This window comes from Curcuma longa, chromosome 8, assembly GCF_044706935.1.
Source record: "Curcuma longa cultivar G26 ecotype Majalengka, Jawa Barat chromosome 8, ITB_CL_G26_1.1, whole genome shotgun sequence".
NCBI classification, from domain to species: Eukaryota; Viridiplantae; Streptophyta; class Magnoliopsida; order Zingiberales; family Zingiberaceae; genus Curcuma; species Curcuma longa.
The window spans coordinates 9,801,761-9,868,990 of record NC_133868.1 but is presented as its reverse complement, the minus strand read 5'-3'; the positions used below and the strand labels follow the sequence as shown (position 1 = coordinate 9,868,990).

At 35.9% G+C, this 67,230-nt stretch overlaps 5 protein-coding genes, 1 long non-coding RNA gene and 1 pseudogene across 9 annotated transcripts; 2 read left to right on the top strand and 5 right to left on the bottom strand.

The window, feature by feature from the left end:
• Positions 1 to 7,662: 7,662 nt before the first annotated feature.
• Positions 7,663 to 11,617, bottom strand: LOC141833253 (proline-rich receptor-like protein kinase PERK9). Its single transcript, XM_074720651.1, has 8 exons — positions 10,337 to 11,617; positions 9,713 to 10,123; positions 9,533 to 9,622; positions 9,365 to 9,435; positions 9,186 to 9,268; positions 8,913 to 9,060; positions 8,063 to 8,224; positions 7,663 to 7,969 (listed from the first exon to the last, which is right to left on the bottom strand). The coding sequence occupies exons 1-8, from the start codon at positions 11,049 to 11,051 to the stop codon at positions 7,784 to 7,786; spliced, it is 1,866 nt and encodes a 621-aa protein (XP_074576752.1). The 5' UTR covers positions 11,052 to 11,617; the 3' UTR covers positions 7,663 to 7,783.
• A 2,252-nt stretch (positions 11,618 to 13,869) lies between these two features.
• On the top strand, positions 13,870 to 27,815 carry LOC141833493 (ubiquitin-like-specific protease 1D). 4 transcript variants are annotated; one of them, XM_074720957.1, is made up of 14 exons: positions 13,870 to 14,164; positions 15,024 to 15,075; positions 17,081 to 17,151; positions 17,223 to 17,473; positions 19,550 to 19,607; positions 20,215 to 20,288; positions 20,376 to 20,405; positions 20,494 to 20,589; positions 23,515 to 23,617; positions 24,484 to 24,575; positions 25,325 to 25,447; positions 26,434 to 26,548; positions 26,999 to 27,109; positions 27,188 to 27,815. In XM_074720957.1, the coding sequence occupies exons 1-14, from the start codon at positions 13,886 to 13,888 to the stop codon at positions 27,326 to 27,328; spliced, it is 1,596 nt and encodes a 531-aa protein (XP_074577058.1). In that variant the 5' UTR covers positions 13,870 to 13,885; the 3' UTR covers positions 27,329 to 27,815. The 4 variants fall into 4 exon arrangements, with proteins under 4 accessions (XP_074577058.1, XP_074577057.1, XP_074577056.1 ...); XM_074720956.1 differs by having other exon boundaries at positions 20,212 to 20,288; XM_074720955.1 differs by having other exon boundaries at positions 19,547 to 19,607.
• A 1,384-nt stretch (positions 27,816 to 29,199) lies between these two features.
• LOC141833999 (serine/threonine-protein kinase 54-like) lies at positions 29,200 to 32,708 on the bottom strand (annotated as a pseudogene).
• Positions 32,709 to 32,825: 117 nt separating this feature from the next.
• LOC141833186 (histidinol-phosphate aminotransferase, chloroplastic-like) lies at positions 32,826 to 39,530 on the top strand. The gene is made up of 9 exons (XM_074720573.1): positions 32,826 to 33,114; positions 33,559 to 33,642; positions 35,499 to 35,653; positions 35,744 to 35,841; positions 36,069 to 36,177; positions 36,714 to 36,871; positions 37,718 to 37,860; positions 37,952 to 38,092; positions 39,230 to 39,530. Exons 1-9 carry the CDS (start codon positions 32,896 to 32,898, stop codon positions 39,359 to 39,361), a joined length of 1,239 nt encoding a protein of 412 aa, XP_074576674.1. The 5' UTR covers positions 32,826 to 32,895; the 3' UTR covers positions 39,362 to 39,530.
• Positions 39,531 to 43,287: 3,757 nt separating this feature from the next.
• On the bottom strand, positions 43,288 to 44,824 carry LOC141833490 (phenylcoumaran benzylic ether reductase Pyrc5-like). Its single transcript, XM_074720949.1, has 5 exons — positions 44,575 to 44,824; positions 44,309 to 44,446; positions 43,995 to 44,232; positions 43,701 to 43,904; positions 43,288 to 43,611 (listed from the first exon to the last, which is right to left on the bottom strand). The coding sequence occupies exons 1-5, from the start codon at positions 44,761 to 44,763 to the stop codon at positions 43,445 to 43,447; spliced, it is 936 nt and encodes a 311-aa protein (XP_074577050.1). The 5' UTR covers positions 44,764 to 44,824; the 3' UTR covers positions 43,288 to 43,444.
• A 13,331-nt stretch (positions 44,825 to 58,155) lies between these two features.
• LOC141833187 (phenylcoumaran benzylic ether reductase Betv6-like) lies at positions 58,156 to 59,583 on the bottom strand. Its single transcript, XM_074720574.1, has 5 exons — positions 59,351 to 59,583; positions 59,085 to 59,222; positions 58,771 to 59,008; positions 58,477 to 58,680; positions 58,156 to 58,381 (listed from the first exon to the last, which is right to left on the bottom strand). Exons 1-5 carry the CDS (start codon positions 59,537 to 59,539, stop codon positions 58,215 to 58,217), a joined length of 936 nt encoding a protein of 311 aa, XP_074576675.1. The 5' UTR covers positions 59,540 to 59,583; the 3' UTR covers positions 58,156 to 58,214.
• A 2,201-nt stretch (positions 59,584 to 61,784) lies between these two features.
• On the bottom strand, positions 61,785 to 64,849 carry LOC141834104 (uncharacterized). The gene is made up of 4 exons (XR_012602252.1): positions 64,554 to 64,849; positions 64,392 to 64,456; positions 64,191 to 64,305; positions 61,785 to 62,188 (listed from the first exon to the last, which is right to left on the bottom strand). It is a non-coding gene; the product is annotated as an uncharacterized LOC141834104 (long non-coding RNA).
• Positions 64,850 to 67,230: the final 2,381 nt, after the last annotated feature.

Here is a 67,230-nt window from a genome sequence, read left to right as displayed (position 1 = left end):
TTCCAATAACAATTCTTTAATTTTCTTTCGATTAGAAGTGACCATCATCATCATTCATCAACTTGTTGGATATATTATATATATTTTCTCTATTAATTCTTCCCCTTCATGCATGCTCTCACCAAAACATCTCCATGGATGCACCAAACGAGCTTCCTTATGAGAGTTCCTCTTGCGCAAGGTCTAATTCCCTTGATCCCCTTGGCGATAGCCATGGCAGCAGCTCCTTCATCGAAATGGACCGTAATCGCATCTTAGAAATTTGTGAAAGTGCTCTTCGACTCAATCTTCCCTCGCAGCAATCTTTTGTTCCGGACCACAAAGATCATATTTTTCTTGATGGTTTCCTTCACCTTCCACCAAGAACCTTGCTTTCCCAGCACAAGAAGAAGCACCAACAAGATCGACCATCATCGATGAATTCAGTGACTAGTTCAGTCGATAAAAAACAGCAAGCAGATCGTTTATCGAAGTCATCGAGCGCGGGGCAATTTTATGGATGTATGAAGAAAGTTATTTGGAGATACTTGAGCCTTTTGATGAAGCTATGCAAGAAACTAAAAAGGATTCGATCGAGGAAGTCGACAAGGAGCTGCGAGAACTTGGGAGGAAGGATGAACAATAGCTCTTGCTCAGGCATGGAATTCTGTCGTAGCAATGCTGATATATTAATCCACGACGCCATTCTTCACTGCAAGAGGTCAAACGTAAGATTCTGAATGGCTGCTGTTTGAAACTCATGCATGTTCATGCATGGGAAGGGTGGCATGTTGCTTACCAAGCATTAATCTTTATTTTCTTTAATTAATCCAACAAAAATCAAATTCAATGCAAGTGTACCCCATGCTTTTTTCGTCGATCTCCATGTGCGATTAACGAAGTCAATCAGCAATTATTTTGTACCGCGCGTGACTGCTTGCACTCTGATGACGTTGTTTATCAGTATCCTGAAACACTAGATCTGCAATATGGCAGCAGAAATGGAGATCTCTCTCCAAACCTCAATGACTCCACATGGCTCTCTGGTTAGTTCTGGAATGACCGGGTGATGTGGCAAAGTTCTATTATTTCTAAGTGGCATTTATAGTCAAAGATTAAATTGATTTGTTAAGTCAAAAATAAAAAAAAAATAGAACTTATCTAAACATTTATATATATATATATACAAACTTCGATATATCTTGGCACTTTAGCATCTCACATCTTGATACTTTGGCACCTTGACACCTTGGCATCTTAGTACCTCAATATCTTGACACCTCATTATTTCTGCACCTTTTGATAGAATTCATGAATTAAAACATTAGAATTCATGGATTCTTACAAGTATATCAAAAGAAGAGTCTAATCTAATATATTTCTGAAAGAAGATATTACATCCCTTTATATAAGGTTAAACCTAATTCTATAATTCACATCAATCGATGTGGGACAAAATATAATGCATATGTTAACATCCCCTCTCAAACTCATGATGGTATAGTGAGAAACATTGAGAGTTTGTCAAGAAAAAAACGGTGACGCTTGACGGTGTGTGCCTTTGTGAAGAAATCTGCAAGCTGCATCGAGGATGAGACAAAAGGTAAGGATATGGTGCCTCGCTCGAAATGGTGCCGAGTAAGGTGGCAATCGATCTCAATATGCTTGGTACGTTCATGAAAGACTGTGTTGTGCGCAATCTGAATAGCACTCTTATTATCGCAGTACATCGGTGTCGGACCACTAAGGGGGACGCCCATATCAGTCAATAGCCAGCGTAACCATATAATCTCACTTGTAGCAGAAGCCATAGCGCGATACTCTGCCTCAGTTGAAGAGCGAGACACAACATCTTGTTTCTTACTTTTCCATGAAATAAGTGAATCACCTAAAAATACACAATAACCCGTAGTCGATTTTCGATCAGTTTGGTCAGTTGCCCAGTCGGCATCAGAAAAAGCGCGAAGCTCCAAAGATGAGGTCGATGGAAATAAAAGACTCTGATATAGCGTTCCCCGAAGATAACGAAGAATACGCATAACTGCAGCCCAATGAACAGATGTAGGTGAGCAAACAAACTGACTGACAATGTGAACGGCATATGCAATATCAGGCCGAGTAATAGTGAGGTACACCAGACTACCCACGATTGATCGATATAAAGTTGGATCAGCAAGAGGATCCCCATCAGTAGGATTATAACGAATGTTAACCTCAAGAGGAGAGTCAACAACACGAGTATCTGTGAGACGAGATCGCTCAAGAATATCTGAAGTGTACTTAGACTGAGATAGAAGATATCCCCTTTCAGAATAAGCTACCTCAATACCTAGAAAGTAACGTAGATTACCTAAATCTTTCATCTCAAAACGATGAGACAAAGTAGCTTTTAGATCTGAGATGCCGTCAGCATCATCTCCTGTAATAATCATATCATCAACATACAACAAGAGTATAATATGACCTGCAGGAGACGATTTAACAAATAATGCTGAATCATGAGAGCTAGAAGTAAAACCAAGCGAATATACTACAGAGGAGAACTTGTCGAACCAAGCTCTCGGGGCTTGTTTAAGACCATACAGAGCCTTCTTAAGCCTGCACACTTGCCCTGGCCGATGAGAAACACCAGGTGGAGGAACCATGTAGACTTCCTCCTGAAGATCTCCATTCAAAAAAGCATTTTTAACGTCCATTTGTGAAATACTCCAGCGACGAACAGAAGCTACTGCAATAAGAACCCGGACAGATGTCATTTTTGCAACAGGTGCGAAAGTCTCCTCATAATCCATACCATACTCCTGAGCATAACCTTTTGCAACCAAACGAGCTTTATATCGCTCAATAGAGCCATCAGACTTGGTTTTAATCTTGTATACCCATCGAGAACCAATAATTTTTTTACCAACCGGTGGAGAAACCAAATCCCAAGTACCAGTTCTGTCCAAAGCAGACAATTCCTCATTCATAGCCTCTTGCCAAAGAGGATCACGAGATGCCTCAGAGTAAGAGGTGGGCTCACGAAGAAATTTGTTGGAAACTAAAAACGAAGCGAAAGATGGTGCATAACAAGAGTAATCAAAATCAGGTACCTGAGTAGATCGACGAGTGCGTGTAGGATATCGAGGTAAGTTTGGATCCGTAATTATGGAAGGTTCTGAAGCAATCGTAGAAGGAGGATTGGTGTCAACATCATTTGTTCTACAAGTAGGATGAAGCGGAACATTCGGTATAGTTTCATGAGGGTTATCATTTTCAGATGGACCATCAGTAATAAAAGGATCAATCTGAATGAGATCAGATTTCGACATGTCATGGGAGGTAGGTGGGATAGTGAAGAAAGGAATATGTTCAATAAAGGAAACATTACGAGAAACATACAACTTTCCAGAAGCTGGATCATAACAACGATAACCTTTCTGCACAACCCCATATCCAAGAAAAACACAAATGGCCACACGAGATGATAACTTAGAACGTTCTGCATGTGGACGAAGAACAAAGCATGTAGAGCCAAAAACCCTTAAATGAGAATATAATGGAGTGTGACCAAATAATTTAGCATATGGAGAAATCCCAGAGTTATGAGCGGTAGGGATCCTATTAATAAGATACACTGATGTAAGGACAGCTTCTCCCCAAAATTCACTAGGAACACTAGCGGATAACAGCATAGACCGGGCGGTCTCAATAATATGCCTATGCTTTCTCTCGGCTACTCCATTCTGTTGTGGGGTATCAGTACAAGAGGACTGATGTATTGTACCATCAGTTTTGAAAATACCAGAAAGATCTCCACTAGTATACTCTCCCCCTAAATCAGCTCGAAAACACTTGATTGTGGCAGAGTGCTGAGTTTTTACATAGGCCCTAAACTCAGCATAAATATGACTAAGATCAGAACGACGTTTCATTAAATAAATCCAACAATAACGAGTATGATCATCAATGAAAGAGACGTAATATCGAGAACCTCCCTTAGTTTGGATAGGTGCCGGTCCCCACACATCAGAATGAATTAAATCAAAAGGTGCCGAAGAAGTGGAAGTGCTTAAAATAAAAGGCAAAGCAGAAAATTTTCCAAGTTTGCATCCACTACAATCAGAAATATCATCAGGTGGTAAATCACCAAGTACATCAGAAGTACACATAGAACGTAAACGAGAACCTGATAGATGACCAAGTCTAGAATGCCACAAATAAAATTTTGAAGAAGAAGGTGTCAAATGAAAAGAAGACAAATTGACAGGCATTGCTGCTACGTGAGTGGGAAGATGCAGTTCATCCAACACATAAGGACCTTTCCCTTTTCTATGCCCTGTCCCAATCACTCTCTTGGATTTTAGATCCTGCACATAACAAGAATTTGGAAGAAGACCAACAAAACACCCTGAGTCACATAATTGACCAACAGAAACAAGGTTCATATGTAATTTAGGGATAAAGTAAACATCAGGTAAAGATAAAGAGGGTGTTTGGATAGAGCCAGTTCCCTTCAATGACATTTGTGTACCATCCGCAGTCATAACAGAAATAGATGGAGGATCAGGAGACATATATGTAAAAGAAGAAGAATCATGAGACATGTGATTACCAGCTCCAGAATCTAAAATCCAGGGAGATGAAGGGATACCTGACCCAATAGACGGAGATGAGCTGGAAGGAGCAGAAAGAGCATAATTATGAGGGTCCTTTTGAAATTGCTGAAAGGCGAGGAACTTCTGAAATTGGTCGACAATAGAATTGGTACCAGTATTCACAGAAAACTCTGAAGCTGAAGCTGAGTGATTTGAGGAGGGCACAAAAGCTGCCGGAGTAGATGGATAAATATTTTGAGATGGACCCTCAAAATACATTTTTTGTTGCCCGCCTTGATATTGTTGTGGAGACTTCCGTCCGTGCCCTGGAAGCTTCCTAGTCGATTCTTTCCGAAGCTCAGGGCATTGATTCTTCCAGTGCCCTGGTTTCTTACAATAATTACAGTTTCCTGTGACAGATGTTTTATACTGGTGTGCAGGAGCTGCTATGATCGGTGCAGACGGAGAGGCTGCCAAAACCGAAGTAGACATATTATGCACCCCTTTTAGAGTCTTCAAACAAGTTTCTTCAGCCATGAGTTCATTTATTACATCTTCAACAGATGGTAGAGGTTTACGGTGCAAGAGACCTGAGCGACAATTTTCAAATTCTGGACGAAGACCCATAAGTAGTTGAACAAGGCGATCCTCATCTCTACATTTAATATAAGCATCACATGTTTGTAATTCAACAGATTCTGTCAATGCTAACCGATCCCAAAGAGTCGTCATTGCACAGAAAAAATCCTGAATACTCAAGTCATTTTGCACTAATGCACGGATTTCAGATTGTAATTGATACTTGACAGCAAAGTTATTTTGCACAAATAATTTTGACAAATAATCCCAAATTTCTTTTGCAGTTTTAAACTTTGCCAATTGAACACCAATTCTGTGTTCAACAGAGTTGTTGATCCAAGTGATAATCTTTGAATTATTTGTATCCCAAATACGAAACAATTCATCAAATTTTTCAACACCAACTACAGGGCATTTGATTTTTCCAGAAACATATTCCCAAACTCCTTTGCCCTTCAGAAAATTAGTCATCACATAATTCCAATACGAATAATTTTTTCCATCTAAACGGACACCAATAGATTGCAACGAATCGTCACCTCCAGTCATTGTAACAATTTTGAACAGAACAATCCAAAATAACAAGTAACAATCTCAAATCCCAACTAACAAACGATCAAGGCAATCAAAAGCAATATCCAATCTCAAACGAAATAAAATATTTAGGGCAGATCTAACCATTCAGATGCGGAAGCGGTGAAGATAAACCGAACCATAACCCTACGAGCAAATATTTAACAGGCTCTGATACCATGATAGAATTCATGAATTAAAACATTAGAATTCATGGATTCTTACAAGTATATCAAAAGAAGAGTCTAATCTAATATTTCCTGAAAGAAGATATTACATCCCTTTATATAAGGTTAAACCTAATTCTATAATTCACATCAATCGATGTGGGACAAAATATAATGCATATGTTAACATAAGATATTACCCCAACCTCGACGCCATCTCGACCTCAAATGTCATCTCAGTTTCAATGTCATCTCAGACTCAGACGTCATCTTAGTCTCCGACACTATCTCAGATGTCATCTCAATCTCGGTCCCAATTTCACACACCCTCAGACCCGTTCCATATCTAATTATGAGTTTCTATTCGTTGTAGGCCCATAAATAGGAATTGCCAATATTCCTAAGACATGCCACAATATAAGAATAAAAGAGCAGTTATGAGATTGTCAGATTTGGTTCCTTTAGATATTTTTTTTATACATAATGACAAAAAGAAATAAAAGCAATCAACGTCAGATCTAGTCTCCTCATCCACTCCATAATGATGTTATTCTAATCGGCGTGGAGATGCTATCCCGATGATTATATAAATATTAAAAAAGGTTTTTTCAGGGGCTCTCTTCTTCTTCTTTGTGAGCTCTTCTTTCTTCATTTTCCTTTTTAAAATTTTTTTTTCTATGAGATCCTAATTTGAGTATCGGAGTGACTTGTCGAAACTTCCTAATACCAGTCTAACCTATTGTTATGTTGAAGTGTATTTCAAGTTTACTTTTTCTTCTTCGGTGAGATTCTTTTTAAGGTCGTACATGTCAGATTATTTTGTTTGTTAATCGATGATTTAATCATCCGCGATGTTTGACTAAAATAATTGGATTTTGTTGCAATTTTTTAATTTCTTTTTCGACAAGATGATTTATTGTAGTTTCTTAATTTTTCTGCTTTTGACTTTCATTTAATGCTGCAAAAATTTGATTTGTCTGCAGGGATCTGGAGCATTGAAGTTGGCCAAAAAATCTGATATTAAATCCTGTATATAATAGAAAATTTTTACTAGTTTAGAATTGTCCTTGAAAACTGCTACGTGCTTAGAATATTATATCTTCGTTCTGACGTTCTAACTAAACTGGTGAGCAGTGATTAGTTCTCTTGCGTATTAAACAGCTAAATCTCTTTCAGGAATAATCTAAATAAAAATATAACGTATAATTACAAAATGAAGCCCAATATCCAATGAGAATCATGCAGGTCTCTTATAAGAATCATGCATGTCTTTTCTGTAAAAAAAAAAAATAATAGAATCAGCCATCCTAACGATTTCATATAATCAGCGATCTGTGAAAAAGCAAATCGCAAATCGAAAAATTATAATTCACCATGACGGACAAGCAGAGTCCATCCAAGCACTCTCAGAGCATTGCAGCAAAGGTAGCATCGAACCAGTTGTAGTTCTCCTCTTTAATTTGATGACTATTTCAGTGTGAAGTCGACCAGTACTTCAGTTTTGGTGTTGCAGAGCCGGAGAGAAAGGATCAGTGAACGCCTGAGAATTCTGCAAGATCTCGTGCCCAATGGAGCAAAGGTTGATTTGGTCACCATGCTCGAGAAAGCCATTAACTATGTGAAGTTTCTTCTGCTGCAAGTGAAGGTCGATCCACTGTTTCACATTTTTCTACCTTTAACTATACTGTCCATTCTCATATTTCCTCTATCAAATAAATATAGAAAACGAGATAACTCTTATTATTCACAAAAAAAGAGGAAAGCTAGTCATCTTTATTATTTTGGTAGGAAGCTGAAACAAAAAACTACCTCCTACATGCAAAAACAATAATCGACAGATTCAGCAAAAACAATAATATACACAAAAAATAGAACAGTGCAAATGCCACACGATCGAGCCATCTTTCTTTATACATCAGTTTGATGACTCCAATAGGAATGGCTGTAGTCAGAGCTAGAACCAGGGTTACCATATGCCAACTGCTGAAATATTCTGACGTCCGCTGAATTAGCTACATTGAAGGCTTCGCTTTCTCCTGGTGTTATTCCACAGGTAAGATCAATGTCTGCGAGACTGTCAAGAAACCGGCCCACCTGTACGACGAAATATTATTTCACAATAACAAGAAACTGCAGCTGCACCATTGGACTCACATATCAGTCACACAGTTGGTGTTTCAATGTTACCTTCCCCATTTGAGGCCTCATCGACGCTGAATGACGCGTACATGCAGCGGCTGCTTCGATCATACGGAACATTTCTCTTTTATCGAAGTTCTCCTGGAGTTTAGGGTCAGGTAATTCTCCAAGCTCGCCGGTTCTAAGTGCTCGGGAAAGCAATGGTCGTGCCTGAATTGAATCAGCAGTTAAGCCAGATAAATAGTACAACTACCAATTCAAGATGAGATTCACGATCCCTTACAAGCTTGTGTAATAAGCGCAATAAGTTAGAAGTTATGCTTAGCAACTGAATTCTCATTTAAGGGCAGTCACTTTTGAATTTCCTCATTTAGTTTCAATCAGTAAGATTCCGCCTGACAGATATCAGTCTCAGAAAATGAAATATATAATATTTCAATCATATACTGAGTACTAGTGTCTAGATTAAGCACAGTCAATGTAAGGATGTGTTGGCATCGAACGTGACCACTCTTTGCCAAATCAAATCTACATCAAAATTAGCAACCAGAGAAAATGCTTAACCTAAAGCTTAGAGACTTGAGTATGAAATGTTTGTGAACCAAATAATATTTCCAACTAGTAGTGAGGAGGCACTCAAACCAACAACAAACTGTTCCAATATGAACTGAAAAGGCAAGATTGTGGTGAAACATGGCACTCGTGCAGACTCAACATTGGCAAATATTTGTGCACAGTTAGCCCTATGGATGTTTTACATGATACATTGAATGTGCAAGAACTGTGGACTTGTATTTACTACTGTAGCCTGGGTCTTCATTTCAAGCTCCAGTGAGAGAACAATTTTAGCACAAAAGATTTATCATGATAAAAATGAAGCTTATAAATTTGAACTTACCCACTCAACGAGGCTCTCGTCACCCGATGGCCTTGCATTGTCAACTGGCTTTTGTCCAGTAATAAGTTCCAAAAGTACAACGCCAAAAGAGAAAACATCAGATTTTTCAGTCAATTTGCCACTGGACGCATACTCTGGTGCCAAGTACCTAAAAGTACAAGTAACATCAGTTTGTGTTTATATTTAGGATGGAAGAAGAGCCACATGATTCCAACTGATCCCCTAATCATTTTGATTAAATTCAATATTGCAACTATAACATGGTTCACCTACCCAAATGTCCCCATCACACGGGTAGTAACATGTGTACAAGCATCCAGTTCCAACACTAACCTTGCAAGCCCAAAATCAGAAACCTGCTTCATAATAAAGAATTAGCAAAGAAGCAAGAAGCAATACTAGTGAGAATGAACATCAATATTCTAAATAAAAATCATTATGATGAGGTTAACCTGAGCTTCAAAGTTATTGTCCAATAGAATGTTGGAAGACTTTATATCTCTGTGAATTATTTTCGGATTACCTGGTTACAATTCCAATGCAATATATAAAAAAACATACAACCAGATAACCAAATAACTATGTATATATATTGCTGATGCGTATCCTTATAATATTACAATCCTCATGCAGGTATGCAATGCCACGAGCTGCACCAGCAGCAACCTTCACCCTGGTTGCCCAATCCATTACAGGTCTTGCGTTCTTCCCTGAAAATGCAGATATAAATGGAAAGGATTCATCAGTTTTTAATAAAAAAAAAATGGTAGAGTACTTCAATAAATAAATAATAAGCATACCATGAAGATGAGATTCAAGTGTTCCATTGGGCACAAAATCATAAACAAGCAGCCTTTGATTGTATGATATGCAATACCCTACGAGAGAAACCAAATGGCGATGGTGCACACGGCTGATGATCTCCACTTCAGCTTTGAACTCACGGTCACCTTGCCCACTTTCAATTTTTAATCGCTTCACGGCCACTTCTCTTCCATCAGGTAAGCACCCTTTGTAAACAGAACCAAATCCACCCTCTCCCAATATATTTTGAGGTGAGAAACCATTGGTGATTCTATATAATTCTTCATATGAAAATGACAGTGTTGTACCACCCCTTGGTGTTTCAGATAATGAATTGGTTCTTGAAGTGGTTTCAGACTTCTGGTGTTGCACGAGAGGGGCTGTTGGGGACCTCGAAAGGGATGATTCTGATAGGCGAAATCAATATGTCATGGAAATGTTCAGAATGAAGTCACAAAACATTTTGTCATCTAGTTACTTATAAAGGCAATGTGTCATGAATCTGAAAATCTTTTTTCAGAAAACACTGCAAGCAATTATAGGAGTTTATAAATGAGTATTCATCTCACTCACAAGTCCCAAAAAAACCACCAGAAATTATAACTATGTTTATGCATCACCTGACATTGAAGATCTAAATGAAGAAGGCATGACAACCCTTGCATCGTGATCAGCAACAGCTTTTCTGCGCTTCCTGATAATGAAAACTGCAAGTCCCACCAAACTAAATGCAATAAGAACTGCTACAACTCCGATAGCTACAATAGGTCCAATGGTAGAGCTGCCACCAAATACAGAGCTTTTTCCACCTCCCTCTGGCGCATCTGAACTTGAATTGCTTGATCTGTTGGAACTCGATCTATCAGGATCAATTGCAGTGCCCGGAGTAACTAGGGGTGGAGGAGAAAGACCAGGTAGATTAGGAGTTGCAGAAGAATTATTAGGAGGAGAACTTGGCGGCGGAGCAAGGCCAGGTAGTACCGAAGGAGGGCTTGAGGATGCCGGTGTTGGTAGTGGTGACGGCGAACTCCTAGGTGGCTTTGAAGGCTGTGACGCTATAGGAGGTGAGGATGGAGAAGGTGGAAGGGCATTAGGAGTTGTCGGTGCTGAAGGTACGGAAGGAAGTGGAGGGACAGTGGAAGGTGGCGACCTGGAAGCGGCAGGTGGCGGAGAGCGAGATGGCACCGGCTGCGAGGGGACGGTACCTGAAGGAGGTGAAGGGGCGTCAGTTGGTGGAGGCGACGGCAGCGGCGGCGGGGAAGATGGTAGTCGAGGAGAAGGTGAGGGCGGAGACACCGTGGAAGTCGGAGGAGTTGCCGAAGAAGAAGAAGACATCTTTTGCTGCAATTTCTCACTTCCTTCTTTATCTTCTTGCAACTACGAGAACAAGCTCAAGATTTCCATTAACTATCAAATTAGACAACTCAACAACTCCCTCTTCTTTTTCCTACGCCGAAAGGAACTCGAAAGATTCATAGGATCACAAACAAATCAGCAATGTTGAATCGCAAGAAATCCTCCAATTCACCACGAAAACTGAAATTCCAACCCTTTCTAGGAAACTACCAAAACCCTAGATTTCCGCTTCCCAGCGGTTTACGATTCGCCAAGATTCAGACTTCGCGTTCAACGCGCCAAGGTCAAACTTTTGCCATAATTTCCTCAGGGGAGGCGTGCCGACTGGGGCGAGAACAGTCTTCCCCCCTCGATCAATTCAGAGTCCTCTCGCAAAATCTCAGCAATTTCACACCCAGCCCAAAAATTAGGCAGCTAAAAAGAACTCACATTCTTACAAGGTGCGACCTTTTCCGCAAGATTCCGCCGCAAATCGCAGGCCCAAAATCTGGAAACAACTGACATAAACCAGAAAAGAAGAAGAAAAAAAAGGAAGGAGATGAAAATTCGAGCATCAGTCAAGCTTTGGCAGGCGTCGCCGTAGATAAATGGCAAGATTCCAAAGAACAACCTTTGGATTTTACTTATCCACAGCAGCCACATATTTATCATGGGCAATAACTCGTTCCTATTTAAAGTAAACATCAAAGAACGAGCATTTGATCTTTTGCGTTTTTTAATTTTCAACAGCTTGCAGTTCATCTATTACTAAGTTTGTTCACAGTTGTTAGAAACTATTAAATAAATCTAAAATATAAATTATTTTAAAATTTTAATCAGGATTTATGCCTTTTATAATCGAAACAACAAAAATGAGAGTTTAAAATGACTTTAGAGACTTCAAGAAATATGATAAAGAATTGTAATAAAATTTGACTAATTTTTAAATTTATATTCATTTGGGTGCAGCTTTTATTTTATTTTTATTTAGATCAAATAGTCAAAATAAGAGTATAAAATGACTATAGAGAGTTCAATGAACACGGAAGATTTAATTTTGATGTAAACTTTTAGATGAACTTCAAAACTCAAAGAATTAAAATAAAATTGTAGAATAACTTTAAGCCCTCAAGGAATGTAACAAATAGCTTTTTACAATTTAAAGTATAGATTTATTTAATAGTTTTACTTAAGACTTCTATATTTTATACTAAACTTTGATAATTAAGACTATTTACAATCTCAAGGTGCTTTGCATCTTAAACTCTTTGTGTGCGAGAATTTGAGGAAAATATCAAATAATAGTATAGATTAACAATGTTAATGATTTTTTAGAATGGGCATTAATTATAATGACACGTGACAAGTGGGTTTGGGTAGACGAGTCGATTCTATTGAGCCAGTGGTTTCATGTTTAGATGAATGCCGAGTTTAAGTTGTTATTTTGAGTCAGGTGACTTAATGGCTCAACCAGGTTTAAGGGGCATGTAATATGAGGTTTAGATAAAACGGCCGTAGGGAATAAAAAAGAAACTTAGGTGTAACACTTAAAATTTTGGATAAAAAATAAAAGATGTGTCTTTTTCTTTTTTCTTTTAATCAAATTGAACATCCTATCACTGATTTTATTTTGAAAATACCTGTTGACTCAACATTATCGTAGCAGCTATTGGTACAATATATAAAAACTATTTAGTAACTATTACATTTAAAATTTAAAATTTACATAATGTAGAAACTATGAATAATTGTTATAATATGTAGAATATATCAAGTATCTATTACAACATATAGAAACTATCCAGTAACTATTACAACTCATTTAGGATGAGTTTATAATTTAAAATTTAGGATTTACCTTAAATCATAAATTCACTCTAATTATGTTGTAACAGCTACTTAGTAGTTTCTATACGTTGTATTATCTATTTAATAACCTCTACGCATTATAATAATTACTGAATAGCTTTTATACGTTGTAAATTTTAAATTCATTTTAAAAACGCTTACTATGTAACTTCTATACGTTATAATAACTATTTGATAACTTTTACGTATTGTAGCAGTTACTAGATAACTTCTCAACGATATAAATCATAAACTTTATAGCAGCTATTAGATAGTTTCTATGTGTTGTACCACTTCCGATAATTGTCACAACAATGTTGGGTCAAGAGGTATTTTGAGATAAAATCATTGATCAAAGGGTATCCATTTTATTTTAATTGAAAATAAAATATCCATTTGATGATTTTATAAATGATATTGGATACTCATTTGATTTTTGCCCTAACATTTTTATTAGGATTTAATCTTTTAATTTTGTTTCTCTTTGTTAATTGACAAAAATAATACACATGTAAAATATAGTATATTTTATTGATAATAAAAGATGTTAGGAAGAATTAACTTTCATCTCATCCTACCTACTTAATCTTACATTTGATATATTTTTGTCCTTGGGGCCATGGTGTCACGGTAGAACATTCAGATTGTCATCCAAATTGAATTTTCTTTTAAATGGGGATCACAATCAAAGGATGCTGGGCACTATCCTGGTGGCCGGTGGGAAACTGGGATTATCATTTTTTAAAATTTGATATATTTTGTTAAAAGAATTAAAATGAATTTTTTAATATTATCTCAATGCTAAAAATACTTATAAATGATTAATAAAGGAAAAACAAATATAATTATTACCAGTCCTTTTTATTTGTGTGAAGAAATATTGATCAGGTCATTTGTGAAAACTTCCTTCAATGCGTTTGAGGACTCAGGACATCTTCGAGGCCTCGCACTGAGACGTAGAACGGCAAGCCGCCACCAGGTCGGAGATGGCGAAGCAGCCGATAAAGATCGATTGGGAGGCGATTCCTGAGACGCGGGACGACGGCCCGTCTCTGGAGGTCGAAGTGGTCCCCGTGGCGCCGGTGGAAGGTTCGGATGTCGTGAGTTTCCCTGATCACGCGTTGGTGGAATCGATCCGGCGGATGAAGAAGCATCTTGCGTCGGAGGTCGGACAGCGGCTGAGTGACGGTGGCGCCAAGTTGAAGGCATGGCTGTGCCAGATGGAGGCGGAACGCGATCGAAGGAATCGTGTGCGTGACCTCAAGGTAGGATGACAACCACTCGATCGATGTTTGCGTAGACAGAGGGAGCAAATGATTTAGCAGGATTTTGTTGTGACTATTAATGAGAAGTGGGAGTAGGATAGAATGAGATCCTACCAATGCGAGGCGACAGTCGGAGTCCCTAAAAAGGGGGTTTGCCCTGGACGTAGTTCTAAAGAAGGAACTGTTAATCGCAAAACCTAAATGGAGATAGGGAGGTGATAAGAGGGTCAATAACGAGGAAATGGGAAGAGATAAATGGGAATATGTAGCAATAGCAGGAGGTAAGTTTGAATTTGCATTTGGAATCAAAATGATTAAAGTGAGAGAATATCACCATTATGGAACATGCTTTCTTTATTCTGGTGTTCAAACAACAAAAAGACACTGTAAATTGGTATGCATGGGATAAAATCATTCCTGATTTTTGATGAAAGATGTTAAACTGAGAAAGTGCATGAGTTTGGAACCATGTCAATTAATCTTCTTTTGTATATCGCTCTGAGTTTAATTATTGTACTAATTGCCACTATGGTAGTTGATGAAGTCAAGTTATTGTCAGTAAGTTGAATTTGCATTTGGAATCAAAATGATTAAAGTGAGAAAAATATCACCATTATGGAACATGCTTTCTTTATTCTGGTGTTCAAACAACAAAAAAGACATGTAAATTGGTATGCATGGGATAAAATCAATAAAGATTTTCGGCGAAAGATGTTAAACTGAGAAAGTGCATGAGTTTGAAACCATGTCAATTAATCTTCTTTTGTATATCGTTCTGAGTTTAATTATTGTACTAATTGCCACTATGGTAGTTGATGAAGTCAAGTTATTGTCAGCTTACTGGTTTGTTATGTTCCAGGATGCTGGAGGATGCAGTACAATCACTTGGTCAAAAAATATAGAATCTCCAGGTACAGTTCGTAATCTTCCTGCATACGCAGAAACAGTTGCCTTATGCAATACTTCCTTTGAATTATGCTGTCGTGTTTACTACATTAACTCCCATATTTTTTATGCCTGTCATGTTAGAAGTTTTCTGTACATGGGCTAACATTAAATAAATGATTTTGATTTGTATCTAAAACATGGGGCTAGATGAAGTTGAGCACACTCTCAACCCATATGGATTGATTAAGTTGGCTTAGATATCATGTCATATCAGTGTGTGGGATGACTCTTTGCATCGAAACTTAATAATTTATGGGGGTTATTTCATATAAAGAAGCTAAGTTCCCTCTTCCCTCTCATCTCATTGTGCTGGACCTAGATGCCATCTTGAGAGTAAGAAGAGGAAGATCAAGAGGGATGGGTTTTTCTATATTTTGGCATAGTAGGCCTCCTAGTGGGAGGCCCATATGGCAGGCTATTAGCTTAGTGATAGAGCGTCCATTTGATAATTACATCCTTGTGCCTGAGTTGTGAAGGCTCTCAACCACATGGATGGTTCAATGTGCTTATTAGCGCAAACCTCGATATGTGAATCGTCCAAGGCACATTAGCATGATGTATTCCTCCTGTTCAAATCAGAGTTTGAAACCAAATGGGATACGTTGTCTAAAGTTATGCACTCATAGTTAATTTCATGGCTAAGACACTTTTAGTATGTCCTAATCCTGGCTTAAAGGGAATCATGGTGATGCGCCTAGGTCCTTGCAATTGCCAAAATTATCATTGTTATGGTGATAATGATGTACTTGGATTCCTATATTTTGGTCTATAATTGTTAGCAATTATCTTTTTTATTGTTATTTTAATACAAATTTGCTAATGACCATTGTTAAAGTATCTTTATCATAATGATCATATTGATGTTTAATCTTGACCGTTAAGAATGAGAGATAAAAAATATGATACTATCCTAAAGATAATCTGACTTGACCAAACCCACTATTGATAATACCATGGAAGTTTAATCAACTGAATCTCTATTCTATGAATAGATTTCTTTGAGCATGTATTTAGAAAGACTTCCACTAACCTTAATGCTAAACCTTTTGTGCATAAGATAAAAGCTATTGTATATCTATTAAGTTTAAGGCTAACACCTAATAAACAGACTAACCAACAGAAAAATGTGATGTTTGAGCAGTCTGAGGGGTTTCATCAAGAAAATGGTCTAAACTCTACATCTGACCTAAATTCATTTTCCCATATTTGATGGTGTGTTCTGAGGATAACTCCTTTAAAAATGGAAAAGAGTTGGAAGTTTCTTTTATTTCCCAAATAAATTTTGTTCACACTTAGAATATTCAATCTAATTTTGGGATACCTAGATCCCATAGTCCTCAGAGGCTCAAGCTAATAAATATATTCATAATGATCATATCAATAAAATAGAAGTTCCTAAATAGTAACCTAAGGAATGACATAAAATGGAAGGGTTTAAGAACACATACTATCAATAGCAGATGGCCAATAAAATAGAAGGGTCCTAATTGTTAGTATATCTGTAGTAGTTAGGGAAGAGTTTAAGAAGACATACAAACCAAGGTCCGTAGCTAGATATAGGGGAACAGTAAAATTCTATTGTAGTTAAATTTGTGGCTCTTAATATTGATTTTCCTGCCAATTAAGTGCATATATGGAGCTACTTTTCCAAAGCAATATCAATAGCTTGCCTATTAAGAAATGAAAAATATATATTCCTTAATTTGATTGCCTGCTGTTCTTTAAGGTTTATAGTTTTGTAAAAAGAAAGAAGATGTAATTTTAGAATACCAAAGTAAAAGAAACTTGTTTCCAGAAAGGAAGGAAATAACCTAATTGTGTGAATCACTATTCCAGAACATCTTAAAGTCCAGCACTTCAATGTAAAAATATGTTTGATATTATCTAGAATTTGTTGAGAAATGAAAAATAATTGTTAATTGTTTTGCGTTTAAAAATTGCTAATCATTCTTTGCTTCTCTGGGACAGTTAAAGATCACAATGAAAATCCTATACAATCAAAGTTTGCCTTGAAGTTTCTAGAGAAGTTAGAAGGGAAGGTAAATGTCTGACCTTTTCAATACTATGATTTTGTAACATTGCTGGCATAGGCATTTCAATATTCTATCAGGCAGATGCTGCATTTGATGAGGAGTTGAAAGTTATCAATCAAGGCAAGGGCATTGGTTCTAGCAAGAATGCACTACAGAAGAATGGGAAAGGGCATCACTTTGTAATCACTTCACAGAAAACTAAACATTCTTCCAAACAAACACCTTTCAAACATGTTGGCAGATTTGTTAAGTTGAGCTCCTTGAGTGCTGACCATGAGGATCCGTGTTCTTCTAGTCATCTGAAAGAGAATTATTTCAATTACAAACGGTATCTTGCGGCTTTTTCTTCGAGTTTAAATTATTATTTTTTGTGAATTTTGTTATTTAAAATTTCTGTCCTGAAAATATATTCATCAAGTTTTTCCTTGTTAATGCCGATCCCAACAGTTAATACCTTCATAAAATCTATCTTTAGACTCCCTTGTCATAATTATTAGTTTCTATTTTTCTGTATCTTTATTGATCGTCATTGAGATGAGTTGTTGGTTGTCCTTTAGGCATAGAAATATAAAGTCAATAGTGAGCATGTAATAAAAATATTTTTAATTAATATACACATATTTTTAAAAAAATTACCAAAACCGTAACGACATGACAATATTGAAACTATATCGTTCTAGTTAGAGATTGAAACTCCAAGCAGACTTGAAATTTTAAACCTTGAGACAAGAATATGACACACAATTAGACTGTTTCTTACTTTTTTTCTCACATTTGAATTATGCTTTTTGAACTAATGATAGGTACATCCACATTTCACTGTGTGATAGAGTGGTTGTGCTATTGCTATCTTTAATGTACTTGATGCATAAAGAGAAACCATTTGACTTATCTCTTTGAAGCAAACATAACATACATCCTCAAGTACAAAGAAAAGTAGGTTTGTGGCTAATCTCTTTGAAGCAAACATATTAGACATTCCCTTGGCTATGGTTTTAAAAATTCTTGTCTCAACTTTGAGCCGCATAAGCGACCACATAGGCAGATTTTGAAGGGGTGCCCATAGCAACCACATATTCTCAACCAAATTGACTTAACTTCCTCAGCTGCTTTATTTGGTAGTTTGCGATTTGTAAGTGTTAACTTAATCATTTGTTTTGCAAGAAATATTTATCGATTGCATATGCCTCGGCATACCACATATCACTCGAAACACTGGACTTGACTTGTTATGTTTTTAATTGTTTATAATGAATTTTTGTCAAGTAATAATGGAAATATACAATAATACTTATTTAATTTTTAGTATATAAGATATCATTTAGTTTTTATGACAAATGCATTTATGTTTTAATTATGAATATATATTAGTTTTTTCCCCAATAAATTTAATAAATTCAGATTCTTTCAAGGTACTTAGCTAAAAAAATTTAAATCATCAAATAAATATCATAATTTAATAATCTTAAATTAATTGAATCATTCAACAACCCCTTTGTATTGGTTTAAATACGAGACAAGTTTTTTGTGAATCAATTTGGGTGGAAATGCCAAAACATAATTTTTTTTATTGAAAACATAAAAGTATGGTAATGTATTGATGCATAAACACTATACATCTAAATAGAAAGCATGTGTATTTGTTGATCCATTTTAGGAGATGTGTGTCACAAATATAGAGAATATATTATATTAATTAGAGTAAATTAAATAAGATTTAATGAAATTGTAAATTGAAATGATTCACATATGGAAATTTATTTATAAATTTTTTATGTTCTTGTATTAAAATTGTATAGCATAATAGGTTTGTTAAAAATAAGAAAAATAAAATGGAATGGGTATGGATCGGCTCACATGTTGGGCCATATTTGATCATCCTTTGCTATATATTTAAACAACTAACCATCATCATGAAGCTGTGATTATCCCAACTATTTGGGGTCATCTATTATTTTTGACAAATATATTCTAAAAATTATCTCAAATTTGTTTTCTTATGGATTGAACCAGAAATAGCAATCCTGATGCATCACCCTCATGGTTTCTGGCATGTTAGGCTCCATGCTTACACATAGGTGGTAGCTTCAGTTATTCTTCATTATCTAAGAACTGCCTTAGGGTTCTTTAGTGAATCTATAAATTGATCAGTCTACTAGCATCTAATAAGTTGCTTTCCAATCTAATCAAGTCTGTTACAATTACTTTGATATGCTGGTATCTTCTGTTCTATGCTTGTTTCATATTGTGTAAAAAGCTTGAATGATGAAAGGTGACTTCAGGCTTGATGTGGCATAAAGTTTACTAAATGACATGCTTAATCATTTATTTCATAAATCATTGACTAGTGAATCTTCATAACTGTTTTTTTAATATTTTAATTTTGTGTAATTCATTCTAGAAGGAGGATGAGTGCTCCAAGCATTAAGGGTAGGAATTCAGTGGCAATGAGATTACAAAAGGTTGGTATGCTTGTTTATATGTATCCTATTCTTTATGCAAATCATAGTATCTTCAAGTTCAAGCTTTGCTTACCTTCTTGACGAAAGCTTCACATTCCTGGTTTATGTGAAGGTTGTTCTTGCTGTGAGTTTGACAAATCTACAACCACAGAATAAAAGAGACCAACTTGGAATCCCATCCCCCCCTCCCCCCCCCCCCCCCCCTCCCCCCCAAAAAAAAAAAAAAACTGACTAGTTCAGGTTAAGTTGTTGAGTGAAAAAACTTTATATCAGACAAAATAAGAAGAGGGCTAGATTGCTAGAGCAAAAAGGAGAATTGTTGCAGCTGTTGGAAGAGAAATGTGGGATTAATTACCTAAAACCAATGCTTAACTGATAGTTAGATACAAATAAGACAAGTCTATAGCCTAAAGATAGTATTATACATGACAAATGTTGATTGGCTTAAGTTCATAGCCTTTTCTATGTGACTTATTTGTTGTTACAAGATATACTACACTGGGACTAAAGAAATGTGCATTGGAGGTTCTCTCTTAATTTTTTCAGTTATTGAAATTTCAAATATAATTATATACCTTAAGTTCTTCATTTCTCATAATGGAAGCAGGTTAGCGAAGTTGTTCTATTGGATGAAGAAGAAACTCATCCTGTACAGCCAGCAGAAGATAACTCTGATAATTGGTGATACAATTCAACTGCTTTCCTCTGTATTGGTTAGCTGCTACTTTGCCAAACTGCCTTGCTAATGAGCATTTTCATTTTTTCTAGGAGGGCGGTGAGTGTTTATTACCCTTCAAGGTCAGTCTTCTCAATTAGTTGTACAGACAAACTACGTGCCTTAATATCTTCTCCAGTGCCTCACAACTAAAGTGTCTACTTGAAACAGGGATGATCCTGAATCGGTAGAGCTTTCTTACACAGATATAGCGTGTCTAGAGCCTAAATCATACTTGACATCTTCCATAATGAATTTTTACATTCGGTAAGTACTATTAGATTTACAGAAATTTTTCTTATAAAATCAACTTATATAAGGATTTTCTGTATGCCTGAGTTTTGTTTAAGCTATCTAACATTTGGTATCTCTAGGGTGTATTTGGTAAGATGAATACAATGGAAACAGTTAATTCCTTATATGATTCCATCTTAACTTTTAGATTGATAATTCAAGATGGAATTGTCTATTTCAAAGAATGAAGAATGACCATTTTTGTTATATTATTTAAAATGTTCTTTTAAATTAAGAACCAATCTATAAAACTGGCTAATTTGATGATTTTTTTTTTTGTAAAATACCCATTTTTCCCTCACCTGTAAGACCATGGAAAGCCTTATTTGCCTAATCCCTTTCTCTTTGTTTCATCTCTCCCTGATTATCATTTCTGTGATCGTTACCACTGTTACAGACTTTGTCTCTTTCCTTCTATATCTGCACTCACGTTGCTTTCCTTCTCCTTCGTTTGAATGTGCATTATTTTCCTCCTTGTCATCGCCTCTATAAATTACTCACTCTACCTCAATCCGGTAGAATCTAACTTCCGATGCTTCTCTACTTAACCAATAAGCGATAACATCATTGTCAAATGATGTATGACTGAATGGGATCATTCCCACACTGCCTTCTGTTGTAGACCTAGCAACAACGTCAAAGGTTGCTGCATGTGACAGTCTTCATTGTCTTGTGAGTGTGCGACACACGAGATCACAAGACACTATTTCTGTCTCCCTCATGCCCCCCTCTCACTGTGTGGTTATTGTAAACAAGTGTTGTCGAAAATTGTTTAACATCAGTTGGTTGCTGTTTTGCTGAAGCCTACTAAGAGAGGTAGTCATGTATAGTAAATCTCACTACAATGGGAAACTCAGCAGGTTCTGGCAAAACAACCTGATCAACTGATTTTGGATAATTTTCGACACCACTTGGTTACAACAACCACGCCGATAAGGGGTTCGTGAGGGAGAGAGAAAAAATTGTCTTGTCATTACGCATGTTGCACGCTTGACACTATCACATGCAACAACCTTTGGCATTATTGCTATTTTTAGGACAACAAATAGAGAGAAGGAGGTGTGGTAGTGGTCCTATTTGGCAATAGATCATTTAACGATGATATTGACAGTTGAGTAAGAAGACACATTAGACTCTTCGCAAGACGAAGAGGACTCACACGGCTCACTGGAAAGAATTCCATTCTGGCAGTTGAACAGGAGAAAAATACATTTTACAATAAATTCATTTTGATCCGCATCTTCTCTTTATATAACATGAAACAATAAGTAGGCGTCGGATAGTCGATCGGATAGTCGTAAATTGCTAAGCAATTTAACTTCTCTGTGTAACAATTTATACTCCTTCCATTCACAACTCAGTTGCAAAAGAAAGAGAGCGAGGCTTTTGCTTTGAACAGATTCAATGGGCAAAGGCAATGCAAAGGCAACGGGAACAGAATTTCTCCCCAAGCATTGAAAGTTAGGTCCTATAGGATTGAGGTAGAGTAAGTAGTCTACAAAGACAATGACAAGGAGGAAAACAATGTGAACGAAGGAGAAGGAATGTGACGTGAGTGCGAATAGAGGAGGAAAACAATGGTACTGGGTTGCAACAAAGCTGTGATTAGGGGTACGTGAGGCAAGGCTTGGCTGCGACAATGCTTTAAATGCAAGGTGGGTAGTGTCAACAACTTTGCCCAAAAGCCTAGGGGCTGCAGTTGTCCATGCAAGATAGGGCTGATCATCAATGTTGAGTGCGCACAACATTGGGTGGTGGCATTTGGGTTTGCACACATGTGAAACAATGACTCTAGAGCATGTGATGTCAGGTACAATGCTAGAATGCAAGTACCAACAGTGTTCATTCTTATGAGAGGGGGTGGAAGAGGTCAGCGACAGTGTTAGCTTTTGCCCTTGGTCTCAAGTAGTGGTAGAGCAAGAGATAGATCGTGAAAGATTGAGCAATAGAGAGAGATTTGCTGGCAACTATGGCTTGGTTCAGGTCGGTGATGTGCGCTCATGGTGACATCAACAGTGATAACTTGGGTTGGAATTGTAAACATGTACGCATAGTGAAGGAGCGACCGGGTGGCAGCGACACACAAAGAGGAAGAGAGAAGGTTCAATATAAGAGGGAAAAAACATGTGGAGAGAGAGGGAGTAGGTATAGATAATCTTAATTTCCGAAAACTTCACTAACCCAACCAAACATAGCTGAACTAGGCAGTCTCAAATATAAACTTGGTTCATCTTAAAATTGGCCAAAAGGAGTCCCTGGTTTGAGCCAACATGACTTTAATAACCAAGTTTAGTCGATAGACTCCACCTAAACCTAAATCAACTTCCACCTGAGCCTAAACCAACTTCAATTTGACCTGTAAAACTCAAAATAGTGGTTCAGTTCAACTTAATTCGTAATATGAAAATTTTCAAAAATAACTTAAAATGCAAAAATCTGAATACCATAAAATATGGGATCTAAAATGTAATGTTTGTCAACCTCTCTCCATTCTCTTTAAAAGCCTTAAACCACAAAGATGTCAAACTGATTGTGCTGCAAATGAAAGACAGTATTACCTTAACTTTGTTTGTTGTCAACTTTGTTTACTTTGCTTTGTAGCTCAATGATATGACCTATTCATTTTTCTCAAATATCGGCCTGAATAAATAATTTAGAATTCTGACTGTACATATAATTTCGAAGGGGTTAGTATTTGAAACTTTTAATGTGAGATTAGGTTCAAATTCATAGTCATATTTCTTCAAACTTAATATCAGGCAAGAAATACATGAAAGTCTGGTTTGCTCTGCATATCTTCCATCATTTTAGTGGGAAAATGACTGCTAAATTTTTGATACATACCTATGTGTGATTCACCTTCATATTTGTATATATGACTAGTTCTTTGTGCTTCAGGTATCTGCAGATGTCCCTATCCTTGGTTGATAGACCAAAAGGATACTATCATTTTTTCAATACATACTTTTACAAGAAACTCGAGGAAGCTATTGCGCCCAAGGTGGCATTTCTTTAACATGTCATGGTTATTGATTTATATTCTTTGGTTAATATTGCTAACATTTAATACAGATAGAAGTATTCCTTTTCAGTGTACATTTTTAAGTAAAAATCCTTTGATTTGGAAGTTACTTTTAAGCAGGATGAATGTCTTTTTAATCACATTGCAATGCCAGTCAGTAGGCTAATTTTTATGTTTGAAAAATGACAATGAGTGATTTTACCTATCTTGAATACTTGTATGTCATATATTGCTAAAATGTTCAGACTATATTTCTTGACATTTCTCTCTTTACCTCAGCCATCTACTTTGGCTGCTGTTTTAATGCTTACCAGTGGGTGTGGCTGGAAGTTGTGGGTTTGTTGGCCTTTTTTACACATTATTTATTCTTCTCTAATATTTATGCTGTTTTTTTTTCTTTTGATTTTCTTGTCGAATGATGAGTATTCAAATCTGTACTTGTGTGTCTGTATTGGAAATGTAAAACTATCCGTTCTGCATTATGTTTAGCTTCATTGGTTGGTATAGATCGCTGGGCTGCATATTTTCATTATATTTGTGCTGCACCTTATTGACACAGTTGCACGCCACCAAAACCAGAGACTGCTTTTATTGTGATATATTTCTGGTATTTAAGCCTATCCTTTAATGAGATTTCTGGTATTCTATTTTCTTCTCTTTCCACCCATGCAAACACAACATTGTTGCTCAGGAATGACTAGATGCATAGCATTGTCTGCATATTAGATAAATTTGAAACCAATACGTTTTTCACCTGTTTTACTCTACATATGATGGATTGATCTTATATACCCATTTCTCATTCACTTTTGTCAAAAAGATAACTAGAATACTTTACTTGGTAGGCTAGCAAGGAAAGCTTTGAGAAACTGAGGAGATGGTGGAAAGGTGTTAACATATTTCAAAAGTCTTACATCTTCATTCCTGTTCACCGAGAGTGAGTACTTCTGCACTTTTGCTACCAATAATGTGAATGGATCTAGTTGTCTTTTTTCTTTCATGTGTTTCAATATTTTCCCATTCTGACAATGATTAAATGAGATTGATGATCTTAGTTAAAGCCTTAAAGATATTAAGTATTAACATGAATTTGAAATGTTTTCCATATCGTTCTCTGCATGTAGTTGAGAGACTACAAAACTCTTTTTTGCTAGTCTCTGATGCATCTGCTTATCCAGATTCACCATATGACTGAATCATTTTATGGGAATCTCTTCCAAGTTTCTTTGAAATAAAATGGTGAAGAATGTGCTATGTAAATGTTATCTAGTTTTTTGATTGTAGCTTTAGCCTCCCAAGAATTTTTGTTGAATGGCATTCCACATTATTTTACTGATATTCTGCTTCTTTAGGTTAATTGAAGTGTACAAAGTTATTTGAGGGAACGATAAATCTGATATCTGCTTTCTGTGGTTAGTATGTTGGAGAGAGCAGTGATTCTTATATACCTTGAAAACAAGACGTGTCATGCTAGTTTTACCTATTTGCTCAAAAGTCTCTCAATAGCTTTTAGTAGAATTGGATTTTTTGACTCTTGGTTGCAGTTGCACAGATAGCTACTTTATGGCCTAGAAATAGTCTCTTTGATTGGTCAATGTCTTTTTGTAGTGATATAATAATTCCTGCAAGTTCATGGAATGTGCCAAGTATTTTAAACAAATGATAATCCTTTTTTCCTGTAATCAGTATGCACTGGAGCTTGGTGATTATCTGTATACCTGCAAAAGAAGATGAATCAGGTCCACTTGTCCTTCATTTGGATTCACTGGGAATTCACAATAGCCATACAATATTTGAAGTCATCCACCTGTGAGTTGCAGTCAAATCGTTTGTCTACAACTAATGTACTCCATATGTTTATTTGTCTTGTTATATCCTCATAACCTTTGAGGCAACGATTTAAATTTTGTGCCGTGTTCATTGGCATGGGCGGAATTTACCATTCTGTCCACCGATCAACATTGGTACCTTATCGACACCACGTGCACTGCTAGGGTACCACGAGGCTGTGAAGGGTGCCGCGAGGTGGTAGTAGCAACTGCGATCTTTTATTTTTAATTTTAGAAGTTGAAATTTTTATTTTTAAACAGGTTTTTTTCCCTATTAATTTTTCCCTTCTTAATTTTTTTTTCAAAGGGAAATAAAATATGCAAATACACCAAGGTAGGAATGAAAATTTAGCCCATGAAGCACAAGTTGTGTGCATCATCCTTTCAAAGGTCAATAAATCATTTTCTATATTCAAGTTGGCATTCATATGATGGTTCAACTTAGTTTTTAATGGAAGATAATTCCTTAATGATCCTATATTCAAGCTGGTTGCAACAACCAGTCTATGCAACCTTACCAATAGATCTTGACTTTTTCCTCCAATCAATTTCAAGCAAGGGTTATTGAAATTATTTGTGCATAATTTAAATGCCAACATTTATGAACGTTGATGTGGCACACTAAAAAATTAACCTGTCAACTTGCAAGCACTCATATTATGTTGTTGCAAATGTTATCATATCAACTAGTCCTATTTCATTATTATTATTATTGGTTGTACCGAAACTATATGGACTATATGGAAGAATTTCAGAATGATATTATGCTAAGTCTCCTGTTTGAAAATAGAGATGCATCAGAAAATTAGTTTACATCTGTTGTTCATCTGCACGTTTGACTGCATCTTTGATTGTTATACTTTTCCTAAAGTAACTAACGTACATAAAAGAAAAGATGAATTTTCCCTGATATACAAATAGTACTTATATATCCACAACAAATCTAATATTCAGATTTTGCTGCAGATATTTGAAAGAGGAATGGAGTCACATGATCCAAAACTCTCCTCCCCAAGACCTTCCTTTTTCAGATAAGATATGGAAAAACTTTTCACGTAGAGTTGACAGCAAAATGATCACGGTAATCCTTGGCCTAGAAGAGCTGAAACATTTTATCCCTTTAGTTTACAGTAAAGAATCTTTTAGAAACTTTGCTGTATTTCTCCATGATTGATTAAGTTTTTCCTTGTAGTTCATCGAGTGCCATACACTTATGGGAATATGTATCTGGTGTTTCTTGCAGCCATGTGATATTGAAAATAACCTCTTTAGTCTTTAGTCCCATTGTTACATATGTATACGATTCAACATTGTACTAGTAACACATATGCCTTATTCACAACACCCTCCCTCATGCTGGATGACATGAATCATTTTCTGTAATTTTGTGACAAATAGATATTACCTGTTGTCCTCTCATATAGTGTGAGTAGGTCAGACCAACTGTTCACTCAAATTGAGTTATGCAGAAATAATATTATGATCGCACCAATTCTCATGGGTAAACATTTTATCTGTTCCCTGGTACCAGGTTCCCCAGCAGAAGAATGAATATGACTGTGGCCTTTTTGTGCTCTACTTCATCGAGAAGTTTATTGAAGATGCACCTGAAAGATTTAGAAGGAAATATCTCCACTCTATGGTACACGACACATCTCCAAGCGTGTGTGTTGTAGCTGCTGCTATATTACTGCTCTAACTCTTTTATCCTGTCAAACAGTTTGGTAGCAAGTGGTTCAAACCTGAGGAAGCTTCTGGATTGAGGAATCGGATTCGAGGTCTGGTCCTCGAAGTATTTGAGAATGATAAAGCAAAATCAGCATATTCCTGTGAGCCACCTGAAGACGATTGTTTGCAATGATTTGATCCCTTCAATGAACTTGGATTAGTTAGTCATCCTGAGAAATTCGACTGTGAACAGCATCATAGAGGCTGTGGATAGTCATTGGCTAAAGCCGGCAAACTACCAACCAGAAGTACTAGGGACGTTGGTACACCTACCAAAAGTTGGCTCAGCAAAGTGTGAAGTTAAACAAAATAGTGAATCTGACCTTGGATGAAAACTGAGTTGAAAATTGGCCTTTTTAAGAGAACATCATTGGACGAGCTCTCGCATTTGTGGAACGAGGCTCTTTATCATGCAGAGATGCATATTCTACTGTCAATTTTGCACTGTTTTGTTTGCTTCACTGTATGCTTTGTAGATCGTGAACAGAGAATTGTGTGTATGTATATATTCGCCTAGGCCATGAAGGCAGCATCTCTTCTGAGTAATTCCTTAAAGAGATTTTAGTAGCCGCAATGTTGAGCGGAATGCCAAGCTGTATTGCAAGTGTTTCCCAAGCTCTTCTAACATTGCATTAAGACCTGTTTTTCTACATCAAATAAGCTACAAACTGTTGTTCTGATAAAAGAAAAGATGACATTAAATGACTCATAATGACGGACATTTTTCAATATACCATCGTTTTATTTAAAAACAATAACATAAATCCACATTTTCAATAATATAATTTAGCATAAACTAATGACATTTATGAAAGATTCGTAGCTTTAGAAGGATATACGTTCGATACTAAAATTTGTAACGGCATTTTATTGAACTGCACCAGGAAATTTCAGTATCTAATTTTTATAATTCAAAAAACACATATCATATTTCTATTATGCTCTCCTTTTCATATTCAAAATTTTCTCAATCAGTTCAAAATATTCTCAATTTATATTGTCTAATTCAGATATGTGAGGATATAAATACATTAATAATTTACGCTAATGAATTTAGATTCAAGGGCATGAAAGCATTAAGCAGGTTTGTAAGGATATATTGATTTTGATTTGAAATAATTCAAAATTATTTAAATTTATTAATCAATTTCAGACAAAATTGATTGATGAACTTACACCATTCAAAAATTCAAAAGTTGATATTTTTTAAATTAAAAGAGTCCTAAAAACTTATTAATAGTGTTAATTAGTAAATATCAATGTCCTAAGCTTTATAATGAACTTGTCAAGCCTTTGCAAATTTAAAAATTTATTACTCTCGATTTATGCTTTTAGATCTGGGATAGCATACAGATACATTAAAGAAATTTTTAAAAATATATTAATTTTGATTTTAAATAATTTAAAATTCTTTAAATCCATTCATCAATTTCGTCTTATCAAAAATTGACTAATGTATCCATACTCTTGGATTTAAATTTGACAGTGTAAATTAAAAATGAATAGAGCAAAATTTTAAACATGGAAATAAGGGAGAGATATAACAAGAATACGATACAAGTTGGATACGTAAAATTAATAATACTAAAAATGCCAAATTCATAATGATAAATATATCGTTTCATTAAATTAAAAAAAGAAAACTTTGTTCATAGAAGATGAAAACATAACAGACCATTTATGCATGTAATTACATTCACAGTTCCAGAGAAAGGAATACACATGGAGATGAATGTTTTTATATCGTGATTTAAATAGAGATAAACATAGAACAAACTCTAGACGCATTGCCATAAATAGTTCAGCTCTGCATCATACATATCGATCGTCTGCTCATTTATCTAAAACTCATTTGCCCTTAGAGCAATCCTCCTCTAATGTTAGCTTGAGATGATGGAACTTGCCCCCACGGGCGGGGTCAGCTGGTCAGGACATGGATGCTTGCAGCATGAGGTGAACGGTTCGAGGGCTCATGGTTGCATTTGCGATAATATCAATCTGTGCCATGTTTCCAAATCCCTCGGCCACCATGCCCTGGTCAGTCCCGCATTCACCGTGATTTACCTCTCCACAGATGGTCGAGGGGCCGATCGTGTGGGGCCGCTAGGTTGGCGGATTCCAACCTTTTTGCAGCTTGAGATGATGGAACTTGTCAAGGGCCTCAGTGCCTACGGAAGCACCCTTGTTGCTGATCATGAGGGATCATATCTCCACCCTTCGATGTATCGATCACTTCCAACATCTTCACCACTTCATTCATCTCGGGTTGTTTGTCAGAGTTCGCATCCCAGCACATTTTCATCACACTAGCTAGAGACAACAGCGTGGAATGTCTGGCCTCAAGTTCGGTATTTGAAGGAAGTCACAAATTGATAGTCACGGTTCTATCGGCATTTTAGCTCTTGGACATGATGTAGCTACTGAAGTAATCTCAGAGAAGCTGAGGTCAGGATATGGCATATTGCAACAGAATTTCTCCCACAAGCAATACCAAAGCTATAAACATCACATTTTCTATTGCACGGGTTGCCATTGAGTACCTGCAGGTTTGTTAGTATCATTGTCAGGCCAATTTTACAGTCAAACAAGAAAGTGAAAAAGATAACAAATGCGTAGGTATTCAGAAAATATATGAGATAATAGATAGGAGTTCATGATGATAGGATTAGGATCTCTCATGGTGTACACATTGATCTAGTGACCTAGTGCCAATGACTTGATGAACCAATGTCTTGAGTCGGTGTGAGTCTACTTGGGCGCAAATGCAACCCAATATACACAATTAAACAATTAGATGTGAACTAGGCTTAGAGTGGACTGGATGAACTCACTTCAATTCATGGTTGTCAAGATCGATTGATATTGATATGGATAACCCAAGTTAGATATGTATAAGCAAAAGACCATGTGTTCTTCTCAAGAAATCAATTATCTCACAAAAACTTTTGTATGTGTAAAAAAAAAACCCAAAACTTGAAGGGATTACCTAGAAATGAATTAAACCTCCTAGATAGATTGAAGCAATTGAAAATTCACCAAATTGAGAGTGAAAATAGATGATATTGACTGAAGTTTGGTCAAATTTGGTTGATTAGAAAACTCAAAAATTAGCAAACGTCTTGCCAATTCCATTTTAAATCTTAACAAACATACATGAGAGGACAAGAGAATCTTCTTCACTCTCTTGAATCTCAAATTTCTTATCCTCACCACTCACGAAAATTTCCACAAGATAGATGGTTCAACTTTGTCAACATTTATTATAATATATATTGATTCTATCCAGTATCATATACATTTTTGTTATTGAATAATAATCAATATTAATAGAGATGATTCATTATTTATCAATAATCTAGTACATATATATTAGTGATCTACAATTACCTAATGGGTTTAAAATATATTTTTTTAATGATAGCAATAATATGATATTATTACCTTGATAATGAAGAAAATGTATCATTACTAATACTATGATAATATATTATGTACTATTAATCCTTATTTATTTATAATACATGTAGTTAATTGTATGGTATTTGATGAAATAGAAGGTGCATCATTATCATAATTGGCCACATTTTGTTATCTAATCCATGAAACTATTTATTTTTTATTTTAACAAATTTGCCTTCACCAATCCACTAATCCAATAAGACCAATACTAATATGAATTTTAACAATACTTGAAATTCAAGAGAATTCAAGTACTCTCTCCTCTCCCTTTAGTGAGAGCTTTCTTTCTCCTTACAAAGGGAATTTATGCACTCAAATAGGCAAATTCTGACGATCATGTTTCTGAGTCGAGTGGACTGTGAGCTCTTCTTTAGCAACACAAGTCATAGAAGATCTAGCAACCTTGTCCTTTGTTGAAATGAATTAAGGTTTAGGGTCATTTTCAAAATGTCCCCAATATTTAATAAAGTTTTTAAACTTCTCTCCAAATTTTCATTGATGTTAAAAACATCTCACACAACATTTCCATTTTACTATCAAAATGTCCCCTCTCCACTAATAGATGAATGATTTAGTAGGTAATTTAAAAAAGGTAAAACAAATATTTTTAGTCTTGTAGCAGGGGCATATTGACAGAAAAATGAAAATGTTATGAGTGTTTTGATATTAATATGACTACTAATCCTTGGAGATATTTTCATAATTTCTCTAAACTTTAAGAAAAGCAAAAAGCGACTATCTGCTTCCGGATTGTCAATTGCTACAAGTTGACAAGCCATTGTCCTAATCCATCAATGACCAAATTTATAACATATTTAACACATCTTTAAAACAAGAGAAATATTAGTTATACGAACAGAGAATATAAGTGACCTAGAGAAATTATACGAAATGTACCTTAGTAGCATTTGGATGATCAAATTTATGCCAAACAGATACTTCCTGAGAGAAAGCTTCATGAAGTGCAGCAATTTCAGTTTCTGTTCTGTTTCCTTCTTCCCCCCCAATCAAGCAACTTCACTGGAAATAGAAAATGAATGATTAACCATGACTACATACAGATCTGTGCATTGCACGCCGAGTGCGTACATTTTATTTAAGGGAACACAGGAGCAAGACGAAAAACATACAGTCAAATAAATCACAGCAAGGGCAACCGGGATGGTATTTTGCTACTTGAATCACAACAATGAACAAGCGTCAGTATAAGCTCATGTTGAAATGTGAGCCAAGACAGGTGCAACTATGAGAAGATTCATGGCTTATCGATGTAATGCTTAAGTAGGTAGGTAACACTAAAATTCCAGATAGAAAAGCATTAAAAAAACACTAAAATAATATTTGAAAACCAACAAAAACTATGACTTCTTAGTCTCCCAATTTTAACTTACTTCCACTGATCCTCCTTCACAAGATCAACACCACCTTATTTTTTTTAGCTTGATTCACATGAAAGTACACTTACCAACATGTGAACTCACAGGCAAGATTCTTAGATGCATCAATGAACAAGAATCGTTTGTACATGGAACCAACTGAATCACCAACCCAAAATCTAATGGTATCACTGACATGAACGCAATCGAACCAATAAAGAATTTTCAACAATAAACAAGCAAACATTGTTCAAATTGATGAATGTGTTTCCACTCACTACTATCCGCCGCGAAAAGGAACACAAAAACACACAAGCAGTTTACTAGAGATGATAGATGATTCAGATTGAACACTAGTCCAAATGGTTCTCCAACTATTGGATAAAAAAAAATTGAAGAAAAATCACAGAAACAATATCTCAAACAGTTGTTCTGCCATCGTGAATGACAAAACCCCCAAAGGTTGAACTTTTACAGCAAAACAAGACTAACCATGAACTATAATCTTGTAGAATTTTCGGTTTAGGCCTCACCGGCGACGTCCTGGCCGTCGTAGACCCCGCGATGCACGGTGCCGAAGGTGCCCCTGGCGATGGCTCCTTTGATCACCAGCTTGGAGGTGTCGATCTCCCATTCCTCTTGCCTCCTCTCCCTCCGCTCCTCCTCCTCTTTCTCCATCGTCCTTGCCCGGTTGAGGTTTTTATGGAGCTCAAAATAGTTATTGTCTTTATAATTTAAGTAAAATATTTGTTTGTGTATTATTTTCTTCTTGTTATGTTAAGTGGTTTAGTGACGAGTCCACAGACAAGCGCCGTCACGTCCCAGGGCCGCTCTCGACGGTTAGGGTTTGCTGCGTCGGAGCTGGATGGGCGCGCTTCGTTGCTCGACAGCTTTCTCCTCCTTCTCAGTCGCCGATGTAAGACGCGAATCCAGGCGTTCCAAGACAGTGAGCGGGCGTTTTATGGCTTCCTCTTTGCCGGTGGAGCAAGTCAATCCATCCCCGAGCCAGTCGTCCACCGGCGATTCCTTCATTCGGATTCACCTCAGGAAGCTCTCGCCTTATCAGCCGATCTTGCCTTTTGAGGTGAGAGAATATGGAGACAGAATAGTTATAACCCTTTCGGTTTCTTGCTGAGTTGCAAAGTTCTGGCCTTGATTGTGATCGTCAAACGGATGGTTTATTTCCAATTTCCCAAATGGGAAGTGTGCTTGGGATTTGTGAAACGAGGAAGTATTAATTGAGCATCTCCATTGCACTGATCATGTCCTGTACAAGTCGCGTGTAATCATATTTCAGGATGAAAGTGATGAAGGGGACAATGCCAGGCTATTTAACTCTGGATCAACACTATTGTTAGTAGATGGTAGGTGTCTTACATGCTTAGCCAGGTTCTTTGCTGGTAAAGTGCATCTACCAACTTATGTGTTTTGGGGATGATATGCATAACTACTGGAGTGATGATAAATAATCAACTCTGTTGTCATTATTGTTGACATTGTATGAGGCTGATGTTCTTTCAATTTGCAGGTATTATCTACACGCTTGGGGAGAAAGCCAGAGGACATAGTCAAGCTGGATGCTAATGAAAATCCATACGGTCCACCTCCAGAGGTAAGTTTTTTTTCACCTTAATTAGATTGGAATGCCTAGAATCAAATAAAAGAACCTTCTTTCATTTTTTCTTGTACTTGTTAATTGTTCTGGAAACAACAAGTTGTGCTAAATTTTAGGTGCCATACACATGGTTCCTTTTCAAGTAAATGCACAGCACCACTTGGTGCATTTCTAGGTCTTTGTTTAGATGAAATCTGTTTGTTAGGTATTGTATTATTTGACAAGTTTAGGAGCATACTTTCACATATATATTAAGTTTTACTAAATTTTGAATACAATTAAATTCTATAAATATGATAAAATCATGCAAGTAATTAATTGAAACTTCAGTTTCTCAGTTTTTCTCAATTTAAGAATATAAAAACTGAACCAAACTGAAATTCCGTATGTAAATTCTTACAACAAAATAAAATGCTTTGTAAAAAGGCCTAATCAAAATTTCAATTTGGTTCAGTTCTGTATTTTTTTTTTATTCATAATTTTTTTAGTTTGAACCTAATAATAAACGTAGGTCTTGATTATAGAGTCATAAGAAGATGCAACTGATCAACTAGCTTTTGTATCCTATTTACGTTGAAAGTAATAATTGCAATGCTGTATAAATTACAAAATAAACCACTGAACCATATAACGAATACCTAATTATGGATCTTGATTATAAAGGCATAAAAAGATCTAAGCGATCAGCTAGCTTCTATAACCTATTTATATGAAAGTAATAATTGTAATGCTGTGTAAATTATAAATTAAGGCACATATGACACAAGGTTTAAAATTTCGAACCGTGCCGAAGTTTTGGTATATGACTAAAACAATACAGTTTTAGTACCGTATCGTGTTGTGCTGATACAGTTTTGATACTTTTTAAAATATAAAATATATTAATTAAAAATATTTTTATTAATATTTAGTTATTATAGATGCTTATTATTAAGTTAGAGATGTTGAATGTTAGTTTAAGTTTTGATATTATCTCATGAAATATTTGATTCTTATTTAGTAAAAGTTGATTTAGATTAACTAAAGTTCATTAAGAAGGTTTAAGTTATATTTGATTTAGATGTATATTGATCAGTTTAAAATTAAATCCAGTTTATATGTAAAATAATTTAGTTTATTAGTAGTAATATATTTTTTAAAGTTAGAAATTATAAAAATATTTATTTATTTATTATCTAAGAAGGGAAAAAGATAACCATCTTTAGAGAAGTATTTTTTTCTCTTTGTTTATTTTGATGTAGAAAAAAATGAATGAAAAAGGAAAAGAATTAATAAGGAAGAAAAAAAATTAATAAGAAAATTTTAATAGGAAAAAAGAAATAGCTATTTAAAAAATATAAAATTCAAACTCTCAAATTAAAATTAAAATATAAAAATAAATACATAAATAAATAACATTAAAAAAAATCGTGGCTACGTTGCGATCCCGCGACGGCCTCTGCGGGGGTCGCTGCAACATCTGTGATCTCGCGAAGCCACCATGGGGGTTGCAGCACCATCCGCGACCTCGCGAGTGAACAATATCACAAAAGAAATATGCATTACATGTCACCATAGTCTGTCATCCACTACACTTATATCAATTGTTTAAAAAACATGTTAACTGAAAACTATATGCTCATATCAATTATTTGAATGACAGGAAGACTGAATGCAAGCTTATCTTGCCATATCATCCGTTACAGGCATATCATATATAATGCTAAATACAATTGTTATAGATAACTCACATATCCATTCTGTTTGTAAAATATAAGCATTCCAGAAAACTATGAAATTAAACATTTATTATGTATCACCTTAGTATATTGTTCCTTTACCCAACCAGCTTCTTCCTTTCTGATAATTAATAGGTCTTTGAGGCTTTGGGAACACTAAAATTTCCTTATGTTTACCCTGACCCGGAGAGCCGTCGTTTGCGTGCTGCTCTAGCTGAAGATTCAGGCCTTGAATCCGATTATATACTGGCTGGGTGTGGTGCAGATGAGTTGATTGACTTGATAATGAGGTTTTAAATGCGCTTCAGTTTTCTAGTTTAACTGAGCTATGGGCTTGGATTAAAAGATGTTCAGTAAATTGTACTACTGACTTTGTGCAGATGTGTACTCGATCCTGGTGATAAGATTGTGGATTGTCCTCCAACGTTCACAATGTATGAGTTTGATGCAGCAGTTAACGGAGCAATGGTTATCAAGGGTACTTTAATTATTTAATTTATTCAATGAACTCCGTTAACTTATTTATGCAACTTCACTTTTGAGAGGCATGCTCATTAGTTTTATTAGGATTCTCTATTCTTTTCTTAGTCTGGTATATGATATCTTACACCCAAATATATTTTTTCATCAATCAAGTTAACATTTTTTCCTGCTTGTCACAACATTATTTTGCCTATTTACCTACTCATTCCTTATTTCATGCAGTTCCAAGGAGGACAGATTTTTCTTTGGATATCCCCCAAATTGTTGAAGTTGTAGAAAAGGAAAGGCCAAAATGCATTTTCCTCACATCTCCAAACAACCCAGATGGAAGGTAAATGAAAGGGTGAATGTGACTATTAAATTAAAGGGGTGTGTATGTACATACCATGAATTGTTGAAATTGTAGAAAAGGAAAAGCCAAAATATATTTTCCCGATATCTCCAAACAACCTGGACGGAAGGTGGTGGTGATCAATGATCATCAGTGATGGTGGTCTATGACATTCATCGGAGAAAGGATATAATAGCTTTATTTTTCACTTCCCTCCCTCTCAATGTCTAATCTGCCTCATTTTGGATGGATCAATTTTGTTGGAAAGGGGAGGCCAAGAGCTCTTTCTTAAGAAGTTCTCTCTCTCACTCTCTCTGCGTTCATGTATTCAAGTAAACAAAATTTTTCTTCCCCTTCTCCCTCTTCTTTCATTTTGGGTCCCTTCCCTAACCCCCACGAGTTAACACCACATAAGTAAAATTTTCTAAAGGCCTTATAATTGGAACAGTTTCTTTGTGCAAGTGCGCTTTAATTTTTTTTAGAAATTGTTTCTAATATTTGTTTTTTTTATCGCAATGCTGCTTGTTCATGTCCAGCATTATCAGTGATGAAGAGCTCCTCCAGATTCTTAACTTGCCAATCTTGGTTGTGTTGGATGAAGCATACATTGAATTCTCTGGACTTCAATCAAAGATGAAGTGGGTAAAGAAGCATGAGAACTTGATTGTCCTCCGAACATTTAGCAAAAGAGCAGGTAGGCTATTTTTTTTCTGCTTGTCATGGTCATCTCTGAATGAGAAATTAATTCTAAAAGGCCTATGCTAGTAATTAATTCTCCTTCATTAGATGCACATGAAGACCAGTTTGATGCACTTGAAAAGTTTGTTGACGTAGGCTGCATGCCAGGATGATTAAGAAATAAAGCAAAGAAGCTTTGCTTCAATTTTGAAGGGAAACACATAAAATTTTATGTTTTTTTAAAGTGAGTTAAGTTCGATAAATGGCGCATTGCATGGTGCAAGGTTATATAAAATAACACTTCATAAGATTTTAATAGAAGGTAATGCATAAAGCAACACATTTTCTTATGGTAATGCAGTAAACTGTCTTATATCACTTCATGGCTGCAAAAGATTCAAGGAACCACAGATTTTACAGGTGGTGGTGTGTTTTTATCTGTTAAAATCTAGATTAAATGAGTAATAGTGTAGTTGCTTTTTTTTTTTTTTTTGCCTTTGTCTGCTGGTTCATTTCTTATTCTAGGTTTCAAAATGTTTGTCCTCATCCTAGTTTTCCATATACTTTCTTGTGTTGTGCATAATGTACATAGTTCATTGTTGTAAGACAAATAAAATACATAACATTGAAAATATTTGTGTATCTTCATGTTTCAGTGGATGTTAGTGTTGTGTGAGTATTTTTTATAATTATTTGTGCATTAGTTGGTTCTATTCTCTTGTTAACTTATTGTTGCAATAAAAAGCACTGAAAAGTTTCAGGTTCTTTTGCTTATGAAGGTTTTTCACTTGCAGATGTTCTCTCCGCCTTTTCTATCTTTCCAATAATGTGATTTTTTACTTTCTGGTTGTTGCAAAAACAGGTTTAGCTGGGCTCCGTGTTGGCTATGGAGCCTTTCCTATTAGCATCATCCAATACTTATGGCGTGCAAAGCAACCATATAATGTATCTGTTGCAGCAGAAATTTCTGCATGTGCAGCTTTGCAAAATCCTGAATATCTGGAGGTCATCCCCATCTCCTTTTTTGTGTTTTTGTTATTGGTCCTCTTGATCTGTTATAATTAATGAGTACTTAATGTTTCCTTTCTTTGTTCAGAATGTTAAGAATTCTCTAGTGCAAGAACGGGAAAGGTTGTTTAGTCTCCTAAAAGAAGTGCCTTACCTGAATCCATATCCAAGTTATTCCAATTTCATTCTTTGCAAGGTCACATCTGGAAAGGATCCTAAGAAACTTAAGGTAATTGATTTTGCAAATATTACAAATACAATTGTGTTACAAATCCAGACGAGATAGTAATTTTTATGCATGTTTTATATGGTACTGGCTTCTTCATTCTCCTTGTTTACTTTGGTATTTAAGACAAAGGAAAAAAGTCAAATTTCCAATTGGCTATTCATATAAACTCATTTGGCAATAAATCAAATTGGAGTCATATTGACAATTAGCTAGACAAGATAGCAAGAAACATTGTTCTAATTTTGTTGCATTATCTCAAATTGTTGAGTAATGTGGCAACAACAGAATTTCCATGTCACACTGCAAATTTCATCCAATCTGAATCCGTAGAATCTGCTGCATTGACATTGCAAGGGCATTCTGTACATTCAACACTAATGAAGTATTCCAATCAATGTCTAGTCCTAGGCTCCTAGTTAACTCATGAAATACAAATCAATGCAGTTTCAGATTCTCAACTCGATTCATCACTGGCCAGTGTTAACCAATCAATGGACTTAGTATCGCTAAAATCTGTCGCATTCAGCTCGTAAAGTTCCTTTTAGAATTGCAGTAATATTTCAGCCGATACATCAGATCAGAGTTTAAATATCAGATGCATGTTAGTTTCAGGAAATCCTAATCATATTCCTTTCAGTAAAGTTTACCACTGATCAGTTGTTACCATTCATAAACTAACAGTCCCTGGAAATATATAGAATCTAGGCCCTCTTGAATTTCATTTAATGCATAATATTCTGTTTATTGTAGCAATCAGCTGCAGTAATTCATTAAATACAGTTTGTTCAATTTTTGCAAGATTATACTGCTACAAAACGTTACTGAGCTAGCCCTTGAGATCATTTCATATATGTGCTCTCATATATTCTTCTGATATGCAATTTATGTGTCTGCATGAATGTAGCAGCTAGGGCTTCCATATACGTATACTTGTCATAATTAGTTTCATGTATACTTGTCAGATATAGTCAGATGCGTACAGCAATGTAGGTAATAAAATTAATGTCTCTGTAATAATGTGAATTGTATGTTCGTCTTCATAAGACTCAAGAAACTGTCTAGAATGTGTTGAAGATTTCTTGTATTTGTTAGTTTGGAACTCGAGGTACCAATAACTTAATTTGTTAACTCATGCAGGAAGACCTAGCAAAAATGGGTGTGATGATCCGGCACTACGACAAAAAAGAGCTAAAAGGATATGTTCGAATTTCGGTTGGGAAGCCAGAGCATACAGATGTTCTCATGAAATGTCTTAATCTTCTAAAGTGATCTTCCTCTTCCAAAGGTTTCTTCATTGTTCCAATTGAATATTTCAAGATTACAACGCCATAAGGTTAACTTAATTTGTCATTTTAGGTGTAGACATCCTGCAAATTATGCATTTTGAACTTGGAGTTGATTGACATTTTCATTCACTATTATAAGTCTCGCTACATTATCACATATAGATACACTGAAGAATGCTAAAATCTTTGCTTTTCATTATTGTTGACAAAATTTCAAAGGGAGCTTTTTGTTATTATTTATATTTTTAATTATTCAAAAGTTATTTTGTACTCAAAACTAAGTAGGGAGTAATAATATTGCAGTTGGAGCGATAATTCTATTTTCTAAATAAGAAAATCAATTTAATATGTTTTTTAAATAATAATAATTATTATAAGAGATGATCCCAATAAGTTTAAGTAATTTAAGAAATTTGAAAGAGAAAATGTAGAATACCACAGAAGATGATGGACTTCTTCAAATCCTCGTAAACTATCAGATCAATGAAGCTTATCCTTTCCTAAACTATCACATAGAGAATACAAATATCATTAATGAAATTAATGGCGTTAATAATTAAAAAATATATAATTTTATTGAATGAGAATCGTCACTTTTGGAACCGACTTAAAGTGTATCTATCGAGTTGAAGGTTGTTTTTTTCCTAGGGCATAGTTGAGTTCATCACGATGAAACAGACTTACAGAAGAGAATAAGAATTTGAATTTTTACGAAGTCAAGCAATATTCCTTACCAATTTGAATGTTATCTAATTCACAATTTGGATTTGTTTGATTGTTTACTATTTTTAAAGTTTTAAATTTATTTAGTTAATTAGTAAACTTAATATAACAAAGTTATTTGTTCTTTTGAAAGATTCTGATAAACATAATTTATAAATTTTATTTGAAAATATTGTTAATGAATGTTCATGGAAAATTCACAATCTTTATTAAATATATTTTAAATTTATTCATTTAATTTAATAATTTTTTTATTTAATTGACGTGGTACAATGGTAAAACACTTAAAAGAAAAACAAAAAGATAAGGTTTATATTTCAAATATGATGAATATCTTATTTCTCAGTTTTTGAACTCAACTTCTTTTCTTGGTGCAAGCAATTTGATGAAGCAGTTAACATCCCTTTAAAAATCATGGTAACTTATTCTTATTTTATCTCTTTTTATATTGTGTTGTAATATTGATATAGAAGACTTCTCCGTCTTCGGATTTAGTTCGAGAAGAAGAAAATCAATAAAGGTGTTAAAACGCTAGGTTAGTCTTAGACTTAGTCACTTCAAGAGAGGCGGTGAACCAAGTAAAATTATCTGTGTTAGTATTGTGTGTGTGCTGTGTTTGTTTCGCTTCAAAATTTCCATTGCACATTCTCAACGACGAAATAATTAAAATTATTCATCCCCTCTTCTAACTTGTAAGGTCCTAAGTGTTCTTTTGGAAAAAAAAAAAATCAAAGAGATGTCGCTTCAAAATCAAGAGATAAAATGAGTAGGCGAGAAGACAAAAATGATAGAGAACTCAGATTTTAAATTATAATACACAAAAAAATAAAATAAGAAATAGAGTAAGTATTATTATAAATAATTTATTAAAGGATAAAGTTGTAGAAGTAGTTTTAGAAAGGGGAATAGAATTATAATTCTTAAGATAGTAGTGGAGAAAGAAATTATGAATGTAATTAACATATATGCACTTCAAGTAGGATTAAATGAAGATATTAAATCAAGATTTTGAAAAGATCTAGATAAAATATTATAAAATATTTTGTCAAATGAAATGACTATAATAGAAGGTGATCTAAATGGACATATCTGAGTGAAAAACAAGTAATATGAGCTAGAATTATGAGTTTGGATTAAAAAATAAAGAAGAAAAAACTATTTTATATTTTATAATAGCATATCATCTTATACTAGATAATATATTTTTTAAAAAAATATTTCATCATGTTCAAAAATAAAAATAATAAATTATAAATTGATTTTATAGTTAGAGAGAGAAATAAACTTTATTATAGTTAGGGAGAGGGATAACTATTTTGGTGCATAACTGTTTATATATATATATATAGTTTTATTATACTGTGTCGGGTTCCTACGCGCGCGTGTGCGATAGCGGGATCATTGTCCATCACGCGATCGCGAGCCCATCGGACCGTCCAAAATTGGGAATGTACAGTAAACACGCCTCCCGACCCCGTCGCTTCCAGCCTCCCACGGCGCGTCGTCCGACCACCGCCGATCGCCGGCTCGGGTCCGATCGACGGCCCACTCACCGGCGCACCATCCGGCACAGGATTCTGGCCGGATAGTGGTCGGAATCCGGTGCCGGATGGTGCGCCGGCAAGTGGGCCGTCGATTGGGCCCGGGTCAGCGGTCTCCGGTGGTCGAACGACGTGGCGACGGCGATGGCAGTGGCTGGGGGTCGAGGGTGTCGTGCATGGGTCGCGGATGGGAGTGTCGCGCGGGATAGCATTTCTTTTTATATATTATATATATATATATATATATATATATATATATATATATATATGATTTTGATATTCTGTGTGACTCCGTCGTACGCAACTCGCGATCCATTGTTCATCACCCGATCACGAGTCAGATTTGATCTGATCATCCAAATGTGGGAATGCACAGTGTTTCGCCCCACCCCCACTTCCGGCCACCCTCACCTCGCCGTCCAGCCACCGTCGACCGCCAGACAGGGCTCTATCGACGCGCCACTCATCGGCACGTCGGCCGGTGTCGGATTCCAGCAAGAATCCAGCGCAATTTGGCCGAAACGCGACCGACAGTGGCACGCGCCGTTTTCGACCAAATCACGATCGGATTCCAGCTAAATCGCGATCAGATTCCGGCCAAATTGCAGTCGGAGACTGGCTGGGGAAGGACCGTCGTCGTCCGATCTGGCGGCCGGCGGTGATCGGACAGCACGGCAAGGATGGCTGAAAGCGACGGGGGTCGACTGTGTCGTGCATGGGATCGCGCATAATATCAGTTCTGTGTATATATATATAATCTTTCTTTGTTACTTGTTGCAACAAAAATATAAATAAACGAACAAAAGTGACACCAATATAATTGATTCAGCTTCTAGTAACATACGGTGGAATTTCTGTGCTCAACTTAATAATAAAATGTGATATTGATGATTGATCATGACATATCAAAAGAATTGTAGCAGAAGACAACTTCTTCCACCTTTTATTATAATAATAATAATAATAATATTGACGTGTCTAATTGCTATAATTATTAAATTGCAGAGAGTTTAACATTTAAATTTTTTTAAAAAGCTAAATATTATTAAATTCAATAAAGATATATATAGTTTGAACCGATCAACTGAAAATTTGACCGAGAACTTAAGAAAATATATGGTAGGTGAAGAAAGTAGAGAGAGTCTCTACCAAGTATATTATTCTATTTATTATATAATATAAAATTATTAAAATCTTCTGGATGGTTGTTCTTCGTCAGGGTGCAAGAAATAAATCCTAATAAAATGTGCCATGTTCGATCTGACTCGTAGTTAAACAGGTCTATTGAGTCTGTATCATACTTGACTCAGAATAAGTAAAGTGACACAAGATTCTTGATGTCCAAAAATCAAAGAACTACCCTTTTAAAAAAATAATTATAAGGGTATTTTATTATATTTTTTGTATTGAAAATATCTTTGTTTTAGCAATTATATATAGTCACTGCACTATAGCTACTTATAACATATTAAAATATATATTTTCTAATTTAACTCGATCATCATCCTCCTCCTGAAGGATTTCAAAATTTGATAAAAGATAGTCAATCTTTTGACTCTAAATAGATATGCAGTGCAGCCATTTGATAGAAGTATGAAAAAACAAGAGTACTACGATAGGGGATTTCTGTCAATGACAAGGCCAACAACAAAACCGATGGTACGGTAGCAATGGAGCTCTAACGAGCAGTTACAAGGACAAAGAGAGACTACACTACCATGGACTTCACGCAGATAACAAACATGAACATACGATTTATTTGCAACCATAAGTACTGAAAAGCGACAATCTTCTACTTGCTCTTACAGAAAACGATTCAGGTATTCATCCACAGAAGTATATTTGACATCGGGGTACAGTTCCGAGGCCTCCACGCCGAATGATGGTTCGATCTCGAAGTTGGTGTGATCGCCCTTGACGAAGACCGAGTGATTAATTGCATAAATCACGTTCAATGGAACAGGAGATTCTGAAAGAGAAAAGGGTTAACAACGATCGAACGATCAATTAAATCATAAGGCAAAAAGAAGAGTTTTTTTTTTGTTTGTCAAGTAGAACCTTGGATCTTCTTCAGAACTTCTTCTTCAGAAACATAGACCCGCTCGAAGGTCTTGCCAACTTTCTTTTCCCAAAGAGAAACGAGCTCGTTGTGCGATAGGATGTTGCCTGGTGGTCTCAGATACAGAACCTTGTTCGATGTTCTGGGATCGTCCACTGCTTTCACAGTGTATGTTCCGATGTCATCTTCATCGACAAACACAGCTGTTGAATTGGGGAAAAAACGAGATAGAAAATCACAATTAAATACTGAAATAATAATGATTTTACATTTACATTAGATTGATGAGTTACCTTTGACGTCCCCATCGCCCAAAATGACGACTTTGTCGGTAGGAAGACCGGTAACTCCAGTCTGGCCAAGCGTTGGGAGGAAGTACCCGGCGAAGAAATTGCTGGACACGTAAGTGTAAGGGATCCCTGAAGCCTCTACGGCCCTGCGGATCTGTACCTTGATATCGAACATTGACTTGGCCGGCTCTACGGCGTTCGTTCGATCGACGTCGTTGCCGAATTCGGAAGGTAAAAACCTCTGCAAATTCAACAATTGGTTTCGAGTGCATAAGTTGGGTGGCTAGATTGCAATTTGTGGGAGGAAGATCACAGACCTTGATGTCGGCGCCGGAATCTTTGATGGCGTCGATGATCTTCGTTTGATCCTTGAACTGCAAAAAGCCGACGGTGGAGATAACGACGTCGACTTGCTTAATGGCGCTCACCAGGCTCCCGTGGTCGTACAGATCCCCCTGTTTTAATTTGACAAAAAGGAAGGATTCGATGGAGAAAATTGAATGTTAGGGCAAACAAATTGAAGTTTTCTGAAACTAAAATTGTGTAAAATTGCAGATAAATAAGCAAGCAATGAATACTGTACGTGGAGGAGCGTGACGCCGGCGGCCTGGAAGTCTTGGAGGAGCTTGGCCTTGGCAGGGGGCTGGTCGGCGCCAGCGGTGGCACGTACGAGGGCGAAGGTGGGGTGGCCTTGGCGGGCGCTGGCGAGAACGATGTGCTTGCCGATGTATCCGGTGGCGCCGATCACTAGAATCTTGCTCTTCGACGCCATCCCTCCTTCGATCGATCTCTTCTTCCTCCTCGTCCGCTAGAGCTTTCTCCTTGTGGAAGAGTAGGTGACTCTAAGAAGTGTGTGGAATGGCTTGATTTATAGTATGCAGTGGCTACGATGTTCACCAACCGCATCCGAAACACTATGCGGACGCTGGCAGTGACTCCCACCCTACGGAACAGAAATGAATTATTGAGAAATGTTAATTTAAACCCTCAGAGTCTAATTATTTTAAAAAATATTCTTATAATTTTGTAATTGGTTTATTGCATATTTTCATGAGTCTCGTAGATTCATCTCCTCTCGAGATGGGAAATTAACAAAAATTATCAGGTGAAATGATAATAATGAATTATAAGTGGGTAATTGTGAAAATATGTAAATTTTTATTAAACGGAAATTTATCTTAATAATTATTGTATGGGGCTGGTGATGTAGCTGGACGAAATCGTGGCAGGTGACTGAACGTGTCCGCATGCGGTAGCGAGTTAACTATCGGTGGGCAAAGCGTACAAATATGTTTGTTGACAAATTGGTGCATTTTAGAATGAACTTTTCCAATTTTGAAAAATGATGCATTTTTTTTTCCAAAATTTCAAAGGGAGCTTTGTGGTATTAATTCTATTTTCTAAATAAGAAAATCAATTTAATATGTTTTTTATATAATAATAATTATTATAAAAGATGATCCCAATAAATCTAAGTGATCGAAGAAATTCGAAAAAAAAAATATAGAACACCAAAGAAGATGATGGACTTCTTCAAATAAACTCATAAACTCATGTCATGGTCTATCATGTGCCGATCTCATCCTACTGATAAACTCGATTGTAAGAATATAGCCATGAAGGTTTAAACTTTATGTCGTTTGATTGATAAGTTAATCAAGTTAAATCAAATCAAACCGCTCAACTTAAAATGAATCAAATTATTAAAATAGTTATTCAAATTTAATTTATTTTTTTAATAATTAATTTGAGCTTATTCAAGCAACCATAATTAGTTAGTTTAGATGTTATCTAATTCAAAATTTAAATTTATTTGATTGTTTAAAATTTTTAAAATTTTAAATTTAGTTAGTTAGTTAGTAAACTTAATATAACAAAATTATTTATTCCTTTTGAAAGGTTCTTTGATAAATATAATTTATAAATTTTATTTGAAAATATTATTAATGAATATTATTTATAAAAAATTTTATAATCTTTGTTAAATATATTTTAAATTTATTCATTTAATTTAATAATTTTTTAATTATTATTTATTTAATTGATCTTACGTATATTAAATAAATATATCCTACGAGTGAGTGATACAATAGTAAAACACTCAAAAGAGAAATAACAAGATAAGGTTCATATTTCAAATGTGATGAATATTTTATTTCTAAGTTTTTGAACTCAACCTCTTTTTTGGTGCAAGCATTTGAAGAAGAAGCCAACATCCCTATAAAAATCATGGTAATTTCTTCTATTTTATCTCTTTTTATATTGTGTTGTAATATTACTATAGAAGGTTTCTTCGTCTTCGAATTTAGCTCGAGAAGAAGAAAATCAATAGAGGTAATAGAACTCTAAATTACTCTTGGACGTAGTCTCTTCAAAGGAGATGGTAAATCAAGTAAAATGATCATTTGTGTTAGCGTTGTGTGTATGATATGTTGATTTCGCTTCAAAATTTCTATTGTGCATATAGAATTATAACTCTCAAGATAGTAGTAGAAAAAAATATGAATGTAATTAGCATATATGCACTTTATTACAAAATATTTAAGATTTTAGAACTATCAAATAAAATGATTTTAATAGGAGATGATATAAATGAACATGTCAGAGTGAAAAATAAGAAATATGAGAGAGTGCATGAGGATTATGAATTTGGAACAAGAAATGAAGAAGGAAAAATTATATTGAATTTTGTGATAATATATGACCTTATACTAGATAATACGTTTTTTAAGAAAAAAAAATTGGTCACATTCAAAAGTGAGAATAATAAATCGTAAATTGACTTTCTTATAGTTAGGAAAAGAAATAAAAGAATTTATAAAGACTGTAAGGTCATTCTTGAAGAATACTTAACTATCCAACATAGGTTAGTAATGTTGGATATATGCTTCGAGCATAGTATCAATAGAAAGAAAATATACATGACTCTTAGAATTAAATTGTGAAAGTTAAAGGATGAGAAACCAAATATGTTTTAAAAAAAGGTAGAAGTAAATGTATTAGTTAAATATAAGGTGATTCTAATATAACATGGGATAAGATGATATCAAAGTTAAAAATAGTAATCAAGAGTATATTCGATAAGTCAAAAGGACAACGTACACCACTAAATAAGAAATCTTAGTGGTGAAATGAGAAAATACAAGAGAAAGTGAAGGAAAAATAAGTAGCCTATAAGGAATTATATATTTGTAAGAACGAGAAAAACTTAAAATATATATAATAGTTAAAAAAGAGAATAAAAAAGCAGTGAATGAAGTTACGAATGAAACTTTTAAAAGGTTAATCAAAAGATAGATATAAAAGAAAGGAAAAAGAGAAATTTATAAATTAACTAAAGTGAGAGAGAAAAAAATGAACTTATCCAAATTAGATGTATTAAAAATAAATATATGCATTAGAGTAAGTATATAATGGAGAAATAAAAGAGCATGGAAGAGGTATTTTTATTAACTTTTTAATGAAGATTTTGGTAACCAACTTAACTTATGTAATTTAAGTAGGTTAAATGAGTATAAAAATTTAAATTTTAATCATAGAATTTAAACTTTAGAAATAGAATATGTTAATACCCCAGTGGAATTTTAATGTGTGGTCAAATAAGTCTGAAATTAGGTCCTGGTTGTATTTGACATGTATGTCTAAGTGTGCATAGACTTAGGAGATTACACTTAATATCCAGATAGTGAACCTTGGTAGAAGACGCAAGCAAGTAAGAAGAATGGCACAGGAAAGGAGTCGATAGACTTGGTGCATCCAAGGTATGAGAAACTGCGGAAGAGTACTCCGGCGGAGTAAAAAGGACGCACAGGAGTGAGCCGAAAGGGCTTGGTGCATCTGAGAGACGACAAGCTGGAAAGAAGATTGTGCAAGGCGACCAAGGCAGAATGAATAACATAGGAGGAAAATGGTCAACACAAAGTTGACCATTCCACGCGCCCGGATCTAGTCTAGGAGCCCCGGAGTATAGGCGCCCAGAGCCTTTCCAGGCGCCTCGAAGTCTAGGTGCCCGGATCCATTCCGGGCACCCAGATACCCATTCCAAGTTAGCGCAAGTCATTATCGAGACGGATGAGGATAGAGTCCACGTCAGCTGAATCCAAACGCCAGGATCAATTTTAGGCGCTCGGATCGCGAGGAGTCATCCAGACCCATTGGTGGACCGTTGCGAGAGTGGATTGGGTTCAACGAATCTAGGCGTCCGAAATTGCTACGTCAACACAATGATCAGATTGAAGAAAAAGCTATAAATAAATTGAAGCTCAAAGAATAATATTCACACTTGATTTTAATTGTTTCGTTTATTCTGTTTTAATTATTTTGCTCTTAACCGTTGTACGAGGTTTCTCCACCTCGAGATTTTTTTCGATGAGGAGATTTTGACGAGTACTTTCATAGTCTTGGACTAATAATCCAAGAGTTATAATCAAGTAAATCTCTTACCTCATGTATTATTTCATGTTAGATTTATATTTTAATTAGTGTGTCATTGCTAAAAACATTAGTAAGAGAAAGAGGTCACTTTTATTGCAAGTCACCATTAACCCCTCCCTCTAGCAATCCATGAATATCCTCAGTTGCACCAACAATTAGTATCAGAACTGGACTGCTCAGAAGGATTAACCGTCAATGAAGCAACTAGATTGGGAGGAATGGTCGTACGATGGCGAATTCACCATCTGGAAGAGAAAAATGGAGATATTTTTCAAAATAAATTTTGAAATAATGCTGTATATTAAAAATGATTTCGAAGTGCCCAGGAACAAGGATGGAGAAGCACTCGATGAACTACAATAGACCAAAAAGTAACAAGACAAATTCACAGCCAATTGTAAGGCAGAATTCCATCTCTTTAATGTGTTACTTATACAGGAACTCAATTGGATAGACCACTACAACTTGACAAAAGACCTCTAGGAAAAGTTCCTAGAACTTCACAAGGGGACCTCAGAAATAAAGTTATCTAGAAGGGACTTGCTGAGGAATCAACTAACTTATCTCCAATTAGAAAAGGAAGAAAAGGTGACACAACTACATGCGAAGCTTAAAGAAATAATCACAAGTCTCAACAACCTCAAATAGATAGTTACAAATCGAGATACTCTTACATCTCGGTAAGTACACTATAAGAATTATTTTCGACCTTAGAATTACATTAATAAATCTCGATGTGCAGGATTTAAAGACACAAAACTACCCAACAATAACATCGCTCTGCAAGTTAAGAAGGGTGACTTGAATTTGGATATATCCTTGGAGATGGATGAAAAAGCATATCTAGTAAAATGAATTTTTTTTTAAACTAATAACTTTGATAAGAAACATACCTCAAGACTACTAAGAAGAGAGGAGAAAAGAAAACTAAGATGCTTCAACTATGATGAAGAAGGTCACATCAAGGACAACTATCCTAAACTCAAGTAGAAGCCCAAAAAAAAAAAAAGAAAGAAAAGTCAAAGACCAAACATAAGAATCTGAGAGCAACTTAGGATGATTCTTTAGAAGACATGGAGTTAGAGCAAAATGTTGGGCTTGCGCGGATAACAACGCGCAAGAAAAAGAATCAGAAGTAGGATTCAACGATGAAAGCAATAATACTGGGGAGCCTCAACCAACAAATCCAAAGCAATAAGTGAGGTACATAACCTACCCTCTGATTAATTATATGATGCAATTAAAATACTTTCTAGATCATTATGTAAAATTAGAAATAAATGTATAAAATTAAAACAAGTTAAAAAAGAATTAAAAAATTGAATTGAAAATTCATGTTCTAAAAATGAACTAAAAAAAGTAAAAGATGAAAAATGCAAAATTAAGGGAACAAATAAAATTCAAAAATTAGAATAAGAAAAACTTTTCATTGGTTCACATAATCTGAATATCATATTAAAAAACTAAGGAATAAAATTTCGACAAGGATTAGGATATAGATGACTACAATATAATTATCAAAATTTCAATGACCAAATTAGAAAAATATCAAAATGGTTTATTTTAAAAAATATTTGATAAATTCAGTAGGTATAAATTTATTTTGAGTTTCAAAATTAATTTTGATTACTTATATTTTTTTAATAGTCAATCAAGAAATTATTTTTCTTATTTTATTTTATGATTGATGCAAAAATAATTTTCTTTGAATATTCTGTATGAAATTTTTTATTAAAATTATTTTTCTATGAAAATAGGATATGAATTCTATCAACATATAAAATTTCAAAATTTTTGAATGATTTAATATTTTTTAAAACTTATCAAACAAAAATCATATTTTTAAAAAATTTAAAAATTAATTAAAATATATTTTTGGTGAAAATTAATTTTCCATGATTAAAAAAATTCAATCTATATCTGATTAAAATTTTAGAAATTGTTATGGTCCAAAATTTTTAGTATCATTTTTTTAACCCCAATATTTTTAATGTTGTCAAAAGATGGAGTAATAGAAGAAATTAGGCATAAAGGTAGGGGAGTAATAATACTATTATTATATTATGCTTGCTCACTCATGTTTTTTATTATGTTTATTATTTACCCTAATTTTCAACTTAGTTTGATCAATATCAAAAAGAGGAAGATTGTTAGTACCCTAGTGAAGTTTTGATGTGTAATCAAATAAGTTTGAAATTAGGTCCTGATTGTATTTGACATGTGTGTCTAAGTGTACAGAGACTTAAGAGATCACACGTAATATCTAGATGGTGAACCTTGACAGAAGACGTAAGCGAGCTGCAAAAGGATACTCTGGCGGAGCGAGAAGGATGCACGGGAGTGAGTCGGAATGGTTTGGTGCATCCGAGGGAAGAGAAGTTGGAAGGGAAACTGCACAATGCGACTAAGATAAAATGGAGAATAGATGAAAAAAATCATCAACACAAAGTTGACCATTCTAGGGCCCCGGATCCAATCCGGGCACCTCGAAGTCCAAACGCCTAGAGCCTTTTCGGGCTCCTTGAAATCCCGACACTCAGATCCATTTCGAACGCTCGGATACCCATTCCAAGTCAGCGTAAGTCGTTGCCGAGACGGATGAGGATGAAGTCCACGTCAACAGAATCTAGGAGCACAGAGCGCGAGGAGTCACCAGTGTTAGGATGTATACTGAAAAGACTTGCTCTTTTGTATATAAACATTTATGAAATAAAGTATCATGTTTTGGTCAAATGATTGCAATAGTAAATTTTGCATTAAAGTCCTCTTAATTTACATTGTAGATAACTTGGTGTCTGTGAGACACAGAAGACCATGATTATCAGTCCCTTGTGAATTATAAACTAAGGCTCACAACCAAGATGACTTTGGACAAACCATCGGGAACGATTGTAGTGTAATTCGGTGACTGTCTGTCTTGACTGTAGAATTATACTAGTGCACTTTGTGTGTATTGAGTAGGATCATTGAGGTTGTTCGATTTATACTGACTCGCAAATTGAACAAGACCTCTGTTATTATAATTATGCACTCTTAATCCCGATGTAATAAATGGGCACCTATACTTAGTAATTATTACTTTGATTTATCAAAGGGTGAGATCTTTCTGTCAAATCAAATATTCTCGGTAAGTTGGGTGATGTTACTATCTATACGGTGTACCATTAATTATAGAAGGAATCCGTGTCCCATTAGGGCTGATGATGTCCCCTTGGAGAGCTCATAAGGATTGTCAAGTCAAATCTTGCAAGTGGACTTAGTCCGGCTGACAATAAGGATGAGTGGTACTATTCAAGGTCTTAGATGTCGATTATTGAGTTGTCAGTGAACTCATATAATTGACGGACATATGATATCTTAAACACGGGGAGCAATGCATAAAATAATAAGAAGGAACCCATAACGTAATTTGGGGATTGGATTGGTTAGTGCAACAATGATCCTCTAGTGGAATGGATCGTTGTTGATGGATGTAGGTGTGTATTCGGGGTTGAATACGGGATCCGAAACCCATCAGAAGGCCAGATCCAATACCTCCTCGAGGTCTCCACTGTAGCCTAAAGACATCTTCAAAAGGATGCAATCAAACGGATAAGATTAGTTCTCAGCCGTCGGATGAGATTTAATCTCAACCGTTGGATGAGATTAGTTCTCAACCGTAGGATGAGTTAATGGATGAGATCAGCTTGTATCCGTGGGATTAGATTGTAAGATACCGAAAAATTTTAAAATGGATACGAAAAGATTCGTCTCGCGAAGACGAACCAAACGAAACTTGTTTGGACCAAATCGGAGATCGTTTGACCCCTGAACCAAGCGAACCAAAGTCAAGTTGGTTGCTACAGTACCGGTTCAGGTCAGATTGAGTTCGGGTTTGGGTTCAGCTGATTTGGGCTGGCACGACCAGATCAGTTGGATTAAAGGGGTTAATGGATATTGGATCCTATCTAAACCCGACCCGTTAAGAGAAGGCTTATAAGGGAAGTTACAGTGCCTCCTCCTCGCGATTTCCGCCTTCGTCTCCCGATCCCGTGCCTCCACCGCTGTTCTTCGTCGCCGACGCCGAGCGAGAGCGCCGTCCGGAGCCGGGGTCGAGGTTGGGAAGGAGCCGACGACCGGAGTTGGTATTGTTGAGGCGGGATTTCGCCGGAGAGAGAGCTGGTTCGGGCGGTGCTTGCGGCGACAGATCTCGGAGGGGAAACCGAAATCGGTAAGAATCGAAGCTTGATCTTCCGATTTGGGTTTGGTGTTATCTTAGATTTAGGGTTTTCGGATTCGCAGACCTTAAATCTTGCTCAGTTTGTTTCCACCGCGGCCGCCGAGTTTTCTGTCGATTTCGAGTCGACGCCGCCTCCTTTCAATATCGCCGGCTGTGGATACCCCTTTTGTTAATCCTGTTCGGTTGTAGCCGACGCCGCCGAAGGTCTCCTTTCCAGATCGTTAAGACGCCGAAGTCGATCGACGTTCCGGATACTCTTCGGTGTTTTTCCCCGTCGGAGCAGCAAGGTGGGCTGTAGTGAGGGATGTTTGATTGATTGTCTGCTAAATGGTGGTAAATCAGTAAGGTAAGATTCGGTTAAGATTTAATCGGATTTCAGGTTTGATTTTAGCTCAAGGTTTGAATACTTGTTTCGGTTGGATTGCAGGGAGGCTGTTTGGGGAGTTATTTGGTTGAGAAACAATGTGGATTATACACTGGTTTGAGCTGTGATTCTAGGGCAAAGGGATTGATCAATCGGAGGTAAGTTTGTTTGCAGGATTATTACTTAGTTTTGTATGGATTAATTAGTGATGAGTTTGGTTGGTAATTGTGTTGGCAAAAAGTGAACTGAAGGTGAACAGATTTTATTGGTATGAGTTAGTAGGATTTCTGGATTTAGATGTGTAAAGAATTGGATCCGTATGAGATTTATTCCGTTGGATCTGAGTCAGTTTAATCAAGGATTTAATCTGAGATTTAGTCTGGTTGATTGACTAGTATGATTTGGCTGATTAAATGTAAATGTCCTTTGATACAGGACATTGATTAGTTGATTTGATCGGTTGTGGAGATTATTTGGTTCTTTGCGATTACACGCATCTTATCTTGGCAGGCGGGTACCTTGACTTATCTTTTATAGATATGTCTTTATTGATATGTGTATTACATGCTATCAGTAATTCATGATCCTGTTCGTATCTATTTCACTTGATACCATGATCTGCTTTCTATACCAGTTATTAGTGCTATTTGATAGTATTGGATACTTACTCATATTGTGGATATCAGTAGTCATTTATCTTGCTATCATCTGATACCTTTGCCATGTTTAGCTATCTGATACTTATGGATTTTTGACACCACCTGATACCTGTTCATATGCTTTAGTCTGGTTTATCTTACTCTGTATCGGTGTTTATACTAGACATGAGACCTGATATATTCCTGATTATGGGGGCATATGACATGGACTGGTAGATGGATAGGTGGTGCATGGATCATACTGATGGATATGCATTTGGATATATGCTGCATGGACTAGTGTCATACATCATGCTTGCATATATTGCATAACTGACGTGCGGGATTCCATTGTTGTTGAGTCCGGCGTCAGTTACATGCGGGCTACCAACCAAAGGGTGTGTGTAATTGCATGTCTTGTGATCATCTGGCTCCTGCTCCTATTTTAGTCGAGTCGCTCCTATTATAGTTGTAGCACAGTTCGAGCCCGTCACTCGTATATGATTTACACACACACTCCACTCATGGGTTAGTGGAAACCTTTAGGTTGGTGCATACTTGCCCTGACAGGAGCTCCGCTAGGCCACCCAGGATAGTGGTTTCGTAGCGTGGTAGCATACAGGGATCCCTCCTCTGTCATTGTGACCAGGAGATGAGAGCTTGCTCGCCCACTTATGATTTGGGTACCAGGATAGGTGTACACCTCGAGGACATCCTGTCCACTCGGTCACGCAGGAGCAGTGACGGCAGAGTGCACAGAGGTCACAGCCCTACCCACTCGACGACTTCACCACTGTGGATGAGTACTCTGACGGGTTTTGGCTCCCACGCGACCTCACCACTAGAGGGGTGACTGATCCGACTGGCGTCAGGGGTGACCAGGACATGCATTGCACCATGTGCATACTGCACTATTGCATTTGTTTGTGATTGCTGCACTTGTTTGATGCACTTGGATGACATGCATGCACAGGATACCTATGTGTTGGTTTGGGGATTCCCTTTCACCTTACTATTGTTTATCGGACTCTGGTATGTACAGATCTACTGTTATTCAGTTTTCTACCTTATTTACCTTTCAGTAGACTGTACAGCATGTTATTACTGTTGATAGCTTTTATACACATATCTGCTAGATACCCGCTGAGTTTCTTTTGGAACTCACCCCGTTTACCTGTATCTGTTTCAGGTTGATGCCGTCTGGAGAGCTGCACTGCTAGTCCCGAACCTTGGTTTTTGGTTTATTTACTTTACTGCATTCGTGTATTCAGACTTATTAGACTTCTTGTCATGTTTTCCTTTTGGTATCTGTTTTCCGCTGAGTCGACATTTGTTTCCATAATCGAGTTGTTTATCGGATTCTGACGGATTTTATATACATGCGTGGTTGTGATACTATAGTAGGATGTGTTGAGTGACCGTGTGGGTCACATTTATTTCTATTTTACTTGTATAAATCCATAGCCTGTTATGGATTGGCCGTGTGGGCCTTATATATGTGTATGTATTCAGGGAAAGTCAATTGTTACAGGGGAGATGCTGCCGAAATTTCTCGGAAAGCCGTCTCCCGGGGCGTAACAAAGGCGATCCAAAACATCATCCGGATAGTTGCAGTTCCTTTATTTCTGGAGGTCCGTTGTTCACCCAACGTCCAGGAAGAAGTTAGGAATACAGCGGAAGGCTCCGAGGTCATCTAAAGGTTCTGGTATGAATTTATTTTTTCCGCAGTCTAATTTTCGTACTAGAACTAGTCGTAGAAATCGTAGAAAGTAATTTAGGAATCGGCGATCCTGAAGGATCGATTGACTTAGTCTTTTGTAGACTTTGTCAATTGATCCTGGCGGGATAAAATTTTTGTCCTGTGGGGTTCTATGCTTTTCGGAGCGGATAGAATCTGGAACATAGGACGGAGATCCAGATCGCCAACAATCAGATTTATTAACTGACCATTGCTAGAGTGGATTGGGTTCAACAAATCCAGGCGTCCGGAACTACCATGTCAATATAATGGTCAGATTGAAGAAAAAGTTATAAATAGAGTGAAGCTTGAAGAATAATACACACACTCAGTTTTAATTATTTCGTTCAGTCTGCTTTAATTGTTTTGTTTTCAACCGTTGTACGAGGTTTTTTCACCTCCAGATTATTTTCGACGAGGAGATTTTGACGAGTACTTTCATAGTCTTGGACTAACAACCCGAGGGTTGTAACCAATAAATCCATGGCCTCGTGTTTTATTTCATGTTAGATTTGTATTTTAATTAGTGTGTTCTTGCTAAAAACTTTAGCAAGAGGAAGAGATCACTTTTATTGCAGGTCGTTATTCACCTCTCCCCTTTAGCGATCCACGAACAACCTCCGTTACACAAATAGAATATACTTTAAATGAGATGCAAAATAGAAAAGTTATTAGACTAGATGATATTCCGATAGAAGTATGAAAGTGCTTAGGAAAATAAAATATTGAATAACTTACAAAATTATTTAACATAATATTGAAAATAAAAAAATCTAATCAATGGAGGATAAGTACTCTAGTTCTCTTATATATGAATAAGGAGGACGATCAAAATTATATAAATTATATGGGTATTAAATTAATGAGTCATACCATGAAACTTTAGAAAAGAGTAATTGAAAAAAGATTAAGGAAGGAGACTATGACAATCGAAAATCAATTTGGATTCATGCCTAGGCCTGGAAGGTCAACCATAGAAGTTATACATCTTCTCACACAACTAATTAAAAACTTTCGAGAGCAAAAAAAATAAGATCTACACATGGTATTCATTGACTTAGAAAAAGTTTATGATAAAGTCCCAAGAAAAATTATATGAAGAATTCTAGAAAAGAGGTGTATTAGCATAACATATATTAAACTAATTAAAAATATGTATAAGAATATAATGACTAGAGTGAAGAATTCAGACTGAGTAACTGAAGCATTTTCAATAAAGATAGAATTATATCAAGGATCAACTAAGTTCTTATCTTTTTACCTTAATTATAGACAAACTCACTGACCACATTCAAGACATGGGACCGTAGTGCATGTTGTTTATAAATATTATTTTGGTAGATGAGACACATGAATGAGTAAATATTCTAGAATCTTGGTGGGAACACTAAAGTCAAACATTTTAAGTTTAGTAGAGTAAAGATAGAATGTATGAAATTGAAGTTTAGCAATATTAGACGTCATGAGACAATTGTTAAGATATAAAATGATGAGTTGTCTGAAACTGAGAAATTTAAGTATTTATGATTATTTTTACAAGACGATAGAAGGATTGAGAGAGATATCTTATATCAAATACAAGCATGATGGTTGAAATAGAGGAGACAATTTAGTGTTTTATATGATCATAAAATACCTCTAAAACTTAAAGGGAAGTTCTATAAAATGGCGGATAAATATGTTATGTTATATATCGCTAAATGTTTGACTATAACTCGAGCATGTGAACAGAAAATAAAAATTACATAGATAAAGATGTTAAGATGGATGTATGGACATATGAGGATTAACAAAATAAAAAATAAAAGCATTAGAGAAAGTCAGAATTGCATCTATTAAGGAAAAACTTTGAAAGATACGTTTAAGATGATACAAACATATACTTAGATGACCAATAAATACTCCAGTTAGACGATGTGAAACTATGACAGATACACATATCAAACGAGAAGTATCAAAAAAAACTTGATTAGCAATAATAAAATAAAATAAAATTTATTTAAGTATAGATGATAATATAGTACGGAATATAATTCAATGGCATAAAAAGATTCATATAGTCGACCCCATCTAGTGGGATAAAATTGGATTGTTATCGTCAATTAATACTCAAGTTACCTAGACACACAAGGCAGAAGAAAGTCCCACTAATCTTTGTTGAGCTTGCAACCTCAATATAAGGACTCTAAATACTACAACGGAAGTCGCAGCAGATTAAAAAAAAAATTATAATTGTCCAGTACCGCGAGACCTATAAATCCACTTTAAGTATAGATGCGATCGAAGAAGAGAAACCTATAATAATTTTTTGAGATTTTGCACCAATTGGGTATCAGATGGAAAGAAGAGAATTTATTATCATCCTACTGTAGGATTTCAAAATTTGATAAAAGATAGTCAATCTTTTGACTATAAATAAATATGTAATTCAGCCATTTGATAGAAGTATATAAAAAAAAAAGGTACGCTAAGGGATTTCTCTGTCGATGACAAGGCCAACAAAAAAACCCAATGGTATGGTAGCAATGGAGCTCTAAGCAGTTGCGAGGATGCTCATAATCTATGATATCCAACATTTGACAGAAACCCCGGAGAAGAACATGCTCCAGAGCTTCTCAAGTTACAATTTTTTAATGCACTTCTCATGTTCTTAACTTGATTACAACTGCGTCTTCTCCATGAGAATGACTTAATTGATTGTCTCAAACCTCACACGAGCAGTTACAAGGACAAAGAGAGACAAGACTACCATGGACTTCACGCAAATAACAAACATGAACATACGATTTATTTGCAACCATAAGTACTGAAAAGCAACAACTAGTTGCTCTTATAGAAAACGATTCAGGTATTCATCCACAGAAGTATATTTGACATCGGGGTAGAGTTCCGAGGCCTCCACACCGAATGATGGTTCGATCTCGAAGTTGGTTTGGTCGCCCTTGATGAAGACCGAGTGATTAATTGCATAAGCCACGTTCAATGGAAGAGGAGATTCTGAAAGAGAAAAGGGTTAACAACGATCGAACGATCAATTAAATCATAAGGCAAAAAGAAGAGTTTTTTTTTTTTTTTTTTTGGTCAAGTAGAACCTTGGATCTTCTTCAGAACTTCTTCTTCAGAAACATAGACCCGCTCGAAGGTCTTGCCAACTTTCTTTTCCCATAGAGAAACGAGCTCGTTGTACGATAGGATGTTGCCTGGTGGTCTCAGATACAGAACCTTGTTCGATGTTCTGGGATCGTCCACTGCTTTCACAGTGTATGTTCCGATGTCATCTTCATCGACAAACACAGCTGTTGAATTGGGGAAAAAACGAGATAGAAAATCACAATTAAATGCTGAAATAATAATGATTTTACATTTACATTAGATTGATGAGTTACCCTTGACGTTCCCATCACCCAAAATGACGACTTTGTCGGTTGAAAGACCGGTAAGTCCAGCATACCCAAGCGTTGGGAGGAATTTACCGGCAAAGAAATTGTTGGACACGTAAGTGTAAGGGATCCCTGAAGCCTCTACGGCCCTGCGGATCTGTACCTTGATATCGAACATTGACTTGGCCGGCTCTAAGGCGTTCAGTCGATCGACGTCGTTGCCGAATTCGGAAGGTAAAAACCTCTGCAAATTCAACAATTGGTTTCGAGTGCATAAGTTGGGTGGCTAGATTGCAATTTGTGGGAGGAAGATCACAGACCTTGATGTCGGCGCCGGAATCTTTGATTGCGTCGATGATCTTCGTTTGATCCTTCAACTGCAAAAAGCCGACGGTGGAGATAACGACGTCGACTTGGTTAATGGCGCTCACCAGGCTCCCGTGGTCGTACAGATCCCCCTGTTTTAATTTGAGAAAAAGGAAGGATTCGATGGAGAAAATTGAATGTTAGGGCAAACAAATTGAAGTTTTCTGAAACTAAAATTGTGTAAAATTGCAGATAAATAAGCAAGCAATGAATACTGTACGTGGAGGAGCGTGACGCCGGCGGCCTGGAAGTCTTGGAGGAGCTTGGCCTTGGCAGGAGGCTGGTCGGCTCCAGCCGAGGCACGGACGAGGGCGAAGGTGGGGTGGCCTTGGCGGGCGCTGGCGAGAACGATGTGCTTGCCGATGTATCCGGTGGCGCCGATCACTAGAATCTTGCTCTTCGACGCCATCTCTCGTTCGATCGATCTCTTCTTCCTCCTCGTCCGCTAGAGCGTTCTCCTTGCGGGAGAGGAAGAAGTGAATGGAATGGCTTACTTATTGTAGCGGTAACGGTATTCACTATAGCCGTCAAGTTGGGTTAGGCCCGTCGGATTGGCCCACCCCGTCAAGTATTTTAGGCGGGTTGGGTTGAAATTTTAACTCATTTTAAGATGGGTTGAGGTGGGTTGGCCCGCCTAGGCCCGCGACCCGCGTGGGTTGGCCCGCGGCGGGCTTGGATTGGCCCCGCGGGTTGAAAAAGTTTATTTATTTATTTTAAATTTTAAAATTAAAGTATAAAACTTAATGAATTAGTGGGTTTCATCTATTTAAAATATAATTTAAGCTTAAAAATTATAATTCAAACTTTAAATTTTCAACTTAATCAATTTAAATTATACTTTAAACTTAAAATTTTTAAAATTTTTAATATATTTTTATTTTTTAACATGCCCGTGGGTTGACCCGCCTAACCCGCGGCTCGCCTTGAGTTGGGTTGTGTTGGAGATTTTCCAACCCGTCAAATTGGTGGGTTAGCCCGCCCCGCCCCGCCAAATGATGGGCCCGCCATGGGTTAGCCCGCCCCGCCATGGATTGGCCCGTTTGACAGCTCTAGTATTCACCAACCGCATGATACACTAGTATGCGGACGTCAGCAACAGTGTTTTACTTAGTTGGTCTCATATGATCGTGTTATGATCATCTATAAGAAAATAAATTAAAAAATTATAATTGATCATAATGAATAAAGGTATTCTCTCGACTTTATCTAGATTCGTCTCTTGTTTACTTTACTTCAGTAACTTTATTCCGTCGTAATCAATTTAATTATGTTCCAGAAGGACTAACAATGTCTCTGCTTTCAAATCGAAAATGAATTATTGAGAAATGTTAATTTAATCGTTCAGAGTCTAATTATTTTAAAATTTATCCTTATAATCTTGTAATTGGTTTATTGCATATTTTCATGAGTTTTGTAGATTCATCTCCTTTCGAGATGGGAAATTAACAAAAATTATCAGGTGAAATGATAATACTGATTTATAAGTGGGTAATTCTGAAAATAAGTAAAAAATCTCTATTAAATCGGAAATTTATCTTAATAATTATTGTGTGGGGCGGGGGATTAATTAGGTGTCGAAGGGTCCGCATGCGGTAGCCGGTTACCGGTTATTATTGCCGGGCAAAGCATGAGCTGTTTGTTGACAAATTGGTGCATTTTTTGAAAAACGAAGGCCTAGAATGCACTTTTCCAATTTTGAAAAATGGTGAATTTTTGTTAACAAAATTTCAAAGAGAGCTTTTTGTTATTATTTATATTTTTTAATTATTCAAAAGTTATTTTATACTCAAAAATAAGTTGGGAGTAGTAATATTACAGTTGGAGCGATGATTCTATTTTCTAAATAAGAAAATCAATTTAATATGTTTTATATATAATAATAATTATTATTATTATAAGAGATGGTCCCAATAAATCTAAGTAATTGAAGAAATTTGAAAGAGAAAACGTAAAACACCAAAGAAGATGACGGACTTCTTCGAATCCTCATAAACTCATATCATGGTCCAGCCATTGTCGATCTCATCTATCCTACTGATCTCATCTATCCTACTGATATGGTTCGAAGTCGATTGTAAGAACACAATCACCAGGAATTTAAACTTTATGTCGCTTGTGAAGGATCAGAAGCGTAGCGAAATATGTATATATAAATAATATGGATCTTCGTAGTATATATAGTTTTAAACAAAATGACATAAAATGAAGAACATACTTCATACTTCTTGATGATCATGAACGATATCACAAACAAGTGAGAGCCCCATGTATGACTGTTCTAAAGGTATCCACACGTACTAAATCATGAACTAGACACGATTCGCTACGTGCTAACCTCTTGGATCGACAAACCTTTTGAAAGTACTATGGATCTCTTTCGATGAAAGAAAGGAAAGTGGAGAGAGACCTCTATATTCTTGTTCTTCTTCATCTTAATTACTCTCATCTTCTAAGGGTTGCTATTTATAGCCTATAAGAGAAAGATGAAGAGTCTTTATTAATGCAAGCAAGATGAAGAGCCTCCATTAATACAAGGAAGATAAAGAACTTTTGGGCTTCAATAATTCTAAAGATGAAGAGTTACGACTCTTCATTACGAAAAATTTCGACAGCATCTCCCCTGTAACTATGACAATTCCCTGGATACATACATATATAAAAGGCCCACACGGCCTATCCATAACAGACTATGGATTTATACAAGGAAATAAAAACAAATGTGACCCACACGGTCACTCAACACATCCTACTATATATGAAATGCATCCGTACAATCACTAACGAATAAAACTCGTTAAAACCGATTCGTACAGCGGAAACATATCTATTCTAAAGATAAATCCAAAGTAAGGATAAAACGAATACTCGTCGGCACATAGAAATCACCAAATCCAAAATACGGATACGAAAGTACGAACTCAAACTACAAGTAATAAAATCACCCCACAGGCACATAAATAGATACAATACCCACGAATACAAATAAACCATAAGTTGCTGTGAGATAGCATGACTGGCAGGATCTCCTCGGCATCAGCTGTAGCTTTCTACCTGATATCTGGGAAGACAGAAAATCTCAGAGTCCAAATGGTGAGTACAAATATACTCAGTAGATAATCAGAAAGAAGTACATGCTCAATAAGGTAAAATATAACAGAGCAGGTATGGAAGAAGCATAACAATAAGTGACAGGAGAACAATGTAAGGTATAGTAACTCCTACAGGTATCATATAAGCAATGCTATATCTCAGGTATACGTAGTAATCCATATGCATGATCATATTATGCAATGTGTCAACCAAGTATCAATACAAGTACACAATCACTTCATAATGTAACACATGCACATACGGTCCAATGCATGTATATAAATCTCATCATGCAAATGTGTGCATATGATGCATCAGTCTACACTGGCTCCAGCGCCTCATGTCTAATGAGTCGGAGGTGTACGACAATAGCGGGGCTATGAATCCAACACTACAATAAAGTAGCCTGGTAGCACCCTCAGTAGGTAGCCCCGTCAAGAGCTACGTACAATACCTATGGCCAGTGTTGTCCTCAATACTCGTCCAGAGAATCACTCTCGGCTGCGTACAGGCCATACAGCCGGGCTACGTACAGGCCATATAGCCAGACTGAGTACCACCCCATCGCGGTGTCGAGATCAAGCCACTGACTCGGCTGCGTACAGGCCATACAGCCGGACTACGTACAGGTCATACAGTCCCCATCACCGTGATGGAAGGGTAATAACCACCTATATCACTATAGGCCAACTACCGGCAAGATACACCCACATCTTTGGGATTTACAATCAAGCTCATGCGTAATGATGACATGATCAAGTCAGAATAATCATCCTCTACCATGTTAATTAACACCGTGTTAATTAACATGTGTAGGTACTAATGAAAAGTCCTACTGATCACAGGTATCAACATGATGATAACATAACTGAAATAGAGACAGTAATCATAAACATGGATAACAATGATCTCAAGCATCAGAGGTATAAACAGAACTGATAATAAGGTCAAAGAAATAAGATCAAGCATGTGATAAACATGAGTATCGATAAGCATCTAATCTATAACAAGTATAAGAGCATGATAAGTAACCTAATCACTAGAAATGAAAGGAAGCATGCACTGTAAATAGGAAGAGAACTGTATTGACTAAATACAGTAGACTATCCACCTGTAACCGCACGTCGAATAGAACCTCCAGAAAATACTCTCGTATCGTATCGAAGTTCTATAATCGCTCAGGGTCCTGCAAAAGAGTAATAACAACTCTAAATGCAATGATACATCAAAGAAATCCTAATCCAACCAAGGAAACTCTAAGGGTTACTTTAACCCTCTTTAACTAACCTTAACTCGGTTTAGACTAATCTAATCTTTAGGTCGATATTAACAAAGGTTTAACTAATCAATCAATTAGTTGTATTAATCGAATCGATCAATACAACTAACCTCATGTTTAATCAAACCTAAGCTAATCAATCAACCTTAGGTTAGACTAATCCAATCTTTAGGTTGATACTAACAGGGATTAACTAATTAATTAATTAATATCATTAATCAATTAATATAGTTAATTCCTATTTAATCAATCCTAAGTTAACCCACGTTAGATTTAATAGGCATAACCTAATCAAACTAATCGTGGTTAATTAGATCCGAGTTTAGGTTATCCATAACCTAATCTAAGGGATAAGCTCAACCTTAGTTAACCAATTAACCTTAGGTTAGTGAGCATTAATTTAATCAAAACTAATCGGATCCAACCAACTTAGTTCTAATCATGAATTCCAATTCATGGTAACCCTAACTCAATAAGGTTTGACTAATCCAAAGATTAGTAGCCATTTAACCCCAATTCGATCAAGAACCCTAATCCAATAGTGATTCCTAATCATTAATCTTAATTAAACAGACTACTAACTTAAATGGATTAAATCTGTTTTAACAGATCCATCAACCCAATTAAACAACCCATACTAACCAATTTACAAGCAAACAAACTTTAACTAGATGTAGGTAAGGGAGCTTACCTTATCTTTGATTCCTTGAATCAGTTCAACTTCAATCAAGATCTGATTCTAAGCTTACTGTTAGAACCAGCCTTCACTTCACCATCACCGATCTGTTTCCATGTAAATCGAAAACCTAACAGTTCCCAATTACATAGCAACCTTATCAACAATGATCCAAAATAGATCCAACCGAAATAATCCAAGACAAGAATCTTTTACCTCAAAGATAAGCTCCGGTCACTCCCTCAAGTTTACAGTCGAATCCAAGATTCAAAACGAGCCAACTGTGATCCCAATTCCAAACAAGGATCAGCTCTAAATCTTTAACAAAAACCCTACAAGAAACCCTAAAATCCAAGGGATCCAATGCATCAAGCTTACCGGTTGCTCCTCATTCCTTTGCTTCGCTTGCAGTAAAAACCACAAAAGGTTCCTGATTCAAGATCTGAACAGAATCTAAGCTCTCTTCTCATCAGATCAACCGCCTCCTTCTTCCCCACGTCCGCCACCAACCAGCGCGATTACTGCGGTTCGCCGGCTAGAATCGACGCCGAGACTCTTCTAAATTTCCCTCAGTTCACCGGCGGCTTCGAGATCTTGTGGACAGCGGCGATCGTGGACGGCTTCACTGCTCAGGGAGAAAACAGAGGAGAGAAAGGTGAAACAGGGGAAGGAAAAACTCACGAGGCTTTGCGTCGCGAGAAGCTACTGATCCCTTTAAGTTTCCTTACCGGGTTTAGGTTAAATCCAATAACCCTTCAAACCTTATAACCCAATAAGATTTTGGCTCAGACCGAGTTCGGTCCAGATAATTACTGTAGCAATCGAACTAATCTTGGTTCGCTTGGTTCACTAACCAATCGAACCCCGATTGGACTCAAACTAATTTTGTTTGATCCGTCTCCACAAAACGAATCTTTTCATCCTTTTTATTTTATCAAAACCTCTTCTATTACGGACCAAACCAAATTGGTTCAATTTGGTTCAATCTTGGTTCATTTGGTTCACCAACCAAATGACCTCAGATTTGAACGGAACCACTTTCGTTCATTTTGTCTTCATAAGACGAATTCATTCCCTTTCACTAATAAAATTTCTAATCATACCCAATTAGGATTAAATTATTTACAATTTAACCCCTAAAAGTTTCGGTATTTTACATAATACTATTCTCTCTACGCTTTGTCATACACCCAACAACCGTATGAATCATAATCTAATTAAAAATTACTTTTAACAGCATCAAAGTACATGACTCTATGCATAGAATAAATAAAGATCTCAGGTTAAAAGATCAGTTACACTTGTTCATAAAAAGGAATGACCAATGATGCCTAATATGTGATCTCTTCTCAAGCGGGTCGTGTCCAGTGTACCTCTAAACTTGAGACACCCCAAATACAACTTGGATATCCATCCCTCAGTCTATCTTGACTTAGTCATACTCAATGTTGATCTAAATATCTATGCCTCCTCTAGATATTTATCCGATCAACGACTGTTTGCATATTAATATAATCGTTAATCCATGAAACTTTATCATTAATTATATACGTACAAAAATTAAATGATTAACGATAAATAATTGCCTTTATGAAATAATTATCGATAAATATATAAGAGTGTTTTGACACATAGATGCACACACTAATAACTTGATTGATAATTAGTTGACCAAGCCAGATCAAGTTAAACCGCTCAACTTAAAATGAATCAAACTATTAAAATTGATTCAAACTTAACTTATTTTTTTATAATTAATTTGAGCTTGATTCAAGTTTGATGCGAGCAAAATTAGTATAACAAAGCAATGGCGGAGCCAGCCCGGGTGATTTACCCGGGCTGATCTCCGACTCTGCACTATTCCGACAAGATAACCCGGGCTGCCTCTTTCATTTTCTTGAAAAAAAAATTTTCCTTCCCTAAATTTAAGGCTTTTCACGCTGAGCTACCCGGGCTATAGCCCGGGTAGCTTTCAACGTGGCTCCGCCCGTGTAACAAAGTTATTTGTTCCTTTTGAAAGGTTCTTTGATAAACATAATTTATAAATTTCATTTGGGAATATTGTTATTATTCACGAAAAGTTCACAATCTTTATTAAATATATATTTAAATTTATTCATTTAATTTAATATTTTTTAATTTTTTTATTTAATTGACCTTACATATATTGAACAAATATATCCTATGAGTTGGGTACGATGGTAAAACACTCAAAAGAGAAATAAAAAAGATAAGATTTATATTTCAAATGTGATGAATATTTTATTTCTAAGTTTTTGAACTAAACCTTCTTTCTTTGTGTAAGCATTTGAAGAAGAAGCTAACATCTCAATATAGATTAGTAGGCGAGAAGACATAATTTAAAACGTTTTGTTGGAGAAAATATTTATTCTTGGAGAAAGCTTAACTACCCAATATATATTAGTAATGTTGGATATGCACTTCGAGCATAATATTAATAGAAGAAAAATATACACAACTCCTATAATTAAATGGTGGAAGTTAAAGGATGGGAAAGAAACATATTTAAGAAGAAGGTAGGGGTACAAGTACTAGGTGAATATATGATGACTCTAATTCAACATGGGATAAAATTATAGTATCAAAGTTGAAAATAGTAACTAAGAGTATACTCGGTAAGTCAAAGGAACATCACGATCAAATAAGAAATCTTGGTGGTGGAATAAGAAAGTACAAGACAAAGTGAATGAAAAAACAAACAACCTATAAAGAATTATATATTTGTAAGAATGAGAAAAATTTTAAAATATATATAATAGTCAAGAAAGAGATTAAGAAAACAGTGAATGAAGTTAAGAATAAAATTTTTGAACGATTATATCAAAAATCAGATACAAAAAAAAGGAGACATTTATAGAATAATTAAAGTGGAAGAGAGGAAGACAAAAGATCTTATCCAAATAAGATATATCAAAGATGAATACAATAGGATACTAGTAAATAATAGAAAAATAAAAAAAAAGATGGAAGAGGTATTTTCATTAACTTTTTAATGAAAATTTAAGTGACCAACTTAACTTAGGTAATTTAAATA

What these genes read in the sequence shown, in the direction of transcription:
- LOC141833253 (XM_074720651.1), bottom strand. Translation starts at nt 11,051, where the DNA reads ATGTCTTCTTCTTCTTCGGCAACTCCTCCGACTTCCACGGTGTCTCCG. An exon ending in ACAATAACTTTGAAGCTCAG is followed by an intron (nt 9,269 to 9,364) that starts GTTAACCTCATC and finishes ATTATGAAGCAG; the next exon opens with GTTTCTGATTTTGGGCTTGC. An exon ending in CGTGTGATGGGGACATTTGG is followed by an intron (nt 9,061 to 9,185) that starts GTAGGTGAACCA and finishes TTGTACTTTTAG; the next exon opens with GTACTTGGCACCAGAGTATG.
- LOC141833493 (XM_074720954.1), top strand. Translation starts at nt 13,886, where the DNA reads ATGGCGAAGCAGCCGATAAAGATCGATTGGGAGGCGATTCCTGAGACG. An exon ending in TAGAGAAGTTAGAAGGGAAG is followed by an intron (nt 17,152 to 17,222) that starts GTAAATGTCTGA and finishes ATATTCTATCAG; the next exon opens with GCAGATGCTGCATTTGATGA. An exon ending in AGGAAGCTATTGCGCCCAAG is followed by an intron (nt 23,618 to 24,483) that starts GTGGCATTTCTT and finishes TTTACTTGGTAG; the next exon opens with GCTAGCAAGGAAAGCTTTGA.
- LOC141833186 (XM_074720573.1), top strand. Translation starts at nt 32,896, where the DNA reads ATGGGCGCGCTTCGTTGCTCGACAGCTTTCTCCTCCTTCTCAGTCGCC. An exon ending in CATACGGTCCACCTCCAGAG is followed by an intron (nt 33,643 to 35,498) that starts GTAAGTTTTTTT and finishes GATAATTAATAG; the next exon opens with GTCTTTGAGGCTTTGGGAAC. An exon ending in AACATTTAGCAAAAGAGCAG is followed by an intron (nt 36,872 to 37,717) that starts GTAGGCTATTTT and finishes TTGCAAAAACAG; the next exon opens with GTTTAGCTGGGCTCCGTGTT.
- LOC141833490 (XM_074720949.1), bottom strand. Translation starts at nt 44,763, where the DNA reads ATGGCGTCGAAGAGCAAGATTCTAGTGATCGGCGCCACCGGATACATC. An exon ending in ATTCCGGCGCCGACATCAAG is followed by an intron (nt 44,233 to 44,308) that starts GTCTGTGATCTT and finishes TTGAATTTGCAG; the next exon opens with AGGTTTTTACCTTCCGAATT. An exon ending in AGTTCTGAAGAAGATCCAAG is followed by an intron (nt 43,612 to 43,700) that starts GTTCTACTTGAC and finishes TTTCTCTTTCAG; the next exon opens with AATCTCCTGTTCCATTGAAC.
- LOC141833187 (XM_074720574.1), bottom strand. Translation starts at nt 59,539, where the DNA reads ATGGCGTCGAAGAGCAAGATTCTAGTGATCGGCGCCACCGGATACATC. An exon ending in ATTCCGGCGCCGACATCAAG is followed by an intron (nt 59,009 to 59,084) that starts GTCTGTGATCTT and finishes TTGAATTTGCAG; the next exon opens with AGGTTTTTACCTTCCGAATT. An exon ending in GGGTGATGGGAACGTCAAGG is followed by an intron (nt 58,681 to 58,770) that starts GTAACTCATCAA and finishes CCAATTCAACAG; the next exon opens with CTGTGTTTGTCGATGAAGAT.